Source organism: Cloeon dipterum, chromosome X, assembly GCF_949628265.1.
Source record: "Cloeon dipterum chromosome X, ieCloDipt1.1, whole genome shotgun sequence".
In the NCBI taxonomy this organism is placed as follows: domain Eukaryota; kingdom Metazoa; phylum Arthropoda; class Insecta; order Ephemeroptera; family Baetidae; genus Cloeon; species Cloeon dipterum.
Genome location: NC_088790.1, coordinates 11,206,054 through 11,274,588, shown reverse-complemented (window position 1 = coordinate 11,274,588; position 68,535 = coordinate 11,206,054). Strand labels below are relative to the sequence as shown.

The window sequence follows — 68,535 nt, the reverse complement described above, 5'->3', positions numbered from 1 at the left end:
ATTGAGTCATGCGCTGCGGCGCACTCGCGGCGGGGGGTGCAATCAGCAAAGTAGTGCGCCGTGCAAAAGTTGGAAAGCTGCTGCCACCGCCGCTGCTGCTACAGGTTGGCTGGATTTGCGCGGTTTCAAAAGGAAAGAAGCGTAATCCGCGCCTTTGACGCACAGTAAATGCACGTGAGACTGGTCGATTTTCTTTTAATCGCTGCCAGACTGAGAAGTAATCTCTGCGAAACGCTCCGTGTATGTCAGGATTAGTAACTTTTCAAATTAAAGCAGATTGCGAAAGTTATATAGGAAAAATCAGAATTACGATTTTTGACGGGAGTTATTTTATTCCTTAAAAATCTCTGCCACTACAAGCAAAATCAAACGTTTTTTTAAGTCCGAATCTTTAAGCGACACTAACTTTTTCTTACGATATGGAAGAGGTGTTGAAATTGAAAGTAAAATTAAATTTTGGGGTTAATTTTTGATTGAAATATTATTTATTTCATCGTTTAACATTATCCAATCCGCGCTTTAATATTATTCCTGAACCAACCTTTTATAGAAAAGCCGAGGTTTTTTGCAGAGACAAAAAATAGCCCGTGAAACTAACCAGGAGAAATTTTTGACCTTCCGAAGGTTTATATTCTTACTGGATTTAACACGATTTGTGAAGCCAATTTTCATTCAACTTTTTTCATTCAACTTTTTTTCCAGAAAGTAAAAAAAAACACCGATCGATTTTTGTCATTGAAACGTGCTAAATTTCAGTTAAATTATATGATCAAAAAATATTATTTAAAAATTAAATTTGAAAGTTTGGGTAATTTTCATAAAGTCTCCAAAAACCGCTGTACGTGTCTTACATCAGGAAAAGGCTTTCACGCACATTCCAAAAACTAATATACGTCGATTTTTTAGATTTCCTTAACCGTGATCATCAAAATTGAATTTTCAAATATTTTAGTAATTTTAAGTGCAACTTTAAATCCAATTAGATTTTAAATACAAACGTGCACCTGTGCTCTCACATAGTCTCCCTTAAAATACTGAAATTCGCTGTTAATTAAATTCTGCTCTGCTGGCGTTTTGCGTATATTTCCTTAAAAAGGAAGGCAAAGGGAGGTACACTCAAGACTTCAAAAGGAGCGTCTTCTCCGGCTCGAATACCGCCGGCAGGGATAGAGGGCAAATCGCGTTAGAAGCTTTCGCAGGAAATTCAATTCGAGCCCGGTCGCAAATTAACTAAATCCCATCAAATCCGCGCGCCTTGAACAACAAGTGCATTACACGTGCTCCGACTGCCTAGCGAGTGCGAGAGAGCGAGCGAGCGAGCGACGAAATAACCAAGTGTCTCGCTCGCTCACTCAGCCCCCTTTAAATCCCGCTGCAGACGTGATCGATGGCCGATTTCGAGTAATAAACGACGACGAAAAGTGTAAGAAGAGTGTTCTCGCCACTCTTGAGCGGCGAAATTTGATCGCACCGAGGGGCGGCAAAACGAGCACGGCCGCAGAAAATGGCATGCGCCGTCGGCAGGTGCGGGAAGTGAAACCCTTCATGGCTATTTAAAAGGTCAAAGGTCTGGCTTTAAATTAGTTTTTTAGACCAACTGATTTTTTGCTGCTTCCTGTTGAAGTGTTTTTCTGACGTAATTAAACCAAATGCTTATGGAAGGGCTGTAAAATTAAGACGTTTTTTCCTTAATTTCAATTTATTAAAAATCGTTGAACTGTTGAAGTCACATTTACTTAATTTAAAACGTTAAATACCACCTAGCCGAAAAACCAAACAAGGCAAAGTCATCAAAAGTTTTCACTGGCATACAAAATGCCCTTTAAAGTAAGGCAGAAAGGGAGGTTTGAAAATATTTGGCTACTAAAATTTACAAATTGTTTTAAAAATACGGGTGAAATCTAATTTAAGTGAAAATTTGTAAACGATCAATCGATGTTCGTAATTGACACTCAGAAAAATTAATGCGTGTGTTCAAGGCACTGCATTTTTCTTTAACCTCTTCAAACTCCACATATAATCAAAAGCCGGTGAAAAATATTCTTGTTTTTTAGTCTTCAATATAATACAAATTTAAAAAATATTAAAACCAAGTTGATTAAAAATATCAAAATTTCCATGTGATAAAAAATTAAGCAAATTAGCTACAAAAATTCGGTTATTAGTGGTTTTCCGGGCCAAAAGTCTTAATGCAATATAGCGACTATCCTGGAATGGGGGAAATGACACATTTATTAACATCTTCATGATTGAATGAAAAGTAGCTTTCAAAATTCATCCCCCGATAGTGCAATTTCATTTTATCTCCAAAGCTGGCTGAAACCATTAAATTGTTCAAACCATAGGAAAGTGCTCAAGTTCGATAAATTTAAACAAGGCATTCTAGGAGTTCCCGTTTTGAATTCTCATTTTTCTTTAAAAAAAAAAACTAAATGGTGCAACTTTGTTGGAAAAATGCCCATACGAGTGAGACGAGAACGGAATTATTTTTAAATAAATAGAAGCAGCTGAATTAGAGAGAATCAATTACTTGGTCAAAAATCTAGCCAGTGCCAAGGACCTTCATTCCTTTTTTTTTCTCTGAGAAAGCATCTCATGATACATAAAATTTATGTAATTAAATTTTTCTGACAGCACACCAATTACAAAAGTGTTCAAGCGTTGCGAGAATCAAATTATCCGAAAGTATTAAAAGTTAATTGTTCCGGGAAGTGATTATGAAGACAGTGCCGTAAACAGTTTAGCTTTTTAATCATTCAATTAATGAAAAGGAGGCAATTTGAGATTCATGTCCATTTCCCCCTAGGAAAGCGAGTGAGTTCGAAAAGTTAAACATGACGTGCGTAAATAAACAGCCGTTTAATCCGCGCCCCGAGTAAAACATGCAAAATCCAGATAAGTTTACCCCAGCACGAAAAAGCAGCGCGCTGTATAGCTCGCTCACTCGCTGGCTCTCGTAATATAAATGTTGAAGCGCTTAATGGAATCACTTGAGCTCCTCTCGCTCGCTCAGCTCGCTCCCCCAGAGTTGCGTTGCGTTTCTCCTTCTCTCCTCCGCATCTTTTTCGGCCAACATCGCTGATAATCTCTGGGATTGTGCACCCTGTCCGCACCCCCATCCCCTGAAACGCGCACGGAAAATAAAGCACGGCTTAAAACACACGCTCGGCAAATCCCCGCGCGCGCTTGCGAAAACGCCGCGACTGTATCATATCACTGTAGAATATACATCTCTGCTCCTTCATCGCAAGAGGGGGCTTTGATATTACATAACATGCAGGTGGTGGACCTTCAAGACTGCCAAAAAAACGTTTGTGTCTCTTGAGGAATTGTCAATGAACATTTTCTGACCGTCCTTTTGACGCTGGAAAAGATATTGCATGTCATCTAAATTGTTTATGGTTTCTTCGCCAATTCGGGAGAATTTTCATAATAATGCTATGTTGATTTATTACTTCAGAATTTTTCATTCCCTTGGAGATCAAACATTGCGATTGAGGACAGCGTTGGGCTAAAATATTCATAAATCATAGGACCGTGACTGTTAGGCCATTACTTTGATTGATTTTGATCGATTTAGGAAGTTTATACACTGATTGATGCTGTTTCTTCGACGATTTTTACATGTTTTTGCCAGTTAAAGGTTGCTGGTAAATGCTAATTGTTAATATCCCAAGGCATTTTATCAATGTGAGCAGACTGCAAGAAGTGCGCAGCATGAAATAAATTAGTCTATCTTTTTTTGCCATGATAAACAGTGAGGTTCATTCCTTTCCTTCCTGGGGCGACCACCCCGCAACGCGTACATTTCACCAATAAAGGCAGAAGCATACGACAGCGTCTTTTATTTCTAAATTTATATTTTCAAATGAGAGGATAACTCTCCTCGGTCTATCATCACCCCTAAGTTGAGACTAGAAGCTCATGAGCTGCAGCACTACGTACATTTCTTTCACCACATTGAGCCGCGATTAAATGACTAAAAAACACTTATCACTAGAAAGTTGCCACAGATGCATTTTGCACAGGGAGGGAAACTCGATCTTAGTGAAATTCTTGAGCTTGGGTTTCACCACCCTCAAAGAAAAAGCTCGTTGGCCAACCACACTTCGCAATCTATGTCAGTATTAAAAACATAATTTGCATAATTTTGCAACTTATTTTATGAGAAATAATTCGTGTTGCCTTTCAAAAGAATAGCACGCGTGAAAGGAAGTCGGTAGTAAAAGCTTTTAGCGCGTAGACGTCGAGTCGTCGATTTTCCGCACGATTTTCAACTGTGGTCGACTTGCAGGAACAAACCTGCGCGCTTTCTATAGTCAAGCCGAGGCTGGTCCATTAGCGCTATTGTCTATGCCCTTGTGTAGTGCGGCTCGGCACGCCAGCCACCCTCGGTGCGCGCGTTTCAAAATAATGCACACACACAAAAACCACCCCCGACAAATTGATGATGCATGGTGTCGTGCACCGCGACGCCAAAAGCGAGCGAGCGTGGCAGCCCACCCCCTCCCTCTCCACCGATTTTATTACTAAATAACAGACTCGCCCGTCATGAGACTTTATCAACGCGACAAAACTGTAATGAATGCAAAAATAAATGATTGCGGGTTTGGTCCGTTATCTCATTTGCATTTCGGTTGTGTCAGCCGGAAATTGTACCACAGAAATAGAGAAAACGATGCTAATGTGATAATGATCATTTAACTGGTGAGGTCACAACAATATATAAGTATACTTATTAATTATTTAAAATTGTATAGTTGACATATTGAACATTGTTGGCCAGAAATCATGCAATCCACTTATACCCACAATTTTTTCCACGTTTGTACCGTCAACTTTTGAATTAGGGAGAGGCAAATTTTTAAGTTTGTTTAAAATAAATTCATATTTTTTTAAATCTTTAGTGATTTGTCCAAGATTTAATTTCCTCTAAACTAAGACACGATAAAAAACTAGAGGTACGCATGATTAGAAATTTTTAGGCGGCGGCTGGCTGGGCCTAGCGGCTGACTATTTTTGCCGCTGGCTGGTGCGGCTGGCATGGCTTATCAAAATTCACGACGGCTGCCGGCTGACCACGTGACTCGAAATTAGCCGGCTGGTGGGACTCAGCACGGATGGCTAAGACCTCTACATATTAACAACTCATGCACTTACAAAATTTAATCGTTTTAGTTCAATCAGTTGATTTTGATCTGTACTGCATCTCCAGTGTGTGGCCTCATGAAATTAAAAATATTTCAAGAAAAACTCTAACGAAATTTTAATTGCTTAAATCTAAAATCTCGAACATTTATGTCCATATAGAGATTCGTAGAGTGGCTCAAATGAAACCATACTCAGCCAAGGAAGAGTTCTACCATCCTTAGTAAATAAAACAAATATATGATTGAAAATCAATAAATTAAAAAAAAATGGGAACTTAACTACTTAACTTTGCCTGATTTTGTCTTTTTTATTTAAAATAACATGTTCTAACTAATAGTGAACATTTTAATCTAAAATATTTTTTTATCAGAATCATTCCTGGTTCTATACAAAGAAAAGGTTTTAGGATGTATTAATTTATTATTTTCAAAGGAATATAATTAGTCAATGTTGAACCATGAATTTCCCCTTACTTGTATCATGTATTTAATTATTTATTTTGTTTTAGTCCAAGATTAGTTTTTCGATATGTTTTCGCCATAATCCAGTTTCATTGCAGCTATCGTTGTTATCAAAGCTCGAACGCGTCATTTTAAGAGCGTTTTAAAATAATTGTTTGGTCTCTCCGAAAATTATTTTTTCCCCAAAGGATATTTCGTAAAATACGTTGAATTCATGAATTCATTGTTTGGAGTTGTTTTCATCCCCCATTCAGAATTTCTGACGATTAATTTCCACAAAGATTGCTGGTTTGCTGACGATAAATTTTCCAAACATTGGAGTTTTTAATAGTAATTTTTAAGATTAATCCGCATTAAAATCATGTTGAATCTAAACAGTATTTATTTTGACTTACTGAATTATTTTGTTTTGCATCTATATATAGAACCCAGTAAAGAATATGTGTTGTGTATGTATATTGACTGTTAGGAATGGATGAAATCCAAACCAAAAGTTTTGTTTTTGAAAGAAAGTTATCCTTCTACGATTAGATTCAGGCAGCAAACATTTCGTTCGAGTGGAAATAAGATACGTGCCTGTGTTCCAAAAGCGTCGAATCTCGCGAGGGAACAATGGGCGGGACAGGGGTGGCCGCAGTCGGAGCAATATCGAGCCCTTTGCGGCTGGCTGACAGGCAGGCTCTGGAGACTTTTCATCGTGGATTGACGCAAATAATGCGGGCCATCGACTATGAAATGGTTTTTCTTGACCACCGCCGTGACATATGTGCCTGGAATAGCGAGCAGGCTAATTTTCCTCAGTTTGGAGAAATTTGCACCGAAAAATATTTAATATTCGCGGCGTCGGTCTCTCTCAGTCAGAAGGCAGAATGCTTTATATTCGCTGTCAAGGGAATTCGTGCCCCGCGCGACACGAAATCGACATTTCTGCGAGGCTCCGCATCCGCAGCGGACATAAATAGGAATTCCTCGCGTCTCGTGTTCAACAATAAAAGCGATTAGCCTCATCATTCGACTTCTTATAAAAATGCTGCACCAACAGCGCGTCACAAAATGCCTGCCATTCATATCGGCTGACGTCCCCGCCGCCACCGCGCGCGAGAAATATTTTGCCTCTCTCCGCGTCCAATGCTTATGGTCGATATCAACCGAGGGAGATGAAAAATCGGTGTAGCGACAAAACCAGGATCGAAAAATTATATTTAATGAACCATAATTATTACATTTTTTAATTCTTATTAAAAGTTGAATAAATGTGGAAGGGGAAATTGCGAGTAGCTTTGTGAGATTGAGTCGCGTTATACTGTTTTTCATTACTTCCCATTTGAAGAAATTCCGCTACATAATTTAAAATTTATAATAAAAATTGAGAGTCATTTGGGTAAACAATAAAAATACATCCGTGAAATTAGTATATTAGCTTTAGTTAAAATAAATAATCAATATGAGTCCTCCGTCACTATTCAGCTCTGACTAGACTAGGCTAAGGCGTCTATTTTGCTATGAAAATTGTTTAAATTGTCTAAACATAAATTTGAAAATTAAACCTTCAAAATTAATAACTACATACATACTTTTTAATACATATAAAATTTTATTTTCCTTGTTTTCAACAGAATTATAAATTAATTAAGCATTCAAACAACTAGAGAAAGCTCATTGTCAGATAAACATTGTTACTTTAGATGCCAGAAAACTATAGACTCCATTCTTGAAACATTCGGATTGATTTCCACTTTCTCGCTTCAACTAGCAGAGTGAAATCGAGCGCGAGGGTTAAATATGCAACCCGCAGCACCACAAGGTCCGAAACGTTGCATAATTCCTCACCGCAGATGAATAAATAGCACCGTTGAGAATTTGAGCGGCTTTGCGTTTCGCTTTGTCAGTGGCATTGTGCGGATGGCGTTACTATATATGCTGTATGTTATACGCATATATTTTCATTTGCAACGCAGGTTTAGAGGTTGCGGTTTGTGTTTTCTTTAGTAAAAGTGCATTACAGTATAAATAATTGTGTCTACAGCTGTGCTGCTCTATGACTGTGATTTTTCGTGCATTTTATGTTCTAACTAGATTTTCTAGAATGAAATCTTTATCTTCATATTTTTAAGCTTTTTTGAGCTTCAATTTTCAAAGCAAAACTAAATTATTCCAAGGTTGGCAAGTTAATTTCCTGAGTAAATCAGCTTCATAGTTTGCATTTGCACGCTTTTCAAATAAACACGACGAGAGGAATCAATAATGCTGCTGAAATTTCCTATTTTTTCTTGTACTGATAAAAAATATTTTTTTAAAATTTTAAAATATTTTGAAATCATAATAGGGCCCTTAAAGCTATTGGCGATTATACCTGCCAAAATCGAAAGCTTAGCGGCTTTACGAGAGTAAATACTAAAATTCATCTATTGATTCATTCATCTCATCAAACAGAGTATTAACGCAGATGATAGTCATGTAGGGGTCGCCTGGCGGCCTAAGCAACCTGCGGCACAGGTACCAAACGAGCGCAATGCGCATGCGGTACCTGTGCCGGCAGCAGTGCGTGTGGTGGCATTTAACCTTCGGAAATCGAGCGTGCAGGGCGTGTGTGGTGGTTTAGCGAATAGTGCTCGTCATTAAGGTAACTTTTAGTGTGCTTGTATTTTTGATAAAAAAAAGAGAAACCTTTTTGATTGATTGTAACACTGATTATAAATTGCAGTAAAACCCCATGCACTGCGCTTATTGTCTCGAAGGGTGATTACTGGCTTATCGTGAAGTGACTGACCCTGTGAATAGGGGTGAGATATTTTCTTGCGGTATTAAATAATTGTTGTTTTGATTTTAATTGACGAATTGATTATTGATTATTAGTAAATTAATTGGCGTATTCAAATATTGATCATGATCCTTGTAAATTGTTTCGAATTCCTTTTCTTGCTCTGACTTTGGAATGTGAAATATTTATTGTGAATTCCTCTGTTTCCAGTTCAATTGCCATAATATACGACGCCAGATATAGAAAAGGTTGGAGTGGTTTTATTTAAATATTTGGACCCCCACATTGGTGCTACCCGACGTCGTGAAATTCCTGACATTGCAAGATGCCGGACGAGACTGCCGTTGCACCTACCATGAATTTCAAGCCTCCGGTATATTCCGCTGAGCATGCAGAACTCTTCTTCAGCCTACTGGAAGAGCAGTTTGCGCAAGCTGGAATTATTAACGAAAAGGAGAAATTCCTATGCTTGGCCCGAGCTGTACCTTACGTCGCGCTACCTGAGGCAGCTGCTAATTTGATTCGGAAGATTCCGCAATTGGAGCCTTATGCTGCCCTAAAAAACGCTCTGTTGACAAACTTGCGCCCAAGTGACTACGAATCACTGCGCAGCAGAATGAGGTCTATTCCTCTAGGTACAATGAAGCCCAGCGAATTCCTAGCACGGTTGCGCTCTCTTGCGGATGAGGCTACCCTCGGAAATGCTATCTTCCAGGCTGACCTGTTGGCCATCTGGAGGGCCGCTATGCCTGCTGAATGGCGGCACGTTCTGGTGGTAGAGAGAGATATTGACGCCGCCGCACAGAAAGCGGACGAACTCCATGTATACAAGCAACAGACAGGCGCTGCCGCGCCACAGCGCGACAACGCCGCCGCGCCACAGTGCGAAATCGCCGCTGTGCGAGCGGGCGGATCGAGAAATTCGAGCGAGGATCGTCGTTTTGCGTCTGTGGAGAAAAGCATTACGGACATAAAGGGAGAAATGTATAAAATGCAGCTGGCTATCAGCGAGTTGAGCAACAACCGAGGGCGCCGCGCAAACCGTGGAGAACGTGGCCGCTCTTTCAGCCGGTCGCCATCAGCATCGAGGCAAGCCGACGATCGTTGCTATCATCACAAACGATTCGGAGATAAGGCGTATCAGTGCCGCCCATTCTGTCGATTCTACAGCCAATTCTGCGCAGATCAAACTCAACAACAGAAACCTGGGACTTTAAACTTTTAGGGCAGACATGCGCAGCGACCGTCTCTGTTTGCCAATCACAACACAGTCGCCTATTTATTGATGACCCGCTTACCAAACTCACCTTTTTAGTAGACACTGGCGCGGACCTATCCATTGTACCAAGAAAAATGATTGCGGAAGAGAGGACTCAAACTGATTTTAAACTTACCGCAGCAAATGACGACTTCATCCCATGTTTTGGCTTTAAATCGCTAAAGCTGTCCTTGAATTTGCGTCGAGAATTTTTGTGGACGTTTATTGTAGCTGAAGTCAGCACACCTATTTTAGGAGCGGATTTCCTTGCTAATTTCCGGCTTTCAGTCGATTTAGATGAGGCAGCGCTGGTGGACAAACTGACAGGACTGAAAGTCCAGGGGCATTGCCGAGCGGACTGCCGCCCCAGCCTCAAGGTGGCGAATGCTGCAGACGGCCAGTACATTTCCTTGCTCAAGGACTTCCCTGAAATTTTCCGGCCACCAGACGCCAAACGACCTGTTAAGCACAAAACCAAACACTATATCGCGACGACAGGTCCCCCAATCCATACTCGTTTCCGTCGCCTCGCGCCGGACAAATTGAAGGCCGCGACGGCAATATTTAAAGAAATGGAGATGGCGGGATTAATCCGAAGATCAAAGAGCGCTTGGTCCTCCGCGCTTCATCTAGTTCCGAAGAAAGATGGCACTTTCCGACCCTGTGGAGATTTTAGACAGCTCAATACGAGGACTGTTCCCGACCGCTATCCCATGAAACATCTACATGACTGCTCCGCTGCTTTGCATGGCAGTAAAATATTCTCCACCCTGGATTTGTCTCGAGCATTTTTCCATGTCCCCGTAGCTGAAGAAGATGTGCCGAAAACCGCCATTACCACGCCGTTTGGGCTCTTCGAATTCGTTTTCATGCCTTTTGGCCTGAGGAATGCCAGCGCAACTTTCCAACGCATGATGGATGGGATATTCGACGAGTTTCCATTTGTGTTTTGCTTTGTGGATGACCTCTTGATAGCTTCTTCTGACGTAGAGCAACACAAAAAACATTTACTAGCGGTCCTGGAAAAGCTAAAGGAGCACGGGCTCGTGCTTAAACAGGAGAAATGTGTGTTTGGAGCAGAGGAAGTGAGTTTCTTAGGATATAAAATCAACGCACGAGGACTGCGTCCGCTGCCTGATAACATTACAGCCATAACAAACTTTCCCAAGCCCCTGGCAAGAAACCAACTTTCGCGTTTTCTCGGCATGATTAATTTTTACCATCGCTTTTTGCCACGGATTGCGGAGACCTTATCGCCATTGCATGCTTTGTTGGCTGGAAAGAAGCTCCCCAAGAAGACGAAACTTACCTGGACAGATGATGCTTCTGCTGCTTTTGAAAAGTGCAAAACTGCCTTGAGTGCCGCTGTTTGTCTCGCGCACCCAATTGAGGGCGCGCCACTTGCACTTGTTACAGACGCCTCTGATGTCGCATTGGGCGCCGTGTTGCAGCAACAGGTAGCAGATGCGTGGCAACCGTTGGGTTTTCACTCAAGAAAGTTGACTTCGACTGAAAAACGGTACTCGACCACAGATCGAGAGTTGCTGGCCATTTTCGACTCAATCAAGAAATTTCGATATTGGCTTGAAGCTCGAGAGTTCACCGTATACACCGATCATGAGCCATTGACGCACGCTTTTGAGAAGAACAGGAGTGACCACTCGCCACGCCAAGAGCGCCAATTACTCTTCATCGCCGAGTTTACGACAGATATCCGGTACATTAAAGGAAGCGCGAACATTGTGGCGGATACCTTTTCTCGCGTGGAAGCCGTGGCTGCTCCTCATACATACGAGGAGATCGCGCGTGCCCAGAAGCAGGATAAGGAGCTGAAACTTTACTCTTCGCCGGACAGTGTCCTTAAGTTGGAAGAAATACCTGTTCAAGATACGGACCTAGAGCTGTTGTGCGATATGAAAACAAGATCGCCGAGACCCTTTTTGCCTGAGAAGTTTAGAAAAGAAGCCTTCGACAAACTGCATGGCCTTTCTCATCCAGGTATTAAGAGTTCCGTCCGTCTAGTCAGCGATAGGTTTGTGTGGCCAGGGCTGAAAAAGGATTGCGCCAAGTGGGCACGTGAGTGCATTCCCTGTCAAAGGAACAAGGTGAACAGGCACACTATTGCACCCTTACAGCCTTTTTCGACCGCTACGGAGAGATTTTCAACCATCCACGTGGACATCGTGGGCCCGTTGCCGGACTCGGAGGGTTTTCGGTACTGTTTCACAATGATTGATCGTTTTACAAGGTGGCCTGAAGTCGTACCAATGAAAGAAATTACAGCAGACGCTGTCATCAGGGCTCTGAAGGAGGGCTGGATGAGCCGTTTCGGTGTCCCGGACGAAATAATCTGCGACCGTGGAAGACAGTTCACGTCAGAACTTTTCCATCGATTTGCTAAAAGACTTGGCTTTAAGGTTAACCACACGACCGCCTATCATGCACAAGCTAACGGCATGGTCGAACGCCTGCATCGTACGCTCAAGGCCGCGCTGGCTTGCTACGATCACGGCTGGACAGCGGCGCTGGCACCTGTACTTCTTGGCCTGCGTTCGGCATTGAAACCGGATTTGAACGCGTCCTCCTCGCAATTAGTTTATGGAGAAGCCCTGCGTCTTCCTGGTGAGTTTTTCGTGCCACCGCAATACCCACTGACGCCAATGGAGGTGCTGCTGCGACTGCAAAGCCAATTCGCGGAGTTCTCGCCGGCACCTGTTGTGTCTCATGGGAGAAAGTCCTTTTATGTTCATCCGGACTTGATGTCATCATCGCATGTTATGCTGCGTGTAGATGCCCACCGACCTCCTCTGAGCGCCCACTACACTGGCCCACACCCAGTGTTGAAGCGAGGAGAAAAACGCTTCGAAATTGAAGTGAAGGGCAAGCGAGAAGTTGTCTCCATTGACCGCCTGAAGCCGGCGTACATCGAGTCATCGACGCCGCCCGAGCGTCCCCCGAAACCAGCAGGGATTACTTTGCGACCCTCTCCGGTACTCAACATACCACTACGTGCACCTCCTCTTGGCAACCCGCCGCCGGCACCTGTGCGCCAACGGCGCCGTCAGATGAATTTGCCAGTGCAGCAGAACGCCATCAGAACGAAATACGGGCGCCAAGTGCGCCCCCCGCAGCGTTTCGGGGCCCCCATGGCCTCCTGCCTCAAAGGGGGAGCCCCTGTAGGGGTCGCCTGGCGGCCTAAGCAACCTGCGGCACAGGTACCAAACGAGCGCAATGCGCATGCGGTACCTGTGCCGGCAGCAGTGCGTGTGGTGGCATTTAACCTTCGGAAATCGAGCGTGCAGGGCGTGTGTGGTGGTTTAGCGAATAGTGCTCGTCATTAAGGTAACTTTTAGTGTGCTTGTATTTTTGATAAAAAAAAGAGAAACCTTTTTGATTGATTGTAACACTGATTATAAATTGCAGTAAAACCCCATGCACTGCGCTTATTGTCTCGAAGGGTGATTACTGGCTTATCGTGAAGTGACTGACCCTGTGAATAGGGGTGAGATATTTTCTTGCGGTATTAAATAATTGTTGTTTTGATTTTAATTGACGAATTGATTATTGATTATTAGTAAATTAATTGGCGTATTCAAATATTGATCATGATCCTTGTAAATTGTTTCGAATTCCTTTTCTTGCTCTGACTTTGGAATGTGAAATATTTATTGTGAATTCCTCTGTTTCCAGTTCAATTGCCATAATATACGACGCCAGATATAGAAAAGGTTGGAGTGGTTTTATTTAAATATTTGGACCCCCACAGTCACATCTCTTTTACACGAAAAATGTCTTCAAAGTTCAAATTGCAACATCATAAATAACAATTCCTTCACGTTTTTTTGCTTTTGAGCTTCGTAAATTTAATGGGTCAGCTTTTAACGAAAGCGTTAAATCCTTCGACGTGTCTTGAAAGAACAAAGCAAATATCTTCTAAATATCACAGCTCTACACTTTAAGCAACTTTCACCCTGTCCCTATTGTAAGCCCCAGTTACATTTAAATCAATAATCACATATTTTGAAATCAGCATATTTCCTGTTTAGTGTTAAACTTTTTTCAGATTTGCTATGGAATCGCCTTTTGCGTTATTTTCCTTCGTTTTCCCATTAAGAAAAGTGATACTTTCATACAATGGGGATTGTGAGCCTAATTATAGAATTAAATATTAAATAAAAACAACATACTAATTCAATGATTGGTTAAGAGTTTGAGGTGATTTTTCCTATGCGTCTGAATATCTTCTAGACGCCAAATGAGCACAAATCACGCAATTTTCAAACTTTTGAGCAACTCTTAAAACTGTACAAATCCATTTATTTTTGTTATGCAGCCCATCAAAAACCTTTAAACTCTTTCAAAATTGTCTACTTTTTCATACGTTTATGGTTAAACTTTGATTTTCAGGGAAAATTTCGAGATCAAGAATAAATCTCATATTGCTCGGTTGTTCTTAAATTGTATGTTGAAAATATTCAATTTGCCAGTTAAATCGTTAAAATTTGATCTTAAGGATGCACTAAAAAAATACAAACCTGCTACCCCCTAAAAAGTTTATTTTTATTATTGTTGTCAAGAAACAAAATAGATGAAGACCCTCAAACCATCTTTACATGGGCGTCTGTTAATTTAGCCTGTAGTGTTTCTGGCGTTCCCTTTGCATAGGAATTCCGGGCAAATCATAGAAAAATGAAGACAGTTGAGGCTGGAAATTTGACGCTAGGGGCGAAAGTGAAAGGGCGTGTGGCATAATTGCGGCGGATTTGCGCGTACTTTGACCAATGCGGAGCGAGCACGGCAGATGCAACGCCGGCGTTTCGCGCTATCGATCGCGCCTCGTGATTTCGGAGGGCCCAAAAGTTTCCGCGCGAGCACATGGGGAGCTGGCTGAGGCAGCCCGAACGCGCGCAGCTCGCTGCTCCACTCGAACTGCAACCCTGCGGACACAAAATGGCGACTGTCTCCGATTGCGGCAGCGGTGCTCGCTCGCTCGCCCGCCCGCCTGCTCGCGAGTTGCGCCACCCAGACCAGACACACGGCCACTTTGCCGCGCCGAAAATGGCGAAGATGCGAACCACTCGGCACACATTTTGCCCAGGGCCGCAAAATTCAAAATTCGGAAGGACTTCGAGCCGCTTCTTTGCTTTGGAACCAGCTCAAAACAGCAATCCAAAGCTGATATGTCAGACACTTATAGAAAAGGGTTGAAGCCTGTTTAATTTGAATTCGGTCTGCATATTTTAAAAGGAAGTAGATGGAAGAAAGTCCGCAATCCTGAAATTCAGAAGGCTCATTGCAGAAGATTGACTCATTTTTAATTCTGGAATCATAAGCCCAAAGAAAAAATGGTCTCCCCTACAGAAGGCCGAAAAATGATATTTTTCATTAGACCGAAAATTTCATAAATTCAGCTGCGTATTCATTTATTTTAAGCTTGTGAGTCCCTTTGGCTCCTTTTTCTAGGATTTTTTTGTAATCTTTGGCCTTTTTCTTGTCACACGGCCAATACAAAATGATAGAAATGGAATTCAAGAGAGACTCCAAACTAATTTTACCGCTGTTTTTTAGTTTGGTTTGCCACTCGTATTAGCTTGTTTATTTGTTATTGGATATTTAAACTCAAACTTTGTCATTAATACATTAATGTATTACAGTCAATTACAGTTGGAAATCATGTGAGAAAGGGCGACACTTCAGGAAAACAATTGACTAAGAACTTGCCCTGGAGGACAAAGCCAAAGTGAGCCCACACTAGTAAAATTCATAAAACACATCACGAAAAAATCCCACAGTAAAATCTTGCTAACATGCAGGATAGTATAGATTTTTTTCTCTTGCGATGCGCTTTCTTGCCAGAAATGAGAAAAGTGTTGTGCATGAGAAAGAAGCGTATATAGGCTGTATAAGGTTCTCCATAGAGAATTAAGAATATAATTGAATTTTTGTCATTAAATTATGTTTAAATTGTACTCTTATTTGGTAGATCCAAATATTTGGGTCTACCACTTTCACCAATCGCATATGAAATTTCTTTGGAAAGATTCAATTATTGCATTGTTGGTTTTCTGGGGTCGTCTGTAAACACAAATAATGTTGTAAAAGGACCTTCTTTTAGAATTAACTGTGTATGGTAGTACCTGAAGAATTCACCAAATTTGCTTTACATTTCCTAATTTTTATTAGATCGATTAAATAGTTTTTAACACATTTGAAAAATTCCTTGCATTGATTTCAGAAGCGGACATTCCATAAGTACCCGAACAACTTGCCCATCTCAAAGCGCGGTACCTCAGCCGGCGCCATAGCTGCACGTCGCGCGAATCTTGCCACCACTGGCTAGGCGATTTTCAGTCTCATAATATATGCAATTTCAACCTTATTTCATAAATTTTCGGTACTGTGCAAGATCATTTGAGCATTTTGCATTTGGTTTAACTTGTCAGTTTTATGAATTTATGAAATTTCCGAAATTTCACTCGGACCTCTGAACGTGACCCAAATAGACATAATGTAAAAGATGGTGATGAGCTTGGATAAGGCCAAAATTGCAAAACTTGATTTTACTAATTAAAAAACAAAAAATATTATATGTTTACTATTTGACTTTTTCGCCTGGTTATTTAAATTAACATCGTATTTAAAATGAAAATTCAATACCACAATGAGCAGGCTACATGCTAAAACGTAGCATGATCTTTTCTAGATAAATTAGGAGATGCGCTGCTCGTTGCTCCTCTCTCCACTCCAAGCAGATTTCCTTTCGCTCGGCATTTTTGCGCGATGTATTGGTAAACAAACTTCTGAAGCAAAGGCGGCTGCAATTCGAAATATATGCCAGCAAAGGTAAAAGGGTATCGACCTGAAGCTAGGCTGCCAGACGAGCACTGCAGGGAGGGGAGATATAACAGCGAGTGGCACAGTTTTCTCCGCTCGTCAAGTAAGATAACGCGGAAAGTAACACGCTCGCAGCAGGCGTAGGTGCGCTCAATTGGCTGCAAGCGAAGGGTTTTGAGCCTGCTCGACTGCAAATTAGTGCCAAGGACAACCTGAAAGTGCTGGCCAAAGGTGGAAAGCTGAAGAATATTTATATTTGTTGGGAGGAATTTTCAAATTTAAAAATGATGTTTGCCTGCATGAGAGATAATATATTATGTCTTAGGAATACACAAAATTTCATTTAGTTTTGGAACAATTATTTTTTTTTTATGAAGGATAGAAAATCCTTATAATTAAATGAATCAATTTTTAAAATGCAGATGAAATATTTCCAATTTTACCCGCAAGGGAATTTTTGGATAAATTTTAAGATGTGTAGGTGGAATAAATTATTTTACAGTATTAAAACAATTCAAAAATCGGGGTTTCGAACAAAGGATCTTACTACACAAATAAAGGGAAAATTTAGCTCAGCTTTTACGGCTTAAACATTTTTTCTTTTCCATTAGTTTCTCTGCTCACGACGAGGATTGTTACAATAAATTTATGCCAGCAGAAAAAAACTGAAACGACTGCGTGAGTGGAGCGAAAACAAAAAGCTGCGAGTGTTTCATAACTGGGCCGGCAGAAGCGGCAGCTTGATGATGGTGTCCGTTCGTTTTGGTCGTTGGCGCGCAGGTATGCCTCATTCACAGCTTTTAATGTAGTATACGCCGACCGTACTTTCACCGGCGCAGGCCTGCTGAACTCGATTTTCACAAACTACATCAGCAGAGGCTCGATTCGCCGGTCGGTGCATCTCATCCAGCGAGGATTCGATAAGCGCGCGACGCGGAATGAAAGTCGGCGCGCGCAAGAAGCATTTTTATACATACGTGTGTTTATTGTGTTTAATATTGGAATCCAGTACGCCCTAATTTTCACCAACTCAATTCATCAGCCAAGACTTGACGGTGCATTTATTGTTTTAATGTATGAACATAAAAAATAATTATTGCACGACTGCTTTGAGAAATGATTAAGGGAGAAATTTAATTTGTAGTTTTTGCAATTAACAGTTTTACATGTATTTTTTAATAAGAATTACTGTCTTGAAATTATGGTGCGCTTCCGAAAATCACGCGTTTCCACTTGTCCACGATGCACCATCAATTGAAATAACGTGCATTTATAGCATGCTGCCTGAGAATCTCAGGTTGCCCGGCAGGAAAGGTTGGCAATCAATACAGATTGCTCCTACATTTCCCTGATTGTGATTCCAAGTGACTTGTCAGATCCGCGTGCACGACTTTTTGAAAAAAAGACAACAAGACTGGAACTCATGAGCAATCATTGCAACCACTCTGCCACTGGCGCGACACTTGTCCTTCGAGTGTGTGCAAATTATATACAATGAAAGGTGCGAACAATGGCATCTGTTTTTGCCAGCAACGATTATGCAACCGCTCAACATCGGATTAAATGTTTTGCACTATTGTTAGAGGATATGCAGCATTCAGTTACTTGATTTGATTTGTCCTCTTTATTTCAAGCTTACAATTTTCAAAGAAAAAAATGTGTAAGCTTGTACCGGCTTTAGTTCAATATTAATTTAATCGTAAAACCAAACACAAACATTCAGCGCGGTTCGTTTTGCTAGTCGGATTTTGCTTGAGCGCACTTGATGCACCGTGTGTGTGTACGCATCTGCTCTCCTTTGTGAGCGTCCTCGCCAGCAGTAATTGCGTGGCTCCATTAGCTGATTGACTTTAGATTAGAAAACGAACGGCGGCGAGCCGTCAGGGGAGTTAGTTCGTTTCGTTTCGCCACCTAGGACGGCATTGCAGCATGGATGAGCTACAGAGGAAAACGCGCGGACGATGTGCTGATTCTGCACTTCTTCGCGTTGGAAGAACGACCGCTGTTAACGGGTTGGCGATTGACATTTTTTTTAAACAACGTGAAGAGAACCTCACGGCTGGAATGCAATTGAATTTCTTGAAATTATCGGAACAAAATTTCAAATTTGTGCAATGATGAGAGTGAAACAGATTAACTCAAATTGCTTAATATGAGAAAGTTGCTTTGTAATAAAATATTTCTACCTGGTTGAATAAATCCACAGATATTGTAATTCAACATTAAATTTTTTTTGCAGTCCAGCAAGGTTACTAAACTCTAAAAAAATCATCAAATGGAAAGAGAGAAAAAATTCAGTTTTTCTGAAAAAAATAAAAGTTGGAAATTGAAGACACAAATTAAATCAAAGCGTTTTCAACCTGTCAAAAATCAAAATTTAAATTACTGCAGGAGATTTTAAGTCATTGGCTGTTGTAAACGATCGACTTCTCTCATTCTAAAAAATAAAATAAAAATAAAAAGAGACGAAATCTTGTGAAATCTTACCACTAAAAACGCCCTGGTTTCATAAAAATTCACAAACCCAAAATTTAACTCTTTAATTGAAGCCGTTTCAAAATAGTAAAATATCTTTTAGCTTCTAAAACCGTGAAGGGAAATTTCATGCAGGTTAACAAATTAATGCACGTCTGCTGTCCTATGGAATATAGTTTAAATTAATATTTTGACTTTCCAACGCCATTAAAACATCGACATTTGAAAAGCTTCTGCTGTTTGATCAGTTTGTGCAGAAAGTTGTGACAAAAAATTATTTCCGTACCAAAGGGGGATGAAACACACCGACGAGCATCATTAAAATTCTGCTTGAATCCCAAATAGAAATGAAAAGTTGGCAGTGCAACGTTAAAAAAATAACGACCCACCCGGCGTCGCTTTGTAACAGCAGCACGCGTGTCACATGCCGCGTTTCATCAACTTTCACCGAATCATATCAACGTCAACACGCCGTATGGAACAAAACTCTCGCAAACGCTGCCTGCATTGTAAAATTAATTCGTCGTGAAAGCAAAACATTGTTCCAAACGCATCGAGTTTCGATATATTAAATTACCCCCCACTGTGACGCGTCCTTGAAATATATTATTGCTGCGTGCTCGCAGCATTTTATGCAAGTGCTTACACGAGAGTACGTTTATAAATGTATTTAAACGCAGAGGCGATGGGAATCTGTTGATAGAGCACTCTTTGTTTACACACTTTACGTAACCGTGCGGACACGCAATGCTGGTCGAATTTATAACAGCGTGTCTGGTCTCTCACGCATGGGAAAATTGTTTAGTCTGAGCTTTCGTGAATGTGTTTTACGTGGACACAAAATTGGAAATAAGTTGCATTGAGCTGCAGGAACAATAATGGCCTGCTTACCTAAAAGCATAACCATCTCAAGAGTAGCGATTTATTTATTTAAAATAATCAATACAAAATAGATTTTGTGCATTACTTATTTTTACATAATAAATGTACTGCTTTGTATCTCAAATTGATTTAAAAATAAGTGTATTCTTTTAGACATTTTAAATTTTATTCACAAATGTTAGAACAATACAATTTGAGTAATGTGTGCATGCAAATAATTACAGATAACCTGCAATACTCTCGCAGAATCAACAACAGAGGCAAATGTGTTGAAAGAAGTGCAATAAAATTACACAGGTTTACATTAAAGGTGATTTAAATAAGCCCAAGCGCAGTCACGATAGTAAAACTCTAAGCAAAACAGTGCGGTAATCTTTGTAAAGTGTCTGCGTCAATTTGCAACACTATGATTGTTAAATTTTCCTTTGTTGCCTATTTTAAATAGAAAAAGTCGTGAGAGACCAACAATCAGGGCAGGCTAATCTCTATCTTTACCGGCCTCAAAATCGGTGACGTCATAATGCACCGGTGCTCGTTTTTTTACTCGCATTCGATTCACAATCAGCTCGCTCCAATAATTCCTTCATAGTCAGATTTGTTTGCTGCTTGAAATTATTTTTACCTTTTAAAGTTTATATGACGTCCATGTTTAATCAACTTATTTTGGTCTTTAAAAATAGAAAAAATACATGAAATCTATTTTTACTTAGAGAAACGGACAATAATTTATATTTTCAGTAATTTTCGTAATGTTACATAGAAACGGATTTTCACACATTTAATAGCTTAAAATTAAAAAAGTAAAAATATAATGTCAGATGAATTTTTTCCCAGCGTTGCTAGAAGTGTGAGTAGCAAGGTTTTCACCATGCCTGCAAGATTTTTTTTTTAATTTAGCTAGTAAGATATTTCGGAATCCTCTCATTGGATTAAATTTTTGTTTCGCAGGAAAATTACTGCTGATCCAAAGCCTGAGCGGCTGTAAAAAGCCGTCCAGTACGATATGAGTTTTATCTCCTAAATAACATATTGCATAACAGTATACGTATTTCATACTTTTGGGCACGTGCTTTTAGAGCGTTTGTCGGTCGTTTCCGCGATAGAGGAAGACAATTCACGCTGGTAGCGAATTAATTTAGTTAAAAACGCAGCAGTAGCGAAGGAGGAGACGCGATTTGCGTGCAGGGTTGCAAGTGCGGAATCAGCATAATTCTGAAAAGGCACTCACCCTCCGAACATGCACAGCACACCACCGTCGGCGCATCGTCGATAAATTTGCATGCGCACATTAAACAAGGCGAGTGCGGCTTAATTGAAATAAAAGTTGGCGCGCCTTTGTAACAAACGCGCTGCTGTTTAGCTTTTTATAGCTGCTATTCTGTTTGATATCCTCTTTTGCAACGTTCCTGGCTGTTCGTCAAATATTGTCTGCACTAACGGGAAGTTTCAACAGTTTTCATATTAGAGAAATAATCCGAGCTAAAAATTATAATCTCATATGTATGAGAATACCGAAACCTAAAACTGAAAATCCTATCAAGGAAGACTGTTGTTGGGTTGCATTTCGTTTGGGTATGTTTTTGTAAATTTAATTTAAGAAATTTTTGCCTTACACCAATAAAACAACTGGAGAATTAGATTTTAACCGTAAATTTCTAGCGGTTGATTGTCCTATTTTTTCTGACAGTGAGTTTCCAATCGATTGGGAACCATCAGCAATTATTGAGCTTGAGTCGTTGTGGTTTTATGCTGTCGAATCTAGTCTTAATCCCGCTTGAGCTAAAAGATGTAAGATATGTTTAAAATAAAAAAGACGTGAGTTAATTTTTCTCACTAACACCTCATGGCAAAGAGAAACGAATTTCAAGAAAAATCAACCGGCTCTGTTTAAAATGAAAATTACAGAATGCAGCATTCATTTTTGGATTTATTATTACACAAACGAAAGTCTCTGAAACCATTTAATTTGTGTCTTTCAACAAAAATTTTTAAATTGCCTTAGAATAAATCCCGTTTTGCTAAAAACTATCCCACTATCGGTTTTGAGACCAGCCATTATTTTGAAAAGATAAAAATGATAAGAACAACAAGCAATTTTAATAATTCATGTTATCGTTAAATAGTTACAATACATTTTCTCATAAAAAGGAATAGTAAAATTTTATTAAGGGTTAAATCAAATCCCTTATTTATGGTTATTGATGTTATTTAGTTATCATCAGCCTTCAGAGGGGACAGAAACGTGAGAGTCGAGGGACAACAGCTCTGATTATAATTTCTCTTAAATTATGGAAAAATTGAATATTAATAATATAATCCTAAGATTAGTTAATGCTGCAATTAAAACTGCAATGAAAATGCGAAAAAATATGTTTTAGATGTCGATGAGAAACAAATTCCAATATTGTAACTAATGTTCCATTATAGATATACGTAAAGGCAAGTAGGAAATTTCTGTGGATAAACCAAAAAGTAAACAGCTTAGCTCGCTATAAACCAAGGTATTGATTTTATTTCAACCAATTAAGAAACACGTTACATAACATTCCCAATCCTATAAAATTCGTTTTGATTTACTAAAAATGCGTTTTAATCATTTTTAGAATTGATTTATAATACAAATTTGAATAATCCCCTTCAAAGGCTATAATATGGAATAAAAAACTTGACCAACTTTAAAGAATGCTTCCAGGATTAATTTTTTAAAATCGAAATTTATGTGCTGCTAAATCCTGTTATAAAATCGACAATTTTACAGGTTTCCTGTTTTAGTTCCTTCTCGTCAGTATATTTTAAATGTTAAACTGAGCTGAAAACCCGAAATAAACTTGAAACAAAGTGAAGCCCCCTTGCACGTTTTTCCCCTAAAAAATCCCCCTGGGAAGTGCTTCTGCTAAAAAATTTCAGCATTTCGAAAATTAAAAATGTCCGAGGGAAGCAGGTGAAGCGACACATACCTTGGTGCGGCGCTGCGCAGACAAGGAAGAGGACGAGCGGCAGGAGGGTGTCCATGGTGGCGTTGGCGGGCGGGGGTGCAGTCCTAGGGTGAACAGCCGGCGGCCGCCCTACAGGGTCGGAAGGTTCTCACCACACCTTTCAGCAACAAGGACACAGTTGCACAAGGCATACAAAATCCCGCGCGCCTGAACGTGCTCGCTCGATCTTCATACAGCGCCGCCTGAGCCCGACCGACTGACGAGCTCTCTGCCGCCGCCGGCCTGCTCTGGCCTGGCCTGGCTGGCCGCCGCTTTCTCCCCGCCCGCCTGCGGCCGCGGAGGCGGAGTCTCGGCCGCACAGGCAGCCACGCCAGACTGCGACGCACACACGGAGTCGCGGATGCAGCCCGCCGCGCACACCAGCCCTGAAATGTCAAAAACGAACGTCCCAAATTATCGACAGCATCTGGCTCTTCTTTAATTTGTTTTATAAAAGAGATTAGGTAACTACTTTTATAATTAAAATTATATTTTTTAATTTCTAACGGGATCAAAAATGTTCTAAGAGGAAATTAGATTTTTTCAAAATTTGATAAAAAGGAAATGAGGGAATGAAAAAAGAGAGTTTGCTTCATTGAGAACAAATATTGGGACACTCATTTCAATTTATTTGCGTCTTCAACCTCGTAGTTCTGCTGCTGACAATGAGATCGAAAGCAATATTATTTGTAAAAATTTAATTTAATCTTTTTGTGGATGAGTCTCGGCACTAAATTAATTTTTTACTATTCACAATCAGCACCGCTAACCTGATCTCCCAAATTGATTTATTTTACCTAGAGTCTGTTTATTTTTTAAGCAAGTTTTTTTCTCTCTTCCACATTGAAGAAATTTTACGGGTTGAGGGACTGAATTGGAATGAGAATTTTACACCGGAAATCAGTTTCTACTAGTAGAATACATTTTTCGCGAGTGAATCATTTCTACCCGGTTTTAGGGGCAATTTTGGAAACTTTGAGACTTCAGTATCTTATCTTCCTGTGGTGTAATTTCAAAAGTATGATAAGTTTTGGATTCCTCTCGCCATGCCCGATTAAACTAACAACACATTTATCAAGGGCAGTATTATTAATGTTGGTTTTAAATTAAAATTGTGGAGTCATGCGTGCTCCAGATTTTGAAACTTAAAGGAAACTTCTGAACGAGAAAAATCACAAAACTTTCGGCTTTTCCATTATTTGCATTGTCAACTTCAAATCTCGGGTTCAAACCATTAGAACTGCAAAAACTGCACATCGTTACTAGAATCGTCTTGACCTCCCTTTCAAAAAATAGATATTTTAATTTTAATTTCTTAAATAAATTAAACACCGATCTAATAAAAGTGGTGACATTTACTACCATTTACTTTTTCCTATTTTAAGTTTCGAGTTATACCTAATGACCCTTGGACTTATTCATATTGGGACGCGAGTTGATCGCTACTATCAGGGATTCAGAAAAGATAAACCGATCTAAAAATTACGAAGCGGCTGTTGTGCTAATTGAGAGTGAAGCTGCACTGAACGCGATTAAATTCGGAGAGCTTTTATATGATGCGCTCAATATCGACATACACTCACCCACGCATCTCAAAGCCGAAAGAAGTAATAATATTTTAAGCCGGGCCGTCTCGGGGATTTGCACCCCTCTGGTCAAATCACCAAGCCCGGCCAGCACCCCCTCACCACACCCACTCTCTTTTCCACCCTTTCGCCACCCCCGTGCGCGCAGATTTAGATGCAACTCACTCACACTTGATACACATATTATGAACTCGCAAGCAGCAAGGAAAATCGATTTGCGTTTTTCTGAAGTGTCAATTCGAAAAAAATAAGAAGTATTTTGATGTGCGAAGATGATTTTCTATTGATATGAAATCTTTTTACCAATTATTTTTTTAAAATTGTTAAATTATTTGCCTTCCTTAAATATTTATTCTGATATCAAGAGATTAAATAATATTTGAAAAGCTAAATATGATAGTCAGAAACTAAACATAAATTTAATTTTCGAAATAGGATTGAACTAAATAAAAACATCTAAATTCATTTAATTTAACTTACAGGAAAAACTAAATTAATACTCTTAAAAAGGCTTACAAGTTTTGTCTCAACTGGTGAAATTTCTCATCCAGAGAAAATTCGGTGCAGAGCTGAGCATTCGATGTTTTGAGTTCCATAAAATTACCCGCGTGTCGTGTTTCTATCTTTATTTTTTTGTCTTTTTGTGATGTCATTCATTTATATATTTTAATCTCTGGAACTTCATCTGTCAGGCAAATTTTAGTAAAATAAAAGAACATAACTTAAGCTGTATATCCGATTTCAAAGGCAGAATAATAACGCTGAGCCGCCGACGCTTCCAAGAAGCAGAGCTAGTCTTGTGAGCTGATATGAGGGATAAGCGATATTACTTCCGCCGGCAGCCAAGCCGAGAGGGTGCAAACGGGGGAGTTTTGTTCGCAACCACCGAGCCGCTGATGACTAACTGCATCAACATGAAAGAGGCCGGCGCACATCATTAAAACTGCCTGTTGATTTGAGTTAATAAATAGCAGCGTGGCCCGTTGAATGGGACCTGCAGTCTTTTTATACCGCATGCCCTCGAATATGCGAGCCCCGCGGGGGTGAGAGAGCGCGTGCGATACGGATACCTCTCAGCTGCGGGCTCGAATTAATTGTGACGGGAGCAAGGAGTCGAGTTTACTACGACTCCAGCTTTTTAACATTTTCTGTTTTCTGCGGAGTGTATTTTTTATTATTAACTATATTTCGGAATTTTCAGCCCTGCTGAACTGACAAGAAAAGACTGAAAATCACTTATAATTCATTTTTAAGTAAGGATGAAGTAGCCAGAATATTTGGAACTAAAATGCCGACTTTTGATCGAAAAAGATTGCATTTTAAATTATTAGAAGCATTTTTCTATTAAAAATGTGTATATTTATGAACGAGTATATATGTAGAAGCTTAACAGGAACGCGTTTATTTTCTATAATTTCATCTTCTGCAAAATTTATATATTTTTCTGGCTCGAGATGATTGATCCAAATATTTTGGAATGACTTGCAGGGAAACAAGGAGCATTTTCGTAACTTGCAAAAATTTCCACAATATTTAAACATGTATTTTAGAAAGTCTGATTGGAAAATTAACTCTAGGTGGCTATTAGCTATAACATGGTGAAAATTAATTTTCCACACGGAGTAGAACCATACTTGGTTTTGCTTATATTTAAAGATTAAAACTGTGTGTGCATTTATTTCTATGTCTTAAAATATTTAAACCATGTCAATGTGATTTTTACGAGCAATAAAACAATTTCCATGTTCCAAAATCAGAACAGAAATTTGTCTACTCAATTTCCGTGTATATGTACATCTGGCGCGGAGGGATATGCAGAGTAATGGAACCTCATTAGCTATTTACAGAGCGCTGATGGAGCCGTCAACGCGCCGAAAGAAGCGTCAAGCGCTTTTTACATTATCATCGGCAAACAGAGCGTCACACGATAATAATAATTATGCGATGTATCTTGGGCGATATGATGCATGGTGCAGCGGGGGAAGACTGCGAGGGGTGCTTTTTCACAAGGGGAGTGAGCTCCTCTCGTCACACTCGGTAATTCCACTATGCGCTAGAGTCGTGTGCCGGAATATAGCACGGGCGGATAGGGAGGCACCCGTCGCCGACGCGCCACACAGCAATAATAATAATCATGACGATATTGCTGGGGCAGCAGGAAATTTGTATTTGATAAGCTCCGCCAGTCGCGAAATACATATAATCACGATGAACTCTCCTCTTTAAAATACTCTGATACATATATTCTTGATACGTGCGCCTTGCAAAATATAAGATGCTGTCGCCAAATTATCTTTGAAAACTATAAAATTGGAAAAGAAGAAATCTGACCGTTCCGAACGCAAAAAACATTTTTTTTGACGTTGCATAAACCAACTATTTGAAGATTGATTTAAAGCCAAAATTTTGTAGTTACCATATTTTTGCGATTCCCAAGTTTGTATGCTTTTTAAATGACGAGCACTGTCCCCCCCTTTTTTTAAGGATTTGCATATCAAAATTCACATTAAATTGATGAGAATGAATCCAAATCTGCCACGAGAAATGGCCAAGGGCAGTAAATTTGTAAGTAAAATAATAACAATTTGAGTTTCATTCTTAAATGTTGTACTTTGCCGATTTGAATCTACGCACATCATTTTCACTCGTTTCATTACAGCATTTCTCTTAATTTCGTTATAATTTCTACGTCATTTAAAAAGGTTGAATCCAACGATCAAGGAAAGAGAATTATATACCCTTTGTATCTGCAGTCATAAGTTTGATGCAAGAAAAAGTATGCAACTATATAGCCTAGCTTCCGTGTACAGACAGCATATGGCGTGCGACCTTTGTTTGCTAATTAGACAGTAAAATATTTTTGATAGCATTCAGATATAATTTTGGAAGAAAATATTCGATTTTGACACAATCGATGAGATTTGAGAGCTTTGGAAGCTTTGAAGGATAACCCATACCCAACTGTCTTGAGCATTATGCGATATTTCTGTATGTTGAACTAAAAATTAACTGGTTAAATTTATATTTTCTGAAAGACATCCTACGAGATAAAATGAGCAGCAATCAGATACAGCTACTTTTTATTGCTCTAATAGATGCAGCACTCCGACAAAATCTTAAAATTCTCAGTTTTGATGTTAACCGCCAACTTCAATAGAATAACTCGGTGCGGAGAGGCGAAAATGTTTCCAAATTTGGCTCAAGTTCCATGTTATCCGCTAGGCAGTGTTCTTGGGAACAGGAAGCAAATGTTAAAAAAGGAGGAAAATGATATAATGTTTGAAATAATAAGACCAGATTTCACGTTTTTAACAATTTTACAAGGAACAAGTAGCGGATGTTTACTGTGGTAAAAGATAAGAGACTATACAAAGTATGGTAAGGACTGTAGCTAGAAGCACTTTTATACCGACGCTTTGCTATGGCGAACCTCAAGTCGCTGTTTGTGCCACCACTTTTCCTTCTATTGTCTTCGCTTCAAGGTATATAGTGTGTTATTTGATCATTAATAATTCCAGTTAAAGATATCGTACCAAATTTACAAACAAATCACCCATTAATGGTGTGGCTATGATTAACTATTCTATTTGCAGCGTTTGCGATTGATGTTGGGGAATTTGGCGTGGAGATCGGAGACTTTAGAGGCCCAACCGTTGCTGGCAAGGTTTATGCAGTGGACGAAAACACCCTGTACGTCAAGGGATTCAAATTTAACGTAAGAGATGCGGACGCCTTCTTCTGGGCCGGTAAAGAGAACGTTCCTTCAGCCAGCGGAGAAATCGTGCAATACCCAGCAGAATCGAAAACTCCGTAAGACATATTTCTTAATTTTCCAAATGGACACAACGTTATGAAATAAAATTAGCTAACATTTTCCTTATTCTCCAGAGACCTGCAGAAACTTCCTGTGTTGAACGATGATAGTTTTATACTTAAACTTCCTCATGGCTTGACAATTACGAGCTTGAAATCTCTGGCCGTTTGGGACAAACAAAAATCAGTAAGGAGAGAAAATTAATATAAAGGGAAAATGTACCATGCCGTTTGCGTTATGGCAGGAAAGTCTCGGTAGCGTCGTCATTCCTGAGAGCCTTGTCGTACCCGAGCCCAGGGTGCTGCCCGAATTCAGTAGACTCGCTCACGACCTTCGTTCGGGCAACGTCACCATTCTGGACGCCAAGACATTCCTCATTCCCGACTTGCACTACGATGGAAAAGGACCCGACGCCTACTTTCTGGTCGGCAACGGGAGTGAGCCTAACGGCAATGGCGTCAAAGTCCCCAACGAGCATGGAGAGTTAGTTTTCATCCTTAAAGTAGTGAAGTTGTTTGTTTAATTAAATCCTATACGTTTTAATTTTTAGTTTGAATGTGTTGCGCAAATACAATGGCGAGACCATAGTTATCCAACTGCCTAAACCCCTGACAGTCTACAATATCGAGTGGCTGGTCATGTGGTGCATCAAGTACAAGCACAATTTCGGATACGTGAGAATCCCCAAGGATCTGAATGTACCACCAGCGTTAGGACAAAATAAAATAGGGGTGAGAGTGTTGATTTAAATTCCTTAATACATATTGATGTTGAATTTCGATAATAGGAGGTTCATCTTTATATGTATTTGAGGGATGTCTTTAATAACCATTTTTGCTATAAATGGAACTCTCATTATCATAGCTCCCATTGAAATATTTCCCTCACATTTTTTATGGAAATCACTGATTCATACATTATGCAAATTTATTTTTAGAAGGTTGATTTTCTAAAAGGTTTTTATTTTGTTGATCAGGTTCAGGAGCGCAAAGGAAATGGCGCTGCCATTCAGCAATCGACGATTCCAAAAAAAGTGGAGGTTCAGGTATTTTCTCTATTTTTAAAATTTTTAATGCTGCTCTCAATGTAAATTTGCCATGAATATTTGGCAATGGAAAACAAAGTCCTTTGAGTTTGATCACAAATTGGTTACTGATTAATGCTGTTGTAAAAAAACGATTATTCAGTAGTTTTCTATATAATATTTATTATCACTTTTACAATTAAGTATAACGTAAAAAATAAATAAATTCGTTTGGAAACATTTTTCATTGCATTAAGTTATTATTATTTAAGACCACTATTTTTCTAAAAGGTTTTTATTTTGTTGATCAGGTTCAGGAGCGCAAAGGAAATGGCGCTGCCATTCAGCAATCGACCTTCGCCACTGTGATTGTGTGCCTTGTGGCGGTTCTTTTCAGCATGCCATGACTCTGAAAATGCTAACTTTAACACCATCGTCGCTTGTAAATTTTCTATGACACAAACTCTTCGCATTCTCAACATAATTATTTGTCAAACGCAATTTTCTTACTTCTATTATATGCACTAGTGAAGAGTGAATTTCATGCTTATTTATGGCTATATTATACCTGTGTGTGTAGCAAATAAATATCAATCACAACTAGAATAAAGTATTCAACAATCTTTCCCGGATTTTACTTTACTAAACGATGGCATCCCGATTAATAAAGAAATAGAAACTGCAATTCACCTGTCGAAGCACTTCTACAATTAAAAGAAAAAGCCTCATTAACAATCGTTATAGAATAGGAATTCCTATAGCACCAAGCAGTGAGGAAGGGTATGCAACATGCGTAACTCTCACGTACAGCAAGTTGCGTGCCGTTGCAGTTGGTATTACAGCATAAAAGAAAATAATAAATATTTTTGTCAAGTGCCTCTAGCATCCACTTGCGATGAATTTTAAAAAAGTAAAATATTCTTTAAAAAAAAAAGTGGAACATTGGTCATGGAATTTCCACCACTTTTTTGCCTTATATTTACTTAATTTGATAGTAAAGACCGATATGTTTCGCAAGACATTTTCCTTCTATAGTTGTTTGATGTGATTTGAGGCCGCCTTCAGAGGCGTTTCTTGAGTCAGAGGCTAAGCTACTGTAGATTTTTTGTGCTCTTTTTATCCCTGTCCGAGGACCGGGAAGGGCGCGCACTGCACTAGCATGAATGCTGAAACCCGGGTCCCAATAACACCGCGAACGGATAACATGGGCGCACCAGGCCGCACAGGGACCCAGCCCACTCAAGGGCCACTTGCCTCCGCACCGAGGACTTTTGTTAAACGCTAGACATTTGTCCCGTGAAGCCAAATCACGCATGCTAGAAAGGTGCAAACCAGCAAGTAGCGAGTCGGCGCCGGTGCGCCTCCCAGCCCATTGAGCAATTTGAGCATTTCATCGAGTCACTACACTAACCAATTTTTGCCATCTATGACATTGGGTGGCCAGTATTAGATCTCCGAACTGCTCAAATATCTCCCATTGCTTTGACACTCCTGAGAGTGCCTTAACAATACGAGCCAACGGGCTGGTTAAAAAGTTTAATTTTATTACGTAATTATTTCTGTAACAACATCTTAACTGACATCGAGTGATCCCATAAAGTATGTTATTGTGTAACTCAAATATGTAGAATCTCTATAGGTGACTCACCATAGGCCATAGATTATGAATGGTTTTCTTTTTGTTTCTTTGTATTTTATGTATTGACAATACAAAAATAATAACAAGTAAAGCGTATGTGAAATTTCGGAAAGTTTTTTTTTGACACGGTTACAAAATTTAATATTTTTATCCGATTTTGAAATTAATTTTAACTTGTAACTTAAAACTTGTAAAATTGTGTTCGTATTGTTGTTTTGAGTGTTGTTTGATGTTTTGTGATGTATATATTAATGTTTATTTGAACGGAGAGTAAATAATCATTCCTAGAAAAAAAATTGGCTCCCACTGGTTAGAAACTGAAGTCATATGTGACTTTAACAATTTAAATAAACCGGGCAGAGGGTTGTTAGATAATAATTTTCTTTTTACTATATTTCCTAATTTATTCATTTCTTCTAATGATAGCGATAAACTTGCAAAAACTTAGCAACCCAAGAGCACAGTCCGGGGAAGAAACAGTTAAATTTAAAATTTTGCCAAATTTTTCGAAAAAATTGAAACGGTTTGGTCGATGAAATTTTTGCTTTTAGGTAAATTTCACTTTTGGCAAAATAAATCATGATTTCAAATAAGGAGATTGGGCTTGATTAGCATGCAAACTTTGGAGCCTATTTTCTCAAAAATTTAAATGGCAACCTAGCAAATATTTAATTTTTTTTTCATAATTTTTAGACAGTATTTCAAGTAAAGGCAAAATGGATTTTTCCACAAATTTTTGTTGCAAAGCTTTACTTTAATCGATGCAGCTGCCGAAATATGCCAAAAACACATAATTAAGAATTTAAACAGCTTGAATAAATCAGTGGGAAAATAAAAAGCAACATTTAAGGAATGAGTCAGTGAGTGCGATAGGCGTGGAGTTGGTGGTCTGGCCGCCAGTTCCTCCACGAGCTGCTCTCTGATCGCAGACGCCGCGCGCCCGCTTTTCTTCTCGCTTAGGTGAAAAGTCAGCAGCCCGGCGAGCATCTGGAGACGCGGCAGTGCCTCGCCAGACTTTCCGCGGCCCTCACTCGCCTGCCTTTCAGCTTTCGTGTCTGCCAACTTGCATCGCAACTGGGTCACACATACACACGCCGGAAAAGGTTTTTTGCGCTTTGAAGTTCTATACTCACTTCCGCCTTTTGTGGCAAAATCTAGAGCGAAACGCAATAATAATTACACAACTCTCAAGATCGTTTAAAGTGGAAATATTTCTGCTTTCTGGATTGTTCTCTTTATTTTATTAGTAACAATGAAATCTTTTAAAGTAACCCGGTTTTTGTCTAAAAATGTCAATTAATAGGTTTGTTTGTTTTTATCTATCTTTTATTTATCTAGTTTTATATCTTGGCTGTTAAAACGTTCAATTTTGATAACATTTTTACACTGGATATTTTTATAATTTTTTGTGCCACATTTCAAGAACAATTTCTTAAATGGGAACCTATTAAAAGACACATTTCGAAATTAAAACAAACATAAAGGCCTTACAAATTGAATATACCGTATAGACATGTTGTTGCTTCAATCAAAGTTCCCCGGTTTTTTTAATTTCCTGCACTTGAACCCCTTGCGTAGACTCTGGGCTGGAGAGTTAAAAATAAAAGCACGCGCACATATACCTGTTTACATATTGGTTTCTCCCACGTTCAAAAAACACGCTCGCACACATGATCAGTCTGAGAAAATCTATTTTTAAAGCTCGCCGGCTTAACCATAAAAAAGGTGTCCCCCTAGCAAATCGTGCCAATGAGGAGGGATTTATTATATCATTCTGCTTATTTTTAGCATTTGGAAAAATCAAGCACTGGTCAAAAAAGTTTTAATTAAAATGAAGAATTTAGGACAAACTTTAATTTGCACAATGCACACGTCATTTAAATTTGGTTAGGTATTTGAGTGGATGGTTTTCCTCAAGGAAGATAAGAGTTTGTTTGAACTGTCATGCATTTGTTTTGTTTTTATCAAGGATGCGCATCATTAAATCTTGAAACACTTTTACGAAACGACGTAAAAGGCGGATATTTCCCCCTACTGCCCAGACCAAAAAATTTGACGTAAAAGCGGCTACTTCCTCGACGCTAGATATCGCGAGTTAACCCATAAGAAAAACCACAATATATCGCCATGCACGTGCGATAAAGAAAACACAACAGTCGATAAGCAGGCAGCATAAAAATCCACGGCGCTGATAAAAGACATAATAAGAAGCATCAGTATTAGAAAACTTGAACATTGGAGCTTTGTCCTCGCTAGGAGGAAAAGCCTCTTTTTGCAGACACGAGATAAAAGTGAGTCAGAAGAGTCACTCATTCGCCTTCTTATCGCTCAAGCAGCTGCAGCGATGCCCGAGATCGTCAACACGACGACACCGTCAGCCGGCGGCGCGAGAGGAGCACCAGCTATGCGAGCCGCCGCCAACCAGGCCAAGGCAGCCGTCGGGCCGACGGCCGAGGGGAGAAATCAGTGCACCAGTGTCACCGAGGTCCGCCTCAGGAAGCAACTGGATGACTGCGAACGACGCAGGAAGGACCTTGTCATCCTCAACCAGAAGAGTAAGTCACCAGTTGAAGCTCATTATTTCATTATTGATATAGGTGTACAGACAGAAAGGTTTCTAAAAGTAAATCAGTGGATTGAAAACTTCGTGCTCAAAAATTTTTGCTATTTTGACAATGAATTTAACATTTAAACTATACCAAGGAATTGTATAAAATGCTCGGTTTTTAACTCATTTTTGAAATTATTTAAACGTGGACAGTTATAAATTTTCAAAAATTAAGGCGTGGAATCTGCAGTAAAACACTCGTTTATCAGTAAGTCTTATTCTATCAAATTTTTCTTTGTTGTCAATTAAGAGCTGTAAAACGTCAGCTATAAGACGGTTATCAATCTAATTTAAAATTTCACATGATTTTTCCTCCTTTGATGTTTGGAAACTTTCTCTGTTAGGAAAAAAATTAAAATTTACTTCATATTTCAACACCAAAATTTAAAATCTTTGTTAACCCTCCATTTCCTGTTCAATTTTTTTTAAGTATAAAATTTCTTGGGGAATGCTTAAAGTTAAACATTGATTTGAAAATTTCACTTTACGAGGAAGGCATTTCTGATGATGAAGAAATAATCGGACTCGACCTTGTCTTTATTAGTTTAAATTGAGATTATTCGCAGCATGTTTCGACTCCAACTGGCGCCCTAGTCATGAGGGGGTCCTAACACAACAGCAATACGTGTCTGAGAGCCTGCCTAATAGGACTCCCTCATGACTAGGACGCCAGTTGGAGTCGAAACATGTCGAGAAAAATACAACCAACGAGTGATCCGATTATTTCTTTATTATCAGAAGCCTAATAACTTTTGACGATTCATTCAATAAAAACGAATTTTAATTGCAGTAACCCGTGAAAATGAAGCGCTACAGAAAAAGTACAGAAGCATTGCCGCGGAATTCAATAACCTGAAGGAAAATTATCAGGGCAAAGTGTCAGATTTCAACAACCTGCAAAGAGGTAATCATATCATTACCATATATTTAATTTGATGGTAAAAAATACAACATTTTAGCTTCCGAAACCGTGTGCAAGGAGTACGAAAAATTGGCAGAGCTGTACAAGGTGGAAACAGAAGCCATGCAGGGAGCAATCGAAAAGGCGGCAGGGGTATGATCGCAGAATTAATACTGGTAAATGGCTAATTTGTTCTTCCTTTTCAGTGGTACAAGGAGAACAGGGCACTAAAACGGCAGAGTGCGTTGATTGTGCAGAAATATTTGCAAGTTTCACCGAATGGCTTTTCTGAGGAGTTGACGGTCATTCCAGAAAATGAGAATGATAAGAAGATTTTTGACGAACTTGACTCCCTCAGGAAGAATGAAAAAGGTTCAAATAAGAGTCATATTATTCCTACACCTTGAATTCAATTTGCCTACCAGATTTATTATACACATAAAATAATTAATTATTGAGAGAGAATCAGAATGAACAGAAACAATTAATTTCCAATGCCACGTACCCGGATGCAGATTTAACTTCTGAGAACTCGGTGCTTCAAGTGGAGCTGAACGCCGCCAAGTTGGAAGAATTTGAGGCGCAAGAAAAGCTGATTGAGACGATGGCAAAACTCGAGGAGGAAAAAGCGGAGCGGCAGAAGCTGGCAACGGAAATCAAGGAACTCGAGATGCGTTACACAAATCTGGAGCAGATGATGGGCGTCCAAACTCAGGAGTATCAAAGTTTGAAGCAGAAATATGAGGAGGAGAGGAAGCTAATGAGCAACGTGAAAAAAGAGGCTGACAAGGTAAAGCCAAATTGGCGCATTTGACGAAATTCGGTATTGAGTTTCGCGTTTCTTCCCTTAAGGCGAGAAAAGAACGCAACGTTTTGGCCCACCAGAGTTCAATTCTCTTGGCCGATGTTGTCGGCGACGAGAGGCTCATGATGCTTCTGCAGGAGGTGGAAAATCTCAAGGCGAAACTGGAGGAGGAGAGCAGCAAGCACAGCGGGCAAATCGATGAATTGCAGGTAAACAAGCTATTGTATCACAGATTTGCTTTCATACGTTGGAAGCTCAACTTTAAAAAATACCCCGTGAAAATGTTTGAAAAACCAAATGCTAAAAGATGAAGAATATCAGAAAAATGTATTTTTAAATTCCATATATATTTTAGGCCAAAATCAACGAGCTTCAGGAAGAGGGAAAGATGGAGGCGTTGGAGGAAAAACTTCGGCTCGCCGAAACTGAACTTGAGTGCGAGCAGAAGAAGAACGCGCGGCTGGAAACGCGGATAAAGGATTTGGAAAATCCGTTGACAACTCCCCTGCCCCCATCGATGGCTGGACCACCGCCTCCGCCTCCTCCACCACCTCCACCTGCAAAAATGCCGCCCCCACCGCCTCCACCACCGGCAGGGAGCCTTGCGCCTAAGGGGTCGCTCAAAATCACCAGGTCAGATAAGAAGCAACCGGAGGATACAAACAACGCCGGAGGTAAATTCTTTTGTACAAGACAAATAAAAAAAAAATTATGTAAAAATTAATTTTTTTTTAAAGTTAACTCTGACATTTTATGGTAGGAAAATCTTTCCTATTGATAGTTGTTTTGGAATTGAAATTTAAAAAAAAAATGAGAGGTGTCAAAAGAATTCAATGGATTTCATGTAATTTTAAAAACCAATATTGCTCTGTTTTATTTTTCGATTCGGAAACTAGAGATTTATTCAAAGAATATAATCTTGATTTTGCATTTAAGAGTTTGAGAGTGAAAACACTCCACGCTCTATTTCTTTTAAACTCTGACTTGATTTCAGCTGCGATTGATGACGTGATCAATCAAATCAGAGGCGGCAGGTTTACCCTACGGTCAACTGTCAAGGTAAGGTGTTGAGCACTCTCGTTGAATCAGCTCTCTGCAACCTGTTTTCATTCCCAGAGGAAAGAAGATAGACCGCTCGTGAAGCAGAACACACAGGCTGTGGACGAAATGATGAGCATTTTGGGCAACATGAAGAAGAACAATTTGAGGGCCGCGCTGAAGAAAGCCAATGCAGACGACTGATCATCCGATTTTAAGTGATTTTTAAAAAGAAGTGCCTTCTGACCTGAATAGTTTATGTAAAATGTACATTCACACTCCATTTTGTACAAATCCCCGTTTACTTGCCCAATCGGATTATATTTCCCCGCGCGTATAATAGTAACAGACGAGAATGAATGATACTAAATTATATTATGAAAGATAAAGTTGCCGGGACGCATTAGCCAAGTTTTACGGTTTTACGCTTTGAATCCTAGCTCCTGCCCGGCTGGATTGAATAGGCTGCCGCGCTGGAACATCGCCTGACAAAGGGGCTGGGTTGCGAAATGCGTCACTCAACCAACAACCCTCCTCCACCGACATTTCAATATCGCGGCCTACCTCATTCCCACCGAGTGCGTAGTAATTGGAGCTCCTGTCGAAATGTCATGTCAGCTAATTTTGCTCCGGGCAATCGTTACATTAAATTTTACTTAGTTACCGACTAAATGTCACCGCGTGCGTCTACCGAGATCGAATTGCATTAACTGCTGTTGCGTGTCAGGAGAGAGTATGAGAAGTCGTGTAAGAGGAGACTGTGGAGCTGTGAGTTTGGAATTTGTCCAGGTATAATGAAGCAATTTTAAATAAAATAACCTTGATGTATTTCTTTTTCAAACTGTTATTTTGGAGTTTATTTTAAAGATCACAGAGATTTGCTAGAAAAGATGCATGCTTAGTTGTATAGAATTAAAATTGGAAAATATACATTCTCTAAAACAAATATACAAAATCTGTCTTAAAATCATTAAGATTTTACGAACAAGATTATTGCTAAAAAGAAATTGCCGTAGGACTGTAACGATAGACCACTGCGACGAATGAAATGATTTGGATGGAATTAAGCCTCTTATGTAAGAATATTTTAAGGCATCAAATGTTAGGGCAAATTTATTTTACATTTTATGGCACTGCTTCCTTGCTTTTGCTTTAGACCAATATACGACCATACGATTTTCGGTCAAAATTTAAATAATAGCCTAAGAAGCTCAAGTTAATTTTTGTGACCTTTTCGATTTTTTTTAAATCAAGTTTTTTAGCGGTAACTTTAGTACTAGTCGAGATAAATTAAAAAAATGGTAATTAATATTGAGTGCAAGGCACGCTGAACAAATTGTGATCGTTGACCGCATGGAGGTCTAACAATCAGGTCAAAAGTTTACAAAGCATGATTGTATAAAAAGATAAAAAATCACTGAATATATCAAAAGAAAAAAATTTTTACAAATGGGGTTTCAATAGTTTTTCGTTTTTCGTGAATTATATTGATCGTTAGATAGTTCAACGCACACCTGATCGATTTTATCTTTGGAAAAAACTCTAGGGTAAAAAATAAAGTAGAACTTTATTCGCAACAGATTAAAGCACTAGCTTATTTGGGACTTTCATTTGGACTTTCCTCAAAAGTGGTTTGGAGTGAGTGGGTTTTGGTGGGGGTGGCGGCGAGGGTTGTTTGGTCGGTCGAACGAACATCAAAGGCTCGGCGAACAGCGCACACATACACACACAAACATACATAGACGACACTGAAACACACACACTGCGGGCGGGGAATAAAAATACACACAGCAGTGGTGGCGCTTCCGGGGGTACAACACACGTACGAGGCGAAATACCTGTGTCAAGAGAGTGTCAGATTGTATTTTCGTGTGTGGAGGTGTCGGTGTAGTGATTGTGTCGGATTGTGTGATTTCGGGCACGGCCGGCCAGCACCTGTCGCATTGGCACGCCGATTGACGTCGAGCCAAAGATGGAGCTCTCGCTTTCTCTCGTAGCTGCCCCGCGTCAGTCGCTCCCACCCCCGCCGGGCGGGTGGGTGCTGCTGGCCGCGCGCGACGGACGGAAAGACACGCGCGCGCCACACAGCCTCCCTTGAGTTTTCGCTCCTCAGCCCCCAGGCAGCAGCACAGAGTTGAACCTTGCTGCTTGTGCCCGACTGGCTTTCGGGGGTGTGACACATGGGTGGGAAAATCTCAACTCGCAATCAGCGATACCTATAAAAAATTCATTTTGGAGAGCCGTCCCCTTACTTTGCAAAAACTCTAGGTACTTTGGGTTGAAAACCTATTATCATAAAAATTTATGTCGAAATATAACCCGGACATTTAATATCCTCGTTGCCTTCGCTTCCCAGAAGTTGATGGCGAGCGGGTGGCTCTTTCTTTGTGATTATATTGTTCCAATGAACAACAATAACCTCTAGGAACAATATTTGATAAAAGTACGGATTTGATAGTATTTTATCCAATATTGATAGAAGCAGAGTAAAAATTCAGTTTAATAAATCTGGAATGCAATAACAAAGCGTGTTTCCAGTTTCTTTTTTTTAAGTTCACGTCCTGAGAGAAATATTTCAAGGATAATAAATTTCAGGGTTCGAATTCTTTTGATGAAGTGAAAAATTATTGCTTAAGCAAAATGTTTGTGCAGCTCCAAATAAAAAAATTCCTGTCTGCATTTTGGTGAATTTTAATCTTTTGCTGTCCAAAAATAAATGAATACAAGGCACAATAAATAATTGTTCATAAATTCGTAAAGATAAAAAGACGAAAACAAGAAATTCACATATGCAGATAATTTTTGTCTCAAAATTTCACCACCATCCTGAGTGATTCTGAGTAAGTCCGCGCATAGCTGATTGAGAACCATGTCGTAAAATCAGTTGACACAATTAAAAAAGCTGCGGAAAAAATAACAGTTAATTGACTTTTTAATTCACAATTTAAAATAGAACTACGATTAAATTTCATGTTGAATTGAAATAATTTGACGTTTTCCTCGAAGTTAATGACGTTGTTAGGATTCTTAAAAAAAAAACAAAGTTTGTTTGAATCCGATATCAGAGCGCAATGCCATATACTAATCCCTTAATAAAATGTTTAATTCCTGCCCGCAGCGCGTTTTCGTTCTATAAAATATAAGCTTTTCATCGAACACACATTGTTCCACGTCCCCCAAGCCTCTGCTCATCCTCTCTCGCGCGCTCAGCAATTTTGGCTTTGTTCTCGAAATGGGCTGCTCTCTCGTTAAAAGGACGGGGCAGATCTTGCAAAGATAAACGAACCATTTATTTTTAATTGGACGGCCGGGCTGAGATTTTTGCACACTCTTGTTAGCATGCATGAAAAAACATAACAGTCGTGTCTTATATTTTTTCTTCAAAAAAGGGATATTCCTTAGGCGCAGCAGAAAAGTGACGTGCGCCTGAATATTTTAAAGGGGGTTTGCATTTTTCATGCGCACGCTCGCTTTTCATGGAATTTCACGAGCCCGGCACCTTCAAGAACAATTTTCACTTTCTTATAGCCCCGGTGCGAGACGAGGCAGGCCGTGCGTGCGGAAATTTTTGCAGGATTTGAACAGAGTGCTCAAAACTCAACTAAAAAAACGTTTCTAGAGCCCAAATGAATTCCATTGATTTTTTGCTCACCCAATTTGTCCATTTTGCTTAACTGTTGCAACAAAATTAAAGATCTTGATGAACAAATAATTAAAATTCTAATCGGAAGATACAAATTTAATTTCTTTTGCTGTTTTTGGATCAGTTATGGTATGATCCTTAAAAGGTGAACCCAGTAAAATGTCTCATCATATTTTTAAAACGCTCTATGCAAAATTGCTTCCAGCTAGATTTTCTTGCATTTAAATAATACAAATAAAAACTATGTTTAATAAATAATACCCTTTTCTACAATTTAACGAAAAATATTCAGAGCGGTAAATTTTTCCAGTCACGCGGGTTGCATATTACCCGTGCTTGCAGGCGCTTAGAGACAAAAATCATATGACAGCGATCGTGCAGTCCTCTAACAAGTGCTGGCAACAAAATATGATCCATACTTTCTGAGTAAATTACAAAAATAAATCCAATTTCCCAAGCTAGAAGAGAATAACGCTATGGATATTAAAATAGATTATCTAGGATAGAAAAGAAAAACATGATTTGGAAGATTGTGGGGATTTAAAACAATTTTGTGAGCATCAATAAGGTTTTGTTGGCAATTTTGCAACGAGTCTGACGTCACGACAGTAGCAAGGATGACCTCCTGCGGAAATTACGCGAATTCTCATCTTATCGAACATTACAAAAACCGTGGGAATAAACCGGTTTCTTTTCCACTGAAATTCAACTGAGCAAAAATCTCGAAATTTAGAGAAATTAATGTTGTTTAAGTTATATCTTACATGAGGGTCTCAAATTTTTCTTTATTTTTTATCCTTTAAAATTTTAAATAATATCTAAGGAGTATAATTTGATCAGGATTTTTTGATGCAATGAGGAGAATTAAAACTTCCGGCTCGTATTGAGACAATTAAATTATAATGTGCCCTCAACTAGAATTTTTCCTGAATAAGAATAGTAACAATAATTCAATCAAATTCCCCAAAATCCCCTATGCCTCGCGGTCTGAAGGCAACAACGACTGATAGCCAATGAAAAGCGGGATTAATGGCTACCGGTAAGTGCGTGTAAAACCGGTAGCGATCGATTCGGCGGATGAATCGGCGAGACGACGAATTACCTGCTTCTCGAGAGGTGGAAGAGGAGGAGAAAGCGAACAAAGAACGAAACAGCGAGAGGCGGAGTACGGAGTAAGGTGGAGGTGCTGGTCGACGGTCGAAGGTTCGATCGGTGGCAGACGCGCAGCAGGATGCTGTGATATGGCGTGCAACATCGTGGTCGAGTGGCTGCGCTCGCTGCAGCTGCAGCAGTACGCCGACAGCTTCCTCGACAACGGCTACGACGACCTCGAAATATGCAAGCAGGTCGGCGACCCCGACCTCGACGCCATCGGCGTCCTCAACCAGCAGCACCGCCAGGTCCTTCTGCAGTCGGTAAGTGAGCTCAGGGTGGGCCCAGGCCCATGACCGAGTGTCCGAACGGTCCGGGAGACGCCCCCATTGTCCCTCGGGGCCTGTTGTTTACGCTTCTTTGCTCTCCGGGCCCGAGGTGATGAAATTTTCGTCTTTTGACGCTAATTGGCCTGCCGTGATGTCCTTCCAGGTGCGTTCTCTGCGCGAGGAAGGAGCGGCATCCGTTTACTTCACCCTGGAGCCAAAGGATGAGGACCTCGTCTCTCCGGATGAGCCGACTTCGCCTTTGGGAGGGCCCAGTGTGGAGCGATCCTTTGTAGACGAATACGAGGAAGGAAAGGCCGAACTGGTCCGCATTCCCAAACTGCAGCTCAAACTGCTGCTGAAGGAAAAGCTAGCCCAGGATGGAGTCAAACTCAGTTACCAGCCCTACTCCACTGCTGTAAGTTGTGCTAATTCTCAGCCCCGTCGGCTTTTTGTTAGTTCTAATTTCGTGGCAACTGCAAATCAATGGAGTTTCTCAAATTTCTCCATTTTATTGCTGCTGGAGGCAGATCGGAAATTTGGGGCAAAATTAAAGAAAGTAGTCAAAGATATATATATAGCACCTTAAATAACAGGAAAAGTTTTCACGTATATAGAAATTTGAAAGGATCATTTTTTGAATTAATTTATAAGGAAATCCTGGAAACTGACCGCTATTTAAAGAGTTTTTCATTAGACGTGTAGACTTCCATGAATTTAGAGGAAATGAAAAGTACCATTGGTGGGCCATGCATGGAGGCAAACCTTATTATGGGATCCTATATGATGTACGATGTTTTTTTAAATTTGCTCAGTAAAAAGCTGGTGACTTTGTGGGTTTTTGGAAACTTACATGAATATTTATTAGGTGTCTGCTCCAATTAAAAAAATAATTTCTTGAAACTAGAGACCTTCTCATGCATTCTTTTCGCTAATATCTTACTTGGAGGAAAAGCAATACTACATTACACAAGAATACGTGCTTATTAATCAAACGGAATAAATTGCTATTTAAATTATATAATTTTAATTGCAATTTTAAATATTATAAAACATTTTCTTCAGAATCACTTGCAAACTATTATTAAATAAATCAAAATTTGGTTTCAAGGATAAATCTAAAGATAAAAACCATAAAAACGTTTTTGTCATTTTAAAACCAGAAAAATGTTAAAAGTCTATCCATGTTAGGATGTTATTTATAATTTTTTGGGTGCATTTTCTCATCTAAACCGATTAGCGTGTTTGTAAATCATGTTCGCTTCCTCTATTTTTGTATGGTGGTGTTGGGAAACATTAGAAACAAAGTTTCTTTGATGTGCTTTGCTCTCATGATGGAATTTGTGAACATTGTAAAAGAGGGGGAATGACATGCATCAAAGAATGTGTCATTTTCTTTTGTCTCAAGCTTTGTGTATTTGGTAATAAAGTGCCATCAAATGTTTTTCTTGGCTGTTGAGGCAACATGCTTCTTTTCAGTGAGGTTCTTCAACCATCAGTAATAAAGTAACCAAAAAGAATTTTTTATTATTTTCTATTTTAAGGAGAGGTGCTATGCGTTGATTGAAAGCAAAATAAAATTTCAATTAAATTTGGCCAATGAGGGTCATTTAGAGCAGAGAATTAATTGCAAAAATACTTTTATGATAATTTTTTCTTATTGGTAAAAAGTACTTATATTTATCCAAAATTGATTTAGAACGGCGAACGGGGTTACTTGGAAGGTCTAGCATCGAGGTACGCGGACCGCTTCAACACTCACTACCAAGACGTGCTGGAGCACCTGGAGGAGCTGCGGAAGTACGAGTGGGAGGACCTGTCGCCCAGGATGCGGATGGGCCAGTCTGGCGCCTCGACTCCGGGCACGCCACCCTTCCCTGGGCCGCTAATGTTTGGGCCGTCGGCCTCGAGTGGACTGTACGCACCGGGCAAATACTCGGTAAACTATAAGCATTTGTACACGTCTGGGAGAGGACTCTCTTTCCTTCTTTCTATTGCTTTTCACTCGCTTGGTGCATGCGTTGCGAGTTTTGTCAATCCCTTAGTTGTTCGGCTAGATGACCTCCACAAACCTAACCCCAGTTCTTCCACACTCATTTAAAGACATCTGGTGTGCAGCCCTCAAGCTGCCTCAGTGACAAAGAGGAAGACGAGATCTACGGGTTTGGCTACGGCGTCTTCGGCAGGCAGATGCTGCAGCGGCAACAGCAGCTTGCCCAGCAGAGGGCCCAGCACCCAACTGCGCCCATTTATCAAAGGTAACATCGATTGTAATTTAAGTTGGAATTTTTTTAACTGAATTTTTCTCACAGTTGTCTCAGCCCCAGATCAGCCTACTTCTACGAATTTCCTCCTGGAGGTGAATATCTGAGAGTTTCATTTCAATCTAATAATTTTTTAAACTTGTGACTTGAAACATCCATGTATTATCAAGATAACAGTTGGGTTGCCTTACAAACAAACGTGGTGGAAATCGTATAATCGATAGAACTTTGAACATAGAAAAAACTCTCCGCCAGTAGCCCCAAAATTTTGAAACCAACGCTCGCTTTATTAAAATTTCTTTCTTAAAAGTAATTAAAAAAACACTGAACTTAAATATTGCTTTTTCCACGCTTGTTCTGCATACTATGCAAAAGGGTTCACTTTTTGCTTAAAACTTAACAACACTAAGTTAAATCTAATTTTATATTTGATGAATTGAAGTAAAAAAATTATTTTCATTGCAATGTATGTCCTGCAATTTCCATGTTCTTGCCTGAAAACTGATACAAAAAAATCGTTTCACTATAGATAATCCAGCATGCTCGAAAAAGAAAACCACCTTCTCGCGCTTGCTGCGCACCCTTCGTCCGCACCGCAAGGACAAGCACAGCCAGATGTCGCCGACCAACAGGCAGCACCCGCGGTCAATTATGCCGCCACAATGCAACTCAATTCCCCCTCCCCCGGCCGTGAATGTGGCCAGCAGGGTTAGCACACCGGACGATTCTGTGCCCGCAGACTATGAGCACATCCGCTTAATCCAGATGAACAGGCCGCAGGCGCAGGTCAGCTTCGAGGAAACGATCCAAAGAGTAAGAGTGAATATTTTTAAATTTATTTCTCAAGGTTGTATTTTTTACCAAAATTATTACTTAAAGAGATGCTGGAAAATCCGTTAAATTAAGGAGTAACTTTGATTGCTTAATATATTATTCTAGACATTTATATATTTGCAGCTTAAATTCTGATTTTGAATGTTAAATAGCATAAAATGAATTTTTACCGCCTAATGAATGCAAGAAAACTATCTATTGATGTTTTCATTATTTTTCATCTTTTACTGCAACGCACATAATGGACCAACACAGGAATTTGAAGAATTACACTTTAATATAAAATATGTAATTTTGTTTGCATTAAAGACCATCGCTTTTGCCAGGGAAATAAATAAATAATTTTTTCTGAGGCATTTGTCATTTTTATTTTTTTATTTAATTGATCTTGTCTTTTTCTTAATTTAAACTTTTTCATACTTTTAAAATAATAAGCCGTTTCAAATGAAATATGGAGATCGTCGCTCACCGCTCTAATTCAAAGAATATTTAAAATAAAGATCTGCTTTGCAGAGAAAATATAATTTAAAGATATTTATTTTTACAATCTTCTTCAACTACTGAATTGTTGGTTGTAAATTGTTAAGAAAAAATTATTCACACTGCAACCAAGACTCTTTTCAAAATTCGTCCTCGGCTACCGCTTGAATCAGAATTAAATTATTTGTCATTTTCAGTTAAAAATGCAAGATGCATTAAAAAAGAAGGAACGCTTCGACAAAGAGCACGAACAGGTTCGTTTCTCTCAATGTGTGCCTCTTAGCGAGCTTTGACACGCGCCTTCTGCATTCTAATTGTAGATCTTGCGTGACATCCGCCATGGTATGAGGCAGATCGGTCTGGAATCAACGCCGAGCGCTCCATCGATTCCTCACTATCCCCAGTCGGCGTCGGACGACACTTACATGTACGACGATGACATCCAACAGCAGCAGCAGCTTCAGCAGCAGGTGACGGATAGGGTGCAGCGTCGACTGCATTGGTACGACGAGCCACCCTATGAGTCAGACCCTGAGGACTTTCTCATGGGTGGTTTGGCCGTGAGCCGAGCTGTCTTTCAAAATGGCAGGTAAGTCGCAACTTAACTTTAAACACACAAACCTTTAAAATAATCTAAGCTAAAAGCTGCTTATCTTATTAATTTGATAGCAATTATTGGAAAAAACGGATTTAATTGGTTTGCGATCAAGATATTGTTACAGCTGCTGTTTTAAGCAAATCTCTTGAATCCCATGGGGCTCAAGTCTAATTAATGTATAGTTCTTTAACTGTTAAATGGTGAATCAAAGGCTACCTCATTTTACGCACCTTCACTTCTTCAAGCCCTATTAAGTCCTTGACTCCAAAGACGCGGAAAAGGCTTTGCATTTAATGAGAATTTTCTTGAAAGAATTATGCTCTTCTCACGTAGGGGCACTTGACTTGAGTACAGAAATAATTTTTGTTTGCAGAGTGTGCTTCACTCTGAACACAAAGCAAGAGCCGCGCGGCGAAGGAGTGATTTCGCTGCGCAGCGCCGGCGACATATCAGTACCAAAGGAACGACGCGGAGCGAGGCCAAAGAGAAACCACAACCGCGAGAGCGGCGACTACGCCGGCAGCGACATCCACAGCGTCGGCTCGAGGCTGTCCGCCATCTCGGTCGAGACGAATCGGTCCGAGCACGAGGGCAAGGTGGCCGCCCGCACCGCAATTCCGCCGAGGTTGGAGCTAATCCAGGATTGTGTTCCGCAGACCCGGAGCCACTCGAGCGAGGACGCGCAGTCGCCCAATGGCCCCTCGGACTGTGAGGATGGCGGAAAGCCTGGCAGGAGCATGAGGCACGACAAAAAGAGGCTGCGAGCCAGCGAAGCCACGGACAAAGAGAACCGATCAGTCAACGGAGAGCACCAAAGACACCATAACCGTGAGGATTTTTGTTTAATTTAAGATACCTTAAAGTTGTCAATAATTATTTTTAATAAACTATTAGAAATTATCTCAATACAAAATTCAGAGGTATTGTTTAAAAAATAGTATGACAGAATGATTGATTCTTCTCGCCATCAGTTATGTCATAACCAAACAAAAATATATCGCAATTTCCACGTGAAATCTCACAAGGATATTTCCCTTCACAACTTACCAAAGCCGTCAAATACTTATTTTTCACGCGGTGATCTGAGGATTATATTGTGTGGTACAAGTTTTATTAAATTATTAATAAAGTGATTTATATGGTTTGAATGTTTTTGAAGATAGAGTTTTGGGTATATCCATAAACACAGTCTAATGAATTGATGAATATTGTTTTTTAATCGCTCTTTGTTCTACTTCTACTACTTGGCTGATTTTGCTCGTCTTCCAATTTTTCGTTTTAAATCATTCCTGCCTCTTTAACTTCTCCTGTCTACATCAATTTGAGCTTTGCTTGCTTAGTTTTGTAGTATTTTTCATTGTTTACTCAAAATAATGTTTGGCAGGATCAAAAAATTTACCCGACTACCCGCAAACCATCGGGAAAGCCAGAGCCATTGCGGACAGCACTCGCAGCCCGGACATCAAAGACCCGCTGCGCTTCAAGAAGGACGACATCATTGATGTCATCTCCATGAACGTGAGCGGCAACTGGAAAGGATACGCACACGGGCGGATTGGCACCTTCAAGTACGCTGACATCGAGCTGATCAGCGTCAAGCCGGGGCTGATTGGACCGGCACTGGCCACCAAGCAGCCATCGGCTCGCGGTGGCAAGAGTGGCAAACCGCGGAACGTGGAGGAACTGCTGCGCAAAGTCAACATGGAGGTAAGATATTTGTTGGTGTGGCTGGAATGATTTCTGATGGGCGCTTTCTTTAGACTTTCACTCCGCACTTTGTGATGAACGGCTATGATGACCTGGAGACCTTCAAAGAGCTGGCCGAATCCGACTTGATATTCCTTGGGTTCAAGAGCGCTGAGCATAGGGCCAAAATCATGGCTGCAGTCAAAATCTTGTTGGACTATGAGAGTAAGTTAACAATCATTGTTTTAATAATTAACTTAATGAAATAATAATTTTTATTGGTGATGTGAATCAGGTTTAGCAATGGACATTTTCGATTTGTTATTTAAGTTATTTTTGGTGCTTTAAGTTAACATAAGACGCTTTAATACTATGTTTGAAGATACTAATTGTTTCTATGTGCTATTTTATTTTTTATCAAAGGACATAATTGTATTTATTAATAAATTTATAATTGAATTTTAATCTCATTTTTTTCTGATTTTAGCTCCCTCTGAGTCTGGTGATGAAGCGTCAAGCTCAGACAGCTCAGCTCGGCACTCGCAGTGCGGCAAGGTGCCGTTCAAGCGGCTGGACATGGGCAGGGACTCGGGCTGCTACGCGTCAAGCAACGAGCAGGCGTCGTCGGCGGGTCCGTCGAGTGACAGGTCAGGCGAGGCGACGGCCGCCATCGAGCAGCACAAGCCAAGCAGCGCGACGGCCAGTCCGCGGTGCCGCTCAGCCAGCGCGGCCGTGGCCTCTGCGCTGGCGGCCGCCTCGGCGTCCGCCTCCCAGTCGAAGCATCCTCAGCAGCAGACAGTTCCTAGGACGCCGAGCATCGACTTTCGTGCTGAGTACGACAAAATCAAAGGAAAGTTAGAGGCCTCGCTGACCAAGGCCCCGCTGTCGGCCGACGCCCAGAAAATGGAAACGGCTGCCGCGGCCGCCCGCTGCCTCAGCGAGAAGAGCAGCGATTCTGGCATCAGCTCTAGCTCGCGCTCCCCGCCCCCCGCGGCTCAGGCCCAGGCGGCCCTCAGCCCCACAACGAAGCAGGAAATTCCAGAAGCTTAGACATATCTTAGAGAGAAACTCCCCCAAATTCCAAGTTTCTAAATACTCTGGAACGTGATGCAGAGTGATGGCTGACATAATTTCTCTTATTTTTAGAACCTTAAAAAACTATTTTCTAATAATTTATTTATGTAAACAAAATTGTTTTTTATTCTTAATTTTAGAGTTTCATATGCTTATAATTTCTCTTAAAGAGTTTAATCATACGGCTTTTTGTCTGCTTTCATGCCAAAATCGAAAGTAGTGTTATTTCTAGCCCATCACTCTGGCAGAAACTCGAATAAACTTGATTGCTCGGTGCTTAACTCTTGGACATCAATATTTACGATAGCCTATTCAACTCAAATCTTACTGGAACACACGAACTCGCAGCTGATGTTTATACTGGAATTTTTTACAGACTACATCCTGAGTTGTTGTCAATTAATTTGCAGTGGGAGAATATTTTTACAGTGATTCTTACAAACGTTGTTGCTATGTCCAAACAGAGTACGCGAGTCAATCTAATTATTAATACACCTACGTTGGCCCAAAGTAGCAGCCTTTGAGATAATGTTACATGTGTTTAGGTGGATGTGAGTCATCTTTATTAGGAGAGCCACCGTTTTTTAGACAAACACCGCGGATCGACTATCGAATTTTTAAACTCCTAAGATGGGAAATTTAGTCTTCCGTTTCAGACGTTTTCAGGCGCGTTTTTCTGCCAAAATTTTATATTCTTTAGTTCATGGAATTTATACTTAGGTTAGAGCTCAAAATCATAGTCATCTTTCAGCTCAAATCATTCCCCGCCTCGCTGTCTATAGGTTGATTTTTTCTTTGCATTTGTGTTAATTTTGGGGCAAGTCGGTCTTGGTCAAAAGTGGTAGCAAGGTGGCGAAACTTGAAAGCACACTGGCCCCGACTAAGTAAGAGAAGCACACACTTTTTATATATATCGTATTTATAGCAAGCCCCGAAAATCACGTCGTGCGACATGGGAAGTATTTATTTACCACGTACCTGAGTAGCCAATATTTTATCAACAACTTGTGTATTAACCCTCTGTGTGCTGCGCGCGTATCATGCATTACACTCACTTTCTAACTGTAGCCTTAGGAAAAGTAGCGCCGTAGCCGCGTATTTCGCTAAAGTTAAGACCCCGTGCCAAACGACAACACACACACACACACACACACACAGTATTTCTCCTCCACCCCATCCAGTAGTCTGAATGCAGTTCAGCCCGATCTGAACACGCAGCCCTCGATTAGCTGCTTGCGTAGAGCTCTCAGTCCCACGGTAGGCAGCCACCCAACCTGTTCTTATCATTATTTATAGTTTTTTGTAATAAGTATTAAGAAGTCTGCTTTCCCTGCCCCCGCAAATGCAATAAATGGAGAGATAAGTAATTTCATAGTAAAATAAAACTATATATTAAAGAGTTGGAAGTCAGCCGGTGCGAAAATCGCGCACTTTGAGAGATGAGTTGTATTTTGAACAGAGGTCTAAATCGGAATGTATATTAATTTATATTGTACAGGCACTCAAAGTGCGTTCAAGCGGATAGAGAATCTCCCAAATGTGCAGTATTTCATTTGATGTTGAGCAACATTCGTATTGTGAACGCCTTTTGTACTCGATTATTTACCTGTAAGGAGAATTTAAAATAAATAAAAACACAACGTGTGTCAGTTCCTATACAAATATCCGATGCTTTTTATTTGTTCACCGCACATCACGCTATCTTTGGTCAAGGTAAAATCGTTCAGTAAAAATTGTCGTACAAATTCGCTACTAGGGGTATCACAGCAACCAAAAGTGTTGAGGTTTTGAGCTGGGCGACTGCGTTTTCTGCAAAATCAATTATTTAATGTATTACAAAAACACTAAGGTAAAGAAGAAATGATGAAAATGAATAAACTAAAAAGAAAGTAACGCAAAATCATAAAAAATTGGTCAGAAGAAAATAAATATCTCTGGGACAGATATCTATGTTAAACTCCATTTCTGGACCAGATTCAGTATGAGCAGACCTTTGTCTTGGCACACCAATTTATTTTGTCTTCCTCAATCTGGGAAAAGATAACTATCCAAAAAAAAACACCATTTTTAAAAAATCGCAAATTTTGAGCCCCTGTAAAATCGGAAATTTCACGAACTTTGACCCAATATTTAAGGGTGCGACAAAATTACTAGGGCAAAACTAGCATCCTAATCTAACGACCCATGCTTACAGTGTGTTGACAATAGTTATTTCAAGCCGTCAAATATCTGATCTTTGTCAACCTACATATTAATTTTTTCTATAGATTTGCCAGCATTTTAAACTAAAAATATTCTCCGTTTATCCCAAGAAAAAATTCAACTGTATATATAATTATTCAATCTCCTCAAAAGAGAACTATATAGGGTCTACCATTCTTCACTTCCTCGATAAATGCGAAAAAATCAGCCAAAGCCAATTCATTACAGAGAGCAAGAAATTGAAGAACCAACTCTAACATGGTGAAAATAGTCGCTTATTGGTTTCGAATGGTTGATTTCGCTGGCTGATTATCGAATTATCAACCTACGCAATCAAGCGCCTCGCAAATTCACGTCGAGGGCGGGGGCGGGAAGGGTTAATCTGCAACACTTACCGCCCTTGGCGTCAATCTGGTGGCTCTCGTCGTCGTCGTCTCCTGTAAACAGAAACGGGTTGCCATTAAAAACACCCCAGGCCAGACTGATTGCGTTTGCCGCTCTCGGCAGAGAGGGGAGGGACGATAATTGTGTTTGCAAATTGACGAGAGTGAGTGAGAGGGTGAAGTTCGGCCGAAAGGATCGAGTTAGTTGCAACGAGCTCCTTTGTGTTTTACTATGGACAGCGTTCCTCTTGATGACAAGTTATAGTTTTTTTTTTTTAATTTGAACTTGCAGTGGTCGACCTTTTCACCCTGCAAATCGTTAAATTATGCAACACGTTTGTCACGTGAGACATCATGGTTGCATAACTTAAAAATACAGAAATAAGTTAAAATAGAGCAGACAAAATTTTATCTTTTAATGTAAGTGAACTTTTAAGATAAAGCTATATTAAGAATGTATGTGATTTGCGAAATATATTCCGACATGAATTTGCTTCCAAATTTCTTAATAAAAAAACAGAATACATATGAAACTAATGCTTTTATGATCAAAATTAATATTAAAAATCAAATGTAATGAAAAATAAATCTCAGTAAAAGAGGATTTTTATCTTTGAACCCCTTCATGTTATAGCTTCACATGTTCAATTGCCGGCTGCAGTTATGCTTTCACTCTCGAACCATTTGTGTTGTTTTCTAAATTTCCTAACGTATGGGTTTCCCATGTCATGTCATGTTTCGAATTTCCCTTGTTTAGAGGAAAAGAGATCGCAAATCAAAATGTAAACCGGAAATGCCCATCCCTCCGTGGAAACCATTTTATTCTGCCCGTATTATGTATATTTATCTCATCAGCAAACGCAACGTCTACTCTAGTTATGAAAAGCCGAAATTTTAAATAAATCTCATAATTTTTTGATAAATATTCAACAAGTGAATTTTCATCATTTTTCTTATCCTATAAACACATTTAAATTTTAAGCCGTAGATTTTGATGATTTCAAGTAGATTTTAGTCTACCATAGTTCAGAAAAGCTTAATTATGGCTTTGAATTGTAGACTGCTCATTTTTTACTTTTGAGATTGTTCTTGGTGCAGAACAGACGGTTTCTGAGCCAAATGAAACGTTTACTGACACATCAAATTAGCTAATTTTGTATTGTAACAACTATTCGCGTTTGTAAAAATTTGGATGAAAATGCCATTTTTCAGCAATATATATGAGTAAAATTCAATAATCTTCTTTTGACCGTTCAAAAAGTATTTTCTATTTCAAGAAAATTACAATTTATCAATAAAAAACTTTTAGAAGAGGAAATAAAATGACGGCTATAGAGCACCAAGGATAAAGTTGTATTCTCTGATTCCTTGGGAAAAATTATAAAAGAAAAATTGTTTTCATTTCGAATGTCTGTTTTGAATTGTTCATGTCATGCAGCTCTTACCTGGCAGGTAGATGATGGCCCTGCGCTGGCAGTACTCGGTCTGGGGTACCCGCAGTTCACAGATGAAGAGGACAGCGCCGAGGAAGTGCTCGGGGTCTTCGACTTCGGCCGTCGAGCGGACGGTGAACGAGTCGCCGCGGCGGCCGATCTCCACGGTCACCCCTTCCATGGGGTACTCCCTGCTGGGCGGAAAATCGAGTCAACGATCGTTTTGCGCAATTCGCCCCCGCTGATCGAATAATGCAGATTTTGCGTCAGCCGAGCGATTTTATTAGTAATTTCATGCTTTGTTAGACGCCTCTATGAATTTTATTATTTTGCATTGCCAAATTTTTCCGCACCTCTGCTGAGATTCACACGCCGTCGCCTCCTTGATGGCCACCTTGTCCTTCACGTTGGGTCTGGCGTAGAAAAGCGACATCCGCGGCTCGGGAAATACGCCCTCGGCCACGCAGCTCACGTTGAAAGTGTCTTCTGACGGACGGCTGTACTGCAGGTACATGCTGCTTTCTGGAGCTGCACAATTCCGATACGATCATTTACTGGGAGTCATCAAACAACTCAACTTTACTCCCCAGTGTAAATAACATTCTAACAAGAAGAGAAATTTTAAAGTAAAATTAAAACTAGTTGAAATTTCGAGTAGAAAAAATAATGGAATATCTCTGAAATATCTGCTGTTCTTTCTTTAGTAAAAGACTAAAATGATGACTGTGTATTACAAAATAAGTCAACTTCAGCAGAGAGTCGAAATGAGTTAATGGATGAAAATGAACAACCTAGAAATTATGAAATCAAATTTGAATAGCAATTATATTTATCTAACTAAATTTCAATTATTATTAAATACTCAAACACCAATGATTGAAATTACCTCAGGAACATTTTCCTTCAACATCTGAAATTTCCGATACTTAAAATTTGGGCCTGTTGGGAAAATTACTTTTACAGGGTTTGTCAGTATTTAAGTTTCATGCAATAAACTAATAATCGATTTATGTGAATTTAATTTTAAATTTTTGTGTGAAAAATTAGATTTTATTTAAAAATATTACTGACCAAACACAATCATCCTCTTCACCATGAAGTCCTCGCCGTCGTAGGTGGAAATGGAGCACTTGTAGTCGCCGGTGAGCTCGGTGGTGGCGCCGACGATGCGCATGCCAGCGCTGCTGCGCTCGTTCTTAGTGCCATAGCCGAGGTCGAGCCGCCCCTTGAGCGGCCCCAGGTCCTGGGGGCGGCCGTGCGCCGGGATCCACTGGTACACGGGCTCCGGGTGGCCCTCGAAGAACCACTTGATCACCAGCTCCAGGTGGCGTGACTCGTGCGGTTCCACCTGAAACTCGCAATCCAAGGTCGCGTCCGTGCCGTTCTGCACAATCCGCGGCACCTTCAGCTGCGTGATCTTCACACAAAGACTAACCGGCAATACTGCGAAAAAGAATAAATAGTCATAAAATTAGATTCTAATCCCATCAAAATAAAATGGAAATTTGGGTAAAATTCTATTTTTTAACATTCCTGGAAATTTTATAATATCAAAAGTGTCAAAAAACTTAATGTTAGATTTTTGTGAAAAAATATAATTTATTAAAAATTAAGTTCATTAGACCAGAATTTTCATGATCAATAAGTAGTTAAATATACACTTAATTTTTAGGCTGGTTTGAACACACTGCCCTAAGCACACAATCATGAATTGAGAAACATAAATTTCGAAAAGTTGTCATTGCGTATGCATTTTTCTAGCTTTGATAAACTCTTCAAATTGTAATGTTTTCCTACAAGAAACTCTTTAAATTTCAAGTAAAAACGGTAACAACAACTAATCATATTATTTTTAATAAAATAGCAAGAAGTAGTAGTATAGTAGTAAGAAGTAATACGTTTATGACGTCAAAAAACTATCAAAAATATTTTTAGTGTGATAATAAGTCTACTATTATAAAATCCCGCCTAGTTGGATGCGAATGGATTTGTAACAAAAATTTTAATCGCGGCGAAGGAGATGGAGATAAGATAGCGACCGGTGCTGAAATAGTCTCGTCTCTCATTGCGTTGGACAGCTGGAGCCGGCATGTCGTATTTCTACTTGGTTCTGGCCGTGCTTTCCATCACGGTGGCGCGGTTCCTCAACATGAGGGACCCGCCGCCGATCATGGGCGTCTACACGAGACCAGGAAAGTGGTACTTCCTCAAGTTCCTGATCTTTTTCAGCATTCTGCACTTAAGAAAAGTTGGCATTTGGTTACAATCGCTTCCACAAGTGTTATCTTTCGAATGTTTTGTAGTTCCTGAATAAGATGCGCGGCGAAAAAGTAGTAGCAAACCAGAGTGGCTACGGGGTCAAGTCCAGGTCATCCCCGGACCAAATGGACTGCTCGCAACCTTTGTCCTCGGATGAAAAAGTGCGATAGCCCCCAACGTACTGGCAATGAGTTTTTAATACATTTTAAAATTTTTTTAAAAAGGCAATCGATGCCGTGTATTTCAACGCAGCGTCCAAAGACGGCCAGTATTTGGTTGTGGCGACGGCAAGGAGGCCAAAAGGTGTAATAAATGGATTCCTTTACCTTCAGGTAGCTAAAACTGTTATAAGACAATTCAAAAATGTATTTCCCATGTTCTAAAAAATATTTTTTCTTTCTAGGAAAAAAATAAAATTTTTAATTAGCCTTTTTTATACTAAATAAATTATCACAAATTTTTATTCAAGAATTGCTGCAATTTTAATAAAAATGTTTGAGGTTTAATACAAATAAATAAATTTTTGAACCCCAGGTGCCGCAAGTAGGTTTGCTAATGAGCCCGAAACTGCCAGACACGACACTTCAGCAAACAAAAGAGGAGGAAGAGGCGGGCGTTTTTGGGGCTGAAGGGTTGAAACTTGAGCCTATCGAACCAATGAAGCGTTGGAGGCTCACTTACAACGGAAAAATGAGGTGTTTTTTCATATTTATTCAGTTTATATTAATATTATAATAAATATTGCTCTTTTTAAAGACTGTCCGAGGCACCAGAGAAGGATTTGAGCGTCGTTTTAAACGCCGAGTGGAAAAGCAACCTGCCCGTTTTCGATTTCGACACTGACATGGACCCGTCCGCCGTGGCTAGAGCCCTTGCAAAAGAAACCTGGTCCAGAGAGTTCTTTCAGATCCTGAAAGAGTAAAATTTTGGCCTCGAAATATGGCATATTTTTATGTTGATGTTTTAGAGCCCACCAATCACACTACGAACAACACGGAGACATCGAGGGAGTGGTAACCGTAGATGGAGTCAAATATCCGCTCAATCTTAATTCCATGAGGGATCATAGCTACGGTAAAAATAAAATCCTTTAAAAATAACCAATTTCATGCATGATGTATAAAACATAATCATTTATGTCACGTATGTTTGACTCAAAATTTATATTAAAACAGAGAAATGAGCCATTTAAATATTAATTTTGTATTAAAGATGAAAAAATATTTTTTTAATGTACCCATTATGTTCTAATTTCTGAAAACTAATTCTGTGAAAAGAAAAACAGAATTTAAAGAATTATTCCATTTATTTAGGAAATTTCACCTTGAGTAAAAATTTGAAAAAATTCCAGGACACAAGAGGGAGTGGAAAAACTTTCACAGGTACGCACTGCACATGGGGACGCTGGAAGACGGCACCAGGTTCGGTGCTAGTATAGTTAGCTGTCCCATCAACTTCTCGAAAATCGAACTGGGATATCTATACAAGCCAAACGGCCGCGTAGTGCCTTTGCAAAGGTGCGACCTGCAGCTGTACCAGCATGGCGAGGACGGAACGCCTCCCTTGGACTACGCGTTCAACTTTTGGGCTGGTGCGTATTTGATTTAATTTTTTTTAACTTCTATTGAATTTATTCTCGTTTTAAGGAGATAAGAAGTACTGTGTGCAGGTCAAAGTGCTGCACACGCCCGAGTTTTACATTGCAGACGAGTGGGAAGCAAGGGTTGTCGAGCGGATGGTCACCTTCAGGGTCAACGGAATTGCTGGCTGGGGCATCGCTGAGTGGGAATACAGAAATGCGATGGGGAAGGTTCAGCTTTGAGTATCTGTTGTGGTTTCTTTCAAAATAAAAATCCACGTGAATTTGCGTTTTTTTAATTGCTCAGAACAACAAGAATAGATATTATTTATTAATACGTGCGACATTATCAGGATGATGGATGTACTGAAGCTCTGTTGCTGCGCAGATGACCCTCCAAAATGCCAATCAGCAAGCAATTGATTGATTTGTAATGATGCGAGCGAGAGCTAATTAAATGCTGTAAATCGTTTCAAAAGAGCACGCGTTGTTATGTGAACTAATAAAATTAGCAGGTCGCACAGCGCATGACGCTAATTTGTTTGTAAAATTAGTTAGCGAGAGGGGATGCGAGCTGACCGATCCCTCGCATAGGAATCAGGAGCAACGTCGTGCCAAATTCACTCCAAACTGATAGAGACAATCAATATCCAAAAAGGATTAAAATAAAGAAGATAAATCACAATAAGAAATTTAATTGAGCAATCGATATCTGCAATAATTCAGGATTGGTGGCTAAGAGTGAACAAATTTGAAAAGAGAAAATTTCCTCACACAGCCACAGTTTCAACCTAGCAGTAATTTAACTGCACAGCAAAATCCATATAGGACATAGAATCAACCGTAAAGGATTTTTATGGGCTATATATGTATTATTTGGTGATGAATTCATTGCCTGACCAGATTTCCATTTTTTTTCTTAAAGCTGCTCTTTGACAAACTTTCTGCAAGCTATTTTGTTTTATTTCTGGAGAGATTAAATTATTTAAATTGATAAAATGAAGTTCAATAAAGTAATAGGATTTGCCAGAACAAAGTATATTTAATTATATTGAAGAATAAGCCACTCGATAACGTTCCATTGTTGAAATGAAAACGAGAACATAGTGCTTTCTCGTTGCCAAGAGCTTCAATTTTTCCCAGAATCAATTTGAAGTAAATTAACAAATAAAAATTGATGCTCTTGGCAATGTCCGAAGTAAATTGAACTACATTATTCCCTCAAAAATTGCCAGATAAAATTTGATTTTTAGCTCTTTTTAATTTGAAATTTGCACATCATGAGGCTCGTGTTGTGAGACAATAATTTACGAAACAGCGCGTGATGACTAGAAACAGTTTTGAATCTCTAATGCAATTTTACGGTCTCAAAATTCCGAACGCTATGCTGGAACGGCACTGGCCCCTTTCTTCAGCAAATGAGCGATAATTAGACAAAACAATGCGCATCCGATATTGGAGCAGTAGTTGTATAATAAACGGAGCAGCGGCTTTCGAGAAAGAGAGATGATCGCACGGAGCGATGCCCACTGACCAAGAAGCGGAAGAGCTTGATTCCGGAAGCCGTACATAAAACACAGCGAACGTCGAATCGCGTACGTAAGCTCAAGCCGGGGCATGAAAACGATGATTACAGCGCACGGGAGTGCGTATAAATGTGTGTCACGAGTGATAATAAACGTAACAAACCGGTGCCGCGCGGCTGCTTCACTCGAAACAACAAACGGGCTTTTTGCACGGAGGCGAGCAGCAGAGGAGAATACAATAATATCGCACACTCGGCTGACTTCCCTTTATTTTTCTCGTTCTAATTGTTGCTCCGTCATTATGCAAATGCGAGCAGCACACTTTTCGCGCAGTTCGACACGCTGGGTGCGCGCGTGCCGGGGAACATCTTCAAAAGTCGTTGCTTCTTATTGAACGCTATATACCCGACAAAAATAATTTGAAAGCTAATAGTATAATTATCTTTTAGGTGCATTGCTTGATTATCAATTTGAAAAATTAATTGAGGTGGGGAAGAACAATTAAAATAAATTTGAGGTGAACTGCTTTTCTATTCATATATAAAAAGAATTTAATTTTTACTGGCAATTACAAAGGACACAACGCACATTTTTAATTTTTAGACACACTTCAGTTGAAGGGAATTCAAGGTATGCCTCGAGATGAAAAATCTTCAATTTTGTTTCATGAAGACATCAGAAGAATAATTAAATCTATGTAAGCTAAAAATTACAAAAAATTAATTTCACCCGTTTTTTTTATTTTCCTACTTTTCGGTTTTTTGCTAATTATTGTTTCATGCAAATTGCTATACCTCTTTGTATAGCAATTAATTTTAAAAGATTTTCCTGCCTACAATTTTGTCTAAAGTTTTTCTTCTAAGTTTAAGTTAAGGTCATGGGCAAATAACTAATGCCCATGCGTAAGGATACAAAAAATTGCAAACACCTGCATTTTTCAAAACTCGTGGATTTCTGCAACCCTGGTGAGTTAGGAAATGTAAGTAGTTTGAATTTTTTAAAGCTTTGTGGACCATAACTTAAAATTTTAAATAAAATTAATTAACATTTAAAAAGTAATACTTATTAAAGAACCACCAAAATTTGCTCACAGTCGTCAAAATGAGAAAAATATGAAATTTTAACTAAAACCTTATGATTTGCAATCTTGATGCAAGAACTCTCAATATTTTAAGAAACAGCATACATTTAGCATCATACTCAAATAGTATAATCTTGCACTTAAAACTAAATTCAACTGAGAGTTGGTAAAAAATTATCTGACACCTTCGCCTCTGAATTTATTTTGACAATAGCGGTAAAAAAAGAAGAGATTTCGCTCAAAAAGACCAATCAAATAGTTCGCACCTTTTTTTACTTTTTATTCCTGTCCGAGGACCAGGAAGGGCGCGCACTGTGCTAGCACGAATGCTAAAACCCGGGTCCTAATAACACCGCGAACGGATAACATGGGCGCACCAGGCCGTACAGGCCCACCTCACTGAAGAGCCACTTGCCTTTCGTGAAATGAATAAACGCAAAGAATATTGTAGTGAAATTTATATTATTTAATTGATCTTACTGTCTCAATTAATTTATTTTCAATTGATTTCCATCTGAAAAATATAAGTAAAGCCTTCATTTAAGTATCTAAATTTGGATTAAAATCAGCAGAAAATAAATAAAATCTCTTTGCAGACCCAAACAGATTATCTGCATCTTGCCAATTCTCTATTAAGTGTCAATTTTTTCCATTTCCGTTCCTAAAATAAATAACAAAAACAAGAGGCAACTTTATGCGTGAATGATAAGAGACTAACCTATGATCAGGACGAGGGCGATTGTCCTGAGAGAGCTCCGAGGCCATGGCATGCTCGCTTGGCGCTCTCACTCGTGGCGAAGAGTGCACTCGCTCGTTGCACCCACCGTGCTCGACTGCCGCCCGCGACTGCTCTTCCCTGCCTGCCCTGCTTGCTCGCACACGCGACCAGAAAGATCTTTGTCGGCGCGGCGCGTCCACCCCGCCGCGGTTGCAGCACAAACAAACAACTCTCGCACCGCACCAAAATTCAACGGCGCTTCGCCCCAGTCATCTGTACTTCCATTCCAATAATTTTACTTCTCGCAGCTGATGGATAGGTCTTACGTGGCTAGGGATTTTCGTCAAATTCGTACTATTTATTTCAATTTCAAAATAATCGTTCAGGATTAAAAATGCAAAGCGTCGATCCACTTACATTCTGTAGTACACACAAAATATTTGAGTGTTTTATTTTTCTGTAATAAAGATTTTAAAACTAAAAATCGATCATAATAAAATAAATTAAATCTTGTACAGGTAATTTGACGGAATATAGTCAAATAAAACCTTCATAATAAACATCCAATCAACCACATAAATAGTTTTAAAAATTTTTGGATCATTTAAAACAATAAAAAATAAATGTAAGATAGGATTAAAGGGACGACATTTTATTTGTAATTTGCCAAAACAGAGCGCAAAACATGTCAGAGAGAGCACACAAACCACGCAGGCGTTCAAAATGCGCGTAAAACTCTTTCTGGCGGAAACAATTTTTAATGCAGCATGCAACATTATCACTTTGAAGCCACTCTGACGCACGCTGACACTAAGAGCGTATAATATAAAGCCCCATCGCTAGCACATAATTGTGAGTCTTAAATTTGAGGAAAATTCTACTTAAAAATTAATAAAATTTCAACTAAATTTTTTAGTGGTTGCCGGTTTGCGTTAGATTATCTGTCGTCAAGGAAGTAACAGCGTGGCAGAGGTCAAGAGCAGCAAATTTAGTAAATAATCTTATTCGAGGCACTGGTTTATCCAATTTAACTTGTTTATTTTAATGCCGCTTTTAAATATAAGAAAATGTAAATTTTAAAACAAAAATCATCTCCGCTTCCTTGAAAAATACATAGTTTTCAATCGATTGAAATGAATACGATTTTAAGAAAGCCGATATAGTTTTATTTACTACAATTTAATTTATTTATGAGACCTTAACAAAATCGAAATCACAACGTGGAAAGTATAACAAAATGACGGCGTTGCTGCAACATTAAAATAAATTAAATGTGTGAGCAGGTTGGTGCCCGCGGGGATGTGCAAATTAAAAACAAAAATGTGCTTTCGTTTTACACGTACGATATTTCCCAACATTTTCTCTGATTCCCTTTTGTATAAAACAAGAATTATACTTTACCAACTAACTAACAAACATTCTCATCTTGCAAAGCAATAAAATTCTTAAACAAGAGCACTACTTGATTTATTAAAAGATTTTAATGAAATGTTATATTTTTATGGGAATTTTTTTTTCGATCGATGTAAATAAACTTTGCAGACGAAAATATGACACTCGCCGTCAGCGTGCACCCAGTTATTACTCTTTTGCTGGCGTTTATGGTAACTGTCGCAAATAGATGGTAAACCAAGTAAAATGAGTGTTTATTTTAGTGGTTTCCAGTCTGCATTGGACACTGCCAAGTAAACAAGAGCGCAGCAGGTGTTAAGAGGAACGTAGAAACTAATCACGTATTAACTAAATACCAAAATTGCGTGACCGGCGTCTTAATATTTCGGAGTTGCGCGTTACTCAAACATTACAAATCGGTGTTTATTATATTTAATATTAGCTCGACAGCACAGATACAGTAGGGAGGAGGAATATAATTTATTCAAAATTAAATAAAATAATATCGTTATTTGAAAATAAGTCTTTTTGAATTGGGATCATCATGAATTTTAAAATACTCAAGCTATTCGTCACTTTTCTAACTTTGATAGAATTGTTTAAATCAGATTCCAAGAAACAATAAAACAATTTTTCTAGACAGCATAAAATACTGCATCGCAGAGTGTCTGGGTCTGCCCAAGGTTATCGAGGATAAAACATGCTCGTTCAACAGAATGACTGGAAAATGTACCTTAAATTTGGAAAATTATCCACAAGAGACTGACCAGATCTAATTTCCTGCAGTAAAAGGATGTGAAGTGGGACTTCCTGTCAAGAAAAGCAAATTCAAAGTAATTTGCAAATTCGATAACGAGTAATCAAGCGCAGAGAGTGAAAATTGAAAATTAATCGCCATTTTGGTAGTTATAACATTTCAGTACTAGTCCACGAGAAAGGCCAGCCACTGTGTGATATTTTAATTTTGCCGGTGGCCGTGTTCAAAAAAGAAACAAACCTAATGGAAATGCAGTCTGATAGATGGGACAGTAAGAATTTAATGAAAGGCCGAAAGATGTGCACTGAGTACCTATATTTAGAATGGATTCCTACGTTCAAATTTGCGAAAAGCTTGGGCATGAAGTTGACCGTAAGGATCGGCGCCTGGGACGAGTTTGTCATGCACCCTAAGGAAATCACCAAGATTGCTAAGAACCCGCAGCTGACAGAAATATTCTCGCAATGAGTGATCGACCTGGTCAGCAACCACGATTTAGACGGCATCACCATTTCATGGATGTGGCCTGGGTGTCCTCAGGTCATATAATACACTTTTCAAACAAACATGCAAAAAGAAATCTAATTTTATTCTCATTTCTTCCAGGCTGGCTGCATTCCAGATGTGGACAGAAAAACTGTTGCCAGCTTTGTGCGCGCAGTAGCAGTTCCAGTTAAAGAAAAAGGAAAAATTGTCGTATATCACATGTATGGCGGCATTTTGAGCACAATAATGGCAGCTGGTGATTTATCCTTTATCTTTTATATTTTTTATGATTTCTTTGAAGGGGACTATTTCAGCGATATTGTTGACGTAATAGACTATTTCTACTTTGAAGCTCACTTTCAAAGTGGAGACTGGGATCCAAAAACCGATTTCAACTTTAACTTACGGAAAACTGTAAGAAACACAGTCTCATCTCTTAAAAATAACGTAGAAAATGTCTTACTTATCGTTTTAGAAAGGAATTATGAACGAGCTCTCGACTAAAATAAAGAGGGGCCGAGAGTTTAAGAGAAAGGTTGTCATAACTGTTGAGCCGATGGTTTTTAATTACGAGCTCAGCGATCCAGAAGTGATGAAAATTGGGACCCCATTTGTGAAAAACTCTCAAATAAAAACTAGACTTGACATGACAGAAGTGAGAGAAAGAGTAATTCAACGAAATCTTAAAATATATAGTTTTCTTAAAGTGGTGCAAGTTGACCAAAGATCCTGCGTATCAGTTGGTGAAAAATGCCGAGACGCAGAATTATGCCATCAAACCGAACAATCTATTTGTCTATGACGATCAAGAGTCGTTGACGGCGAAGGTGGATAGTGATAAAATAAAAAAGCTCGTTTTCAATTTTCACCCCCAAGTAGATTCAATATGTAATGGAATTCGGAGCAGGAGTTGGGATGCACAGTCTTGTCTATGATGATGACGACGGAAATGGATTGTGTGGCTGCGGCAGGATGCCTTTCTTAAGACATGTCGTCAACATACTCAAAATGAACTGCGAACCAATCCCGTGTTTTTAATATTTAATTTAATATTTAATCAAGATAAACAGAATGTGATTTACATTAAAATAAAATTTTATTTTATTCAAAACAAAATCTTGTAGTTTTAATTTAGTCACAAATTTAAGTGTTTTGCATAATCAATGACAGTTTAAAATTAATTACCTACATCGCGAAAAATAATCATATAATACATCTTTCAGATGTATTTGAAGGTTGTTTTAAAATATTTTACAATAGCTGCTCTCACACGCGGACAAATAAGCATGAAATATTAACAAATTGAAAATTTGTAAAATAAAATAAATATCGTAAGCTCGGATCTTGTACCGTACAGCAGTTGTTTTGCCCCGCAGGCCTGATCAGCAGAACAAAATTCACACCACAGTATTAGCTTTTTTAAAGTTGATTGTTTAAAAGCTTTGCCAGCTCTGCACAGCACTGCTTTATTTGAAAGAATCGAGAACAATTAAAAGAAGTAAACACGCAGGGAATTTTTTGAAAATTAGGAAGCAAACTAAATTGAAAAAAGGAAAATAAAACGATGCGTGGCAAAATAGTGCGGAAACGTGAGAAATGATTTCATTTGCAGATTGATTCACTCTCGTCCACTCATTCCTTTAAAAATAAATTCATTATTTTATGACTAATATTCTGAACTTTTTATCACATTCATGGCCTTGTTTTTATTTATTAATTTTGAATAGTTTAGAGTTCACTGGAAATTATTTTTATTGTGATTGTGAGAAGTTCATCGGAGCAATAAAAAAAATAACATAAAAAAGCACCTAGTAGTCTTTTAATATTTTAGCGTATTGATTATACCAATGCAAACGTCTAATAAATAACATTTAACCTTTTCCCTGATTTTAATATGACAAAAATGAATTATCTACGGTTATTACGATTTAGGACACTATTAGGTCCCACGCAGGCGTCATCAATGCTTTATTGAGCGGAAACTATTTTTTGATGAGCTGTTCACTTTGTTAGTAGCCATGATGTTGCTCGCCATCAGCATGCACACCGCTACGACTCTATCTCTAGTTTTTATGGTAATTCAAGGCAATAGGAAAAATAGCAGTACAAGTAAAATTTTTCGAATATTAAAAAATAGTGGTTACCTGTTTGCATTGGACAGTGTCAAGGAAATAAAAGCGCAGCAGAGGTCAAGAGAAATTTAGAGGGTAAGAAATTGCAAAATTTCCTGTTCAATTAATGCTTAGTAGATTTCAGACTTTCAATATGATCTGAAAATATGCCTTACTTAAGGAAATAGTCAACTTAATATTACATATTTAATCCACTGTCTAATGCGTAAATTTCTTTTAAATCTACAAAAATAGCATGGGCGGGAACTACAATATCGCGAAAAAATGAAACACGTGCCTTTCTCTTAATTTTGAAAGGGGAATATAAATGAACAAGTACGTACTCAACAAAGATCTAATCGGTGTTTAGGAGAAAATCAGATCGGAAGTGTTTTGGTTTTTAAAATATTTACTATTTATGTGAATAAAAAAGATGAGAGTGTGGGAAATCACGAAATTTGTTTGAAAATGACGCCTCGTTCTTGGAAATTTTGCTGTTGTCAACGAAATTTGAAATTTTAACTCTCGCTGCCTATCATAAATGCTTTTTATGTTTTTATCGTTTTTGCCCATGCTGGTATGAAATTACTCCATTTTAATTAAGTCCCGCTATGCTTAGCATCTTTCTTGAATGAAATTGAAATTGTTTGCCAATGCGCCACAGGAGCTATAAAATCTAATTCTATTCAAAACGATAAATTTTCTAGACAGCATGAAATATTGCATTGCGGAATGTCTCAATCTGCGAAACAAAATCACAGATAAAACATGTTTGTTCAAAACAACTACCGGAAAATGTAAGTTTTAACTATTTATATCAATTTTAGCAGATGTTAAATTACATTATTTTTTGCAGTAAAAGGTTGTGACGTGGGAGTTCCTGATAGGAAAATAAAATTCAAAGTGATTTGCAAATTTGATGACGAGTAAAAATTGAGCTTAAATACGAATAAAATTTAAAATTGCATTATTTGTTAGCTATGATATTTCAGTTCTAGTCCGCGAGAAGGGTCAGCCGCTCTGCGATATTTTAATATTACCAGTGGCCATGTTCAATAAAGAAACTAACTTAATGGAAATGCAGCCTGACAGATGGGACAGTAAGAACGCAATACTACTTCGAAAACTGTGCACTTAGTATATCTTTAGAATGGATTCCTACGTTTGAAATTGCAAAAGGATTGGGAATCAAGTTGACGGTCAGGATCGGCGCTTGGAACGAGTGGATCATGCACCCAAGGGATTTCACCAAGGTAGCGAAAAACGAACAGGTTAAGACGAAATTCGCGCAGGGAGTGGTAAACTTAGTAAAAATATACGACTTGGACGGGATCACGATTTCGTGGATGTGGCCAAGGTGCCCGCAGGTTAGATAAGGTGATTTAAAAAAATATGGATACAATTTAAAAAATGTATTTGTTTCAGGGTAATTGTATTGAAGATGTGGATAGGAAAACTGTTGCCAGCTTTGTGCGCGCTTTAGCGGTTCCATTAAAAGAGATGGGAAAAGTTGTCATCTACCATATGACTGGAGTCTATATAGACACAATTATGGCGGCTGGTGAAATCTTGCTTATAATCTTGCCTATTCCAATATTAAATTATATTTGTCTATTTATTAGGGGACTATTTTAGTGATATTGTAGACATTATAGATTACTTCTACTTTGAAACCAACTACCAAAGTGGAGACTGGAGCGCGAAAACAGATTTCAACTTTAATTTAAAACAAACTGTAATTTGGAAAACATCATCTTCCTGATAATACAGAAAATTTGAACAACCCAGAAAGACGTTATGAAAGAGCTCACATTTAAAATCAAAAGAAGCCAAGAGTTTAAGAGAAAAGTTTTAATAACTGTTGAGCCTTTGGCTTTTAACTACGAGCTAAGTGACCCAAACGTAACGAAACTTGGAGCCTTCTTTGTGAAAAACACTCAAATGAAAAAGACACTCCACATGCCAGAAGTGAGCAAAAGTATTAGCGTATAATGAAAATATTCAATTGCAAATTATCTAAGTGGTGCATGCGGACAAAGGACCCTGTGTACCAATTGGTCAAGAATGCCGAGAAGCAAAACTACGCATTCAAGCCGCATAATTTGTTTATTTTTGATGACCAAGATTCACTGACAGCAAAGGTTAAAAATTCAATAAAAGTAAAAGGTTGAAAGTAATTGATTTATCTATGAACCTAACAGATTAATTTTGTGATGGAATTTGGAGCCGGAGTTGGGATGCACAGCCTTGTCCCTGATGACATGAATGGAGTTTGCGGCTGCGGCAGAATGCCTTACTTAAGGCACGTAGTCAACATACTCAAAATGAACTGCGAACCGATCCCTTGTTTTTAATTTTAATATTTAAGCTGGACAAAAAATAGAGAGTAACTTACATTATTTCTTATAAAAAACAAAATGTTTGTTAAAATGTAATTTGGACTTATTTTTGAGGGCCTACAACAACCCAAAATAAAATCCAAAATATATATTTTTTTAATTATACAAATGAGGCACCGAATAAAAGACAATTCAGGTCAAGGGCACTGTCACCGTGTCAAACATGCCTGCCACGGTTTTAAATTATAATTTTGGAATTAACCCATGGTGGTATCGAATGTATCATATTATATGAGATTCACGACAATTAATTTTCTCTATTTGAGTTGTGAGAAATTATTGTAAGAATCGAATGACAGGCGTTTTTGTCCGATGTAAGCTGCTGGCTTCAACCCAGATTGAGTTAATGTTGAGGATTGACGCACAAGCGCATCAAAGATCAATTTGGTGATGAAGTTTGGAGTGGGTGTTAGATTGCATAGTCCTGATGATGTGAATGGAGTGTGCGGCTGCGGCAGAATGCCTTACTTAAAGACACAATGTTAACATACTCAAAATTAACTGTGAACCAATTCCTTGTTTTTTAAATTAAATTAAAGCAAAAAAAACAGCAAAAAATTTATTTTGATAAATAAAAAAAACTAGTATTGCATTTTATAGACCAGAAAAATTGGATGGTCCTCTGCAAGTAACAATTTATCATCAGTTAACTAACGCAGTAAAGTAAAAAATTAAAAGATGCACGTTTTCTCCAAAAAATGCAATTGTAAATTTACCTTTTCCGATCAAACGACAAGTGTGTGGCGCCTTCTCGCCACTACTGCCCTAATAACTATTTTGCATTTAACCTGTATCGCCAGGTGGCAGTACAAAGGTGTGCGACAAGCAGTGCACCCTTACTGCACCTTATCCCCCACTGCACCTTAAGCCTCGCACGACAGCAGACGCAACACAATATTCTCTCTCCAGCTAGGATGAGTTTTCGTGCGAGGATGTTCTAGAAACTTTGATCTCGAATTAATAAGACCCGCACTACGGGGCAAGCTGTAATATTTATTTGTATTTCGAAAGTGATATTTTAATTGTTATAATTGTTTATTGTATTTGTGATTTTGATTATCTATGTAATTTCACAGTCTTGATCTTGATCTTAATTACTAAACCACGAAACATGAATAAAAGACGAATTACTACAATGAAGAATACGCATTTCTGTCACGCTTCCACGCACCCACAAGCGTAATTGCTGTCAGGTACATGCTCATTTGGAGCTTTTGCTTGGCCTTGAAAAAACTGTCCCAATAGTTATTGGGGTATAAAGAATGCATACCAGCCCCAAGTGGTTAAATTTCCTTTTTTTATTCTGGTCTGAAGAGACTATATTAATTGTATATTTGGGGTAGGCAGCCGGGGGTGGCCTCCGCATTGGCGTGAATCACCTAGTAACCATTTGACATAATTTGGCTGGGCTAACGAAGCGGTGAAAACGGTGGAAACGGTAACCTTTTCAATCAGAAACACAAGTATTACGCAAGCGTCAATTCAAGTATATTGTCAACGGAAACTGTTTTAAATGGGGCCATAGATATTATATGGCTTTTACTTGCGACCCACTCAAACGTTTGCCGTCAGCATGAGCGTTTTAAAAACACTTTCGCTTCTATTCATTGTAATTTTTGCATGAGGTGGAAAATAACACTGAAATAATTCCTAATATTTCCAGTGGTTGCCAGTTTGTATTGGACAATGCCGTGGGAACAAGAGCACGGCAGAGGTTAATCTTAAAGGTAATATATATGTTCCTGATTTGGTGATTTATTTAGGCTTTTAACAGAACTATGTGCTTTGATTTTGAAAATAATAATATGCTATGCAAACTCACTTTATCGTTGTTCAGTCATGTTGTGTTAACAGATGTGGTTTGAAGGATGATCTTTTAAAACTTCACAGTTTTTTATTGGAAATTGATTATTCATTTTATTACTTTTTCTCGCAAGATACGCGTTTTAAAATTGAAATGCTGTTTAGATTTAGAAGCAGCCCGTTGGCTCGCATTATTT

At 39.1% G+C, this 68,535-nt stretch overlaps 8 protein-coding genes and 2 long non-coding RNA genes across 17 annotated transcripts in view; 8 read left to right on the top strand and 2 right to left on the bottom strand.

The window, feature by feature from the left end:
• The window catches only part of LOC135946754 (protein Skeletor, isoforms B/C), a 36,205-nt gene extending 13,166 nt beyond the window's left edge, over positions 1 to 23,039 (bottom strand). The window contains exon 1 of one of the 2 annotated variants that reach the window (XM_065495112.1): positions 22,780 to 23,039. In XM_065495112.1, coding sequence (XP_065351184.1) covers positions 22,780 to 22,834 — 55 coding nt within the window. In that variant the 5' untranslated portion in view covers positions 22,835 to 23,039. The remainder of the gene's footprint in view (positions 1 to 22,779) is intronic. The other variant, XM_065495113.1, reaches the window with a different exon arrangement.
• On the top strand, positions 8,081 to 9,840 carry LOC135947022 (uncharacterized). Of its 2 annotated transcripts, XM_065495578.1 has the most exons (3): positions 8,081 to 8,235; positions 8,317 to 8,395; positions 8,584 to 9,840. In XM_065495578.1, exon 3 carries the CDS (start codon positions 8,699 to 8,701, stop codon positions 9,596 to 9,598), a length of 900 nt encoding a protein of 299 aa, XP_065351650.1. In that variant the 5' UTR covers positions 8,081 to 8,235; positions 8,317 to 8,395; positions 8,584 to 8,698; the 3' UTR covers positions 9,599 to 9,840. The 2 variants fall into 2 exon arrangements, with proteins under 2 accessions (XP_065351650.1, XP_065351649.1); XM_065495577.1 differs by having other exon boundaries at positions 8,317 to 9,840.
• Positions 23,040 to 27,747: 4,708 nt separating the features above from the next.
• LOC135945670 (protein Skeletor, isoforms B/C-like) lies at positions 27,748 to 29,844 on the top strand. The gene is made up of 7 exons (XM_065493492.1): positions 27,748 to 27,865; positions 27,977 to 28,193; positions 28,272 to 28,383; positions 28,442 to 28,680; positions 28,748 to 28,928; positions 29,174 to 29,242; positions 29,533 to 29,844. The coding sequence occupies exons 1-7, from the start codon at positions 27,805 to 27,807 to the stop codon at positions 29,626 to 29,628; spliced, it is 975 nt and encodes a 324-aa protein (XP_065349564.1). The 5' UTR covers positions 27,748 to 27,804; the 3' UTR covers positions 29,629 to 29,844.
• A 1,907-nt stretch (positions 29,845 to 31,751) lies between these two features.
• On the top strand, positions 31,752 to 37,059 carry LOC135946756 (shootin-1-like). Of its 2 annotated transcripts, none has more exons than XM_065495116.1 (10): positions 31,752 to 31,963; positions 33,197 to 33,415; positions 34,259 to 34,372; positions 34,428 to 34,522; positions 34,576 to 34,741; positions 34,885 to 35,159; positions 35,222 to 35,383; positions 35,530 to 35,848; positions 36,169 to 36,233; positions 36,291 to 37,059. In XM_065495116.1, the coding sequence occupies exons 2-10, from the start codon at positions 33,205 to 33,207 to the stop codon at positions 36,414 to 36,416; spliced, it is 1,533 nt and encodes a 510-aa protein (XP_065351188.1). In that variant the 5' UTR covers positions 31,752 to 31,963; positions 33,197 to 33,204; the 3' UTR covers positions 36,417 to 37,059. The 2 variants fall into 2 exon arrangements, with proteins under 2 accessions (XP_065351188.1, XP_065351189.1); XM_065495117.1 differs by having other exon boundaries at positions 33,194 to 33,415.
• Positions 37,060 to 40,914: 3,855 nt separating this feature from the next.
• On the top strand, positions 40,915 to 49,873 carry LOC135946752 (uncharacterized). Of its 4 annotated transcripts, XM_065495111.1 has the most exons (13): positions 40,917 to 41,270; positions 41,440 to 41,691; positions 42,973 to 43,212; positions 43,377 to 43,531; positions 43,586 to 43,632; positions 44,067 to 44,350; positions 45,049 to 45,105; positions 45,172 to 45,440; positions 45,823 to 46,045; positions 46,106 to 46,277; positions 46,834 to 47,156; positions 47,210 to 47,360; positions 47,623 to 49,873. In XM_065495111.1, exons 1-13 carry the CDS (start codon positions 41,097 to 41,099, stop codon positions 48,183 to 48,185), a joined length of 2,910 nt encoding a protein of 969 aa, XP_065351183.1. In that variant the 5' UTR covers positions 40,917 to 41,096; the 3' UTR covers positions 48,186 to 49,873. The 4 variants fall into 4 exon arrangements, with proteins under 4 accessions (XP_065351182.1, XP_065351181.1, XP_065351180.1 ...); XM_065495109.1 differs by having other exon boundaries at positions 40,916 to 41,270; positions 43,392 to 43,531; positions 45,823 to 46,277; XM_065495108.1 differs by having other exon boundaries at positions 40,916 to 41,270; positions 45,823 to 46,277.
• On the bottom strand, positions 49,854 to 59,553 carry LOC135946759 (selection and upkeep of intraepithelial T-cells protein 8-like). Of its 2 annotated transcripts, none has more exons than XM_065495119.1 (6): positions 59,391 to 59,553; positions 53,299 to 53,670; positions 52,581 to 52,755; positions 52,240 to 52,421; positions 50,807 to 50,848; positions 49,854 to 50,018 (listed from the first exon to the last, which is right to left on the bottom strand). In XM_065495119.1, exons 1-6 carry the CDS (start codon positions 59,440 to 59,442, stop codon positions 49,933 to 49,935), a joined length of 909 nt encoding a protein of 302 aa, XP_065351191.1. In that variant the 5' UTR covers positions 59,443 to 59,553; the 3' UTR covers positions 49,854 to 49,932. The 2 variants fall into 2 exon arrangements, with proteins under 2 accessions (XP_065351191.1, XP_065351192.1); XM_065495120.1 differs by having other exon boundaries at positions 52,240 to 52,418.
• Positions 54,267 to 56,343, top strand: LOC135946758 (uncharacterized). The gene is made up of 8 exons (XM_065495118.1): positions 54,267 to 54,475; positions 54,531 to 54,647; positions 54,711 to 54,818; positions 55,021 to 55,181; positions 55,243 to 55,404; positions 55,454 to 55,560; positions 55,838 to 56,077; positions 56,133 to 56,343. The coding sequence occupies exons 1-8, from the start codon at positions 54,317 to 54,319 to the stop codon at positions 56,306 to 56,308; spliced, it is 1,230 nt and encodes a 409-aa protein (XP_065351190.1). The 5' UTR covers positions 54,267 to 54,316; the 3' UTR covers positions 56,309 to 56,343.
• Positions 59,554 to 61,240: 1,687 nt separating the features above from the next.
• Positions 61,241 to 62,481, top strand: LOC135947212 (uncharacterized). Its single transcript, XR_010575605.1, has 6 exons — positions 61,241 to 61,511; positions 61,569 to 61,638; positions 61,689 to 61,810; positions 61,862 to 62,079; positions 62,146 to 62,281; positions 62,327 to 62,481. It is a non-coding gene; the product is annotated as an uncharacterized LOC135947212 (long non-coding RNA).
• Positions 62,482 to 62,483: 2 nt separating this feature from the next.
• LOC135947213 (uncharacterized) lies at positions 62,484 to 63,081 on the top strand. Its single transcript, XR_010575606.1, has 3 exons — positions 62,484 to 62,680; positions 62,733 to 62,852; positions 62,905 to 63,081. It is a non-coding gene; the product is annotated as an uncharacterized LOC135947213 (long non-coding RNA).
• Positions 63,082 to 63,318: 237 nt separating this feature from the next.
• Positions 63,319 to 66,701, top strand: LOC135946590 (probable chitinase 10). Its single transcript, XM_065494874.1, has 11 exons — positions 63,319 to 64,100; positions 64,163 to 64,232; positions 64,844 to 64,933; positions 64,993 to 65,062; positions 65,115 to 65,236; positions 65,286 to 65,503; positions 65,562 to 65,697; positions 65,759 to 65,871; positions 65,925 to 66,104; positions 66,158 to 66,277; positions 66,338 to 66,701. The coding sequence occupies exons 1-11, from the start codon at positions 64,044 to 64,046 to the stop codon at positions 66,488 to 66,490; spliced, it is 1,329 nt and encodes a 442-aa protein (XP_065350946.1). The 5' UTR covers positions 63,319 to 64,043; the 3' UTR covers positions 66,491 to 66,701.
• Positions 66,702 to 68,535: the final 1,834 nt, after the last annotated feature.

Bases quoted from the DNA above. Each gene is read 5' to 3' on its own strand.
- LOC135947022 (XM_065495578.1), top strand. From the start codon at position 8,699: ATGCCGGACGAGACTGCCGTTGCACCTACCATGAATTTCAAGCCTCCG.
- LOC135945670 (XM_065493492.1), top strand. From the start codon at position 27,805: ATGGCGAACCTCAAGTCGCTGTTTGTGCCACCACTTTTCCTTCTATTG. The intron at 27,866-27,976 runs GTATATAGTGTG...TTCTATTTGCAG, and splicing joins TCTATTGTCTTCGCTTCAAG to CGTTTGCGATTGATGTTGGG. The intron at 28,929-29,173 runs GTGAGAGTGTTG...TTTGTTGATCAG, and splicing joins TAGGACAAAATAAAATAGGG to GTTCAGGAGCGCAAAGGAAA.
- LOC135946756 (XM_065495116.1), top strand. From the start codon at position 33,205: ATGCCCGAGATCGTCAACACGACGACACCGTCAGCCGGCGGCGCGAGA. The intron at 33,416-34,258 runs GTAAGTCACCAG...TTTTAATTGCAG, and splicing joins TGTCATCCTCAACCAGAAGA to TAACCCGTGAAAATGAAGCG. The intron at 36,234-36,290 runs GTAAGGTGTTGA...TTTCATTCCCAG, and splicing joins CCCTACGGTCAACTGTCAAG to AGGAAAGAAGATAGACCGCT.
- LOC135946752 (XM_065495108.1), top strand. From the start codon at position 41,097: ATGGCGTGCAACATCGTGGTCGAGTGGCTGCGCTCGCTGCAGCTGCAG. The intron at 43,532-43,585 runs GTAACATCGATT...TTTTTCTCACAG, and splicing joins ACTGCGCCCATTTATCAAAG to TTGTCTCAGCCCCAGATCAG. The intron at 47,157-47,209 runs GTAAGATATTTG...CGCTTTCTTTAG, and splicing joins TGCGCAAAGTCAACATGGAG to ACTTTCACTCCGCACTTTGT.
- LOC135946758 (XM_065495118.1), top strand. From the start codon at position 54,317: ATGTCGTATTTCTACTTGGTTCTGGCCGTGCTTTCCATCACGGTGGCG. The intron at 54,648-54,710 runs GTGCGATAGCCC...TTTTTTAAAAAG, and splicing joins CTTTGTCCTCGGATGAAAAA to GCAATCGATGCCGTGTATTT. The intron at 55,182-55,242 runs GTGTTTTTTCAT...CTCTTTTTAAAG, and splicing joins ACTTACAACGGAAAAATGAG to ACTGTCCGAGGCACCAGAGA.
- LOC135946759 (XM_065495119.1), bottom strand. From the start codon at position 59,442: ATGCCATGGCCTCGGAGCTCTCTCAGGACAATCGCCCTCGTCCTGATC. The intron at 50,849-52,239 runs GTAAGAGCTGCA...TTCTGTTTACAG, and splicing joins GGCCATCATCTACCTGCCAG to GAGACGACGACGACGAGAGC. The intron at 50,019-50,806 runs GTAAGTGTTGCA...TTGATTTTGCAG, and splicing joins CCAGATTGACGCCAAGGGCG to AAAACGCAGTCGCCCAGCTC.
- LOC135946590 (XM_065494874.1), top strand. From the start codon at position 64,044: ATGATGTTGCTCGCCATCAGCATGCACACCGCTACGACTCTATCTCTA. The intron at 65,872-65,924 runs GTAATTTGGAAA...TGAACAACCCAG, and splicing joins ACTTTAATTTAAAACAAACT to AAAGACGTTATGAAAGAGCT. The intron at 66,278-66,337 runs GTTAAAAATTCA...TGAACCTAACAG, and splicing joins AAGATTCACTGACAGCAAAG to ATTAATTTTGTGATGGAATT.